The following is a 51,275-nucleotide window of genomic DNA, read 5'->3' on the forward strand; positions in this document are numbered from 1 at the left end:
AACAACAAAATCACATGGCTTATTACATTAGTGATTGGCAATCTTAAAAGAAATTAAATATCTAGGAGGCTAAGATTGTTGGAAAATGAGCTATCTAGCTATCTTACATTGTTATGGATGAAGGCTTGGTTCCCTTAGAGTTCATATATTGAAACATTATCCCCAATGTCATGGTATTAGGACGTGGGACCTTTGGGAAGTAATTAGGACAAGATGGGGTCATGCTAATGTGATCACATGAACCACAGCCTTGTCTAACTCAGTGAAACTATGAGCCATGCCATGCAGGGCCACCCAAAATAGACAGCTGATGGTGGAGAGTTCTGACAAAACATGTTCCACTGGAGAAGGGAAAGGCAAACCAGTATTCTGGCCTTGAGATACCTGTGAAAGCATGAAAAGGCAAAAATATAGGACACTGAAAGATGCTGTCTAGGTGCCCATATGCTACTGGAGATCAGTGGAGAAATAACTCCAGAAAGAATGAAGAGACAGAGCCAAAGCAAAAGCAACACACAGTTGTGGATGTGACTGGTGATAGAAGCAAAGTCCGATGCTGTAAAGAGCAGTATTGCATAGGAACATGGAATGTTAGGTATATGAATCAAGGCAAATTGGAAGTGGTCCAACAGGAGACGGCAAGAGTGAACGTCGACATTTTAGAAATCAGCCAACTAAAATGGACTGGAATGGGTGAATTTAACTCTGATGACCATTATATCTACTACTGTGGGCAAGAATCCCTTCGAAGAAATGGAGTAGCCATCATAGTCAACAAAAGAGTCCAAAATGCAGTACTTGGCTGCAATCTTAAAAACAACAGAATGATCTCTTATCATTTCCAAGGCAAACTGATCAATATCATGGTAATCCAACTCTATGCCCCGACTATGCTTAAGAAGCTGAAGTTCAATGGTTATATGAAGACTTACAAGATCTTCTAAAACTAACACCCAAAAATGATGTCCTTTTCATTATGGGGGACTGGAATGCAAAAGTAGGAAGTCAAGAAATACCTGGAATAATAGGCAAATTTGGCCTTGGAGTGCAGAATGAAGCAGGGTTTTGCCAAGAGAATGCACTGGTCATAGCAAACACCCTCTTCCAACAACACAAGAGGACTCTACACATGGACATCACCAGATGGCCAAGACCGAAATCAGATTGATTATATTCTCTGCAGCCAAAGATGGGGAAGCTCTATACAATCAGCAAAAACAAGACCAGGAGCTGTCTGTGGTCAGATCATGAACTCCTTATAGCCAAATTCATACTTACATTGAAGAAAGTAGGGAAAACAACTAGACCATTAAGATATGACCTAAATCAAATCCCTTAAAATTATACAGTGGAAGTGAGAAATAGACTCAAGGGATTAGATCTGACAGACAGAGTGCCTGAAAAAATATGGACGGAGGTTCATGACATTGTACAGAAGACAGGGATCAAGACCATCCCCAAGAAGAGGAAATGCAAAAAGGCAAAATGGTTGACTGAGGAGTCCTGACAAATAGCTGTGAAAAGAAGAAAGAAAAAGTCAAAGGACAAAAGGAAAGATATACCCATTTGAAAGCAGAGTTCCAAAGAATAGCATGGAGAGATAAGAAAGCCTTCCTCAGTGATCAATGCAAAGAAATAGAGGAAAACAATAGAATGGGAAAGACTAGAGATCACTTCAAGAAAATTAGAGATAACAAGGGAACACTTAATGCAAAGATGGGCTCGATAAAGGACAGAAATGGTATGGACCTAACAGAAGCAGAAGATATTAAGAAAAGGTGGCAAAGATACACAGAAAAACTGTACAAAAAAGATCTTCATGACCCAGATAATCACGATGGTGTGATTACTCACCTAGAGCCAGACATCCTGGAAAGTGAAGTCAAGTGGACCTTAGGAAGCATCACTACAAACAAAGCTAGTGGAGGTGATGGAATTCTAGTTGAGCTATTTCAAATCCTAAAAGATGATTTTGTGTAAGTGCTGCACTCAATATGCCAGCAAGTTTGGAAAACTCAGCAGTGGCCACAGGACTGGAAAATGTCCATTTTCATTCCAATTCCAAAGAAAGGCAATGACAAAGAATGCTCAAACTACCGCACAATTACACTCATTTAACACACTAATAAAGTAATGCTCAAAATTCTTCAAGCCAGGATTCAGGTATGTGAACCATGAACTTCCAAATGTTCAAGCTGGTTTTAGAAAAAGCAGAGGAACCAAAGATCAAATTGCCAACATCCTTTGGATCATCAAAAAAGCAAGAGAGTTCCAGGAAAACATATACTTCTGCTTTATTGACTATGCCAAAGCCTTTGACTGTGTGGATCACAATAAACTGTGGAAAATTCTTCAAGAGATGGCAATACCAGACCACCTGACCTGTCTCCTGAGAAATCTGTATGTAGGTCAGGAAGCAACAGTTAGAACTGGACATGGAACAACAGACTGGTTCCAAATAGGAAAAGGAGTACATCAAGGCTGTATATTGTCACCCTGCTTATTTAGCTTTTTTGCAGAGTACATCATGCGAAATGCTGGGCTGGATGAAACACAAGCTGGAATCAAGATTTCTGGGAGAAATATCAATAACCTTAGATATGCAGATGATACCACCCTTATGATAGAAAGTCAAGAAGAACTAAAGAGCCTCTTGTTGAAAGTGAAAGAGGAGAGAAAACTGGCTTAAAACTCAACATTCAGAAACCTAAGATCATGGCATCTAGTCCCATCACTTCATGGCAAATAGATGGGGAAACAATGGAAAAAGTGAGAAACTTTATTTTCTTGTGCTCAAAAATCACTGCAGATGGTAACTGCAGCCATAACATTAAAAGACACTTGCTCTTTGGAAGAAAAGTTACGACCATCCTAGATAGCATATTAAAAAGCAGAGACATTACTTTGCCAACAAAGATCCGTCTAGTCAAGGCTATGGTTTTTCCAGTAGTCATGTATGGATGTGAGAATTGGACTATAAAGAAAGCTGAGAGCCAAAGAATTGATGTTTTAGATCTGTGGTGTTGGAGAAGACTGTTCAGAGTCCCATGGACTGCAAGGAGATCCAACCAATCAATCCTAAAGAAAATCAGTCCTGAATATTCATTGGAAGGACTGATGCTGAAGCTCAAACTCCAATTTTTTGGCCACCTGTTGTGAAGAAGTGATTCATTTGGAAAGACTGTGATGCTAGGAAAGATTGAAGGTGGGAGGAGAAGGGGATGACAGAGGATGAGATGGTTGGATGGCATCAGTGACTCAGAGGATATGGGTTTCAGTAAACTCCAGGATTTGTTGATGGACGGGGACGCCTGGTGTGCTGCAGTCCCTGGGGTTCCAAGGAGCTGGACACAACCTAGCGAATGAACTGAACTGAACTGAATTTACCCAAAGTAACCTTAATAAATTAGAAATTTGTACTAAGTTTAGGCACAGTCTTTATCCAGGACCTCATTTTTAGTCATTCTGACCATAAGGTGCAGGTTTATGTCTAGGACAAGTGACGATGAAATCAACCCTGAGTGAGTGAAAGACTCTCAGTTGTGTCCGATTTTTGTGACCTCATGGACTATATGGTCCACGGAGTTATTCAGGCCAGAATACTGGAATGGGTAGCCATTCCCTTCTCCAGGGGATCTTCCCAACCCAGGGATATAACCGAGGTCTCCTTCATTGTAAGGGGATCCTTACCAGCTGAGGCACCAGGGAAGCGAGGTAGTTATGATAGCTGTTAACAAATTTCCATTTAAAAGCACCATCCAGTTATTACAGATCCTGTAAGCAAATCTTTAGTACCAACAGTGTGGTAGTATATTTAGAGCACTGGAACAGGTCTCATGACACTTTTAACCTAGGTTTTCTCTGCTGAAAGATGAGTAGTTTTGGGCAATTAAACTTCAGTTTTCTCATTTATAGGGTGTGTTTCTCATGACAAATGTGTGGCATGCAGCTGCCTGAATAAGTAATAGTTATTTGGGTTCAGTTCAGTTCAGTCGCTCAGTCGTGTCCGACTCTCCGCGACCCCATGAATCACAGCACGCCAGGCCTCCCTGTCCATCACCAACTCCCGGAGTTCACTCAAACTCATGTCCACAGAGTCGGTGATGCCATCCAGCCATCTCATTCTCCGTCGTCCCCTTCTCCTCCCGCCCCCAACCTTTCCCAGCATCAGAGTCTTTTCCAGTGAGTCAACTCATCGCATGAGGTGGCCAAAGTATTGCAGTTTCTAGCCTCTTAAAGCTTCAATCCTTCAGTCCCTTATTTCTTCACCAATTTGTCCACCCGTTCATTCTTTCCTATTCCCCAAATCAAGTAAGGACATCTTCTGCAGTATACAAAGGACATCTGATGAATATTTTCTCCTGCTATTGCCTGAAGATTTAATTCTTTGAAGCAGTTCAATGAATTGATCTTTAGTGTTCTTCAGAAAAGTACATTATGGTAAACTGCAAAATTCTTTCATGAAGTTCCCAATTACTTCTGGGGTAGAGTGTGTCAGAATGATTATCTCAGTCCTTCTTTGATGGGGGCAGGGAGGAAAGAAGCTGCCTCATGGGCATTTGGATAATCTGTGGGCAGAATGTGGGGGTGGTACCAATTTGTGATAAAGATAGACCTGAGATTTTCATCAAAGTAATGACTTGTAACTGCCTCTCTCCCATTTTCACATACAACCCACAGGCTGACATTTGGAGTTTCTTATCTTCTTGTTTTCTGAGTATGATGTTTATTTTAATCAGATTCTACTTTTGTGCTCATATTCTGAGTTAGGGCAAGTTAGGGTTGATGGCTGATCTGATCTGCCATCCAAAATCTGGCTTTGGGGCCTGAGCTTTGCTACTACTGAGGGATGCTGTTTTAAGTTTTGGCAATTTTATGTGAATTTTAAAGCAATATAATCACTCAATTAAGAATCTCCGATTAAAGAAAAATGACCAGGTGTTGCAAAGACACTCAATTAAAAAAAAATGCTTGGCCATTCATAGAGAGGCATATGTTAGTTGAACTGAATATGCCTTCAGTTCAGTTCAGTTCTGAAGGCATATTGAGTTCAACTAACATATGCCTCTCTATGAATGGCCAGGCATTTTTTAAAAATTGAGTGTCTTTGCAACACCTGGTCATTTTTTCTTAGCTCATAATAAACAGAATTGAAGTGTAACTGAATTTTACCACTTAAGAAAGACAATTTTTTTCCCCCAAATTTTAGCACCAGGTTCCTTACCTGAATATAAACAGACAAGTGAATTTTCTATTAAAGGGACCAATCACCCACCAGAATGATACAAGGATTACTTTAAAAACATCTGAATGAACAGCAGCTTTGGAAAGAAACCTTACCTAAACTTCCTTTACTGATTTAAGAGCTGTAATAACCCCTTGGAGGGAGTTTCCTGTTCAGGAGGAAACTGATTCTTAGTCCTGGGAAGTGAGAGTTCAGCTGCCTTAAACTCTTCTTTAGGGGAGCTTTCCATCCCATTGGAAAAGACCTTGATGCTGGGAAAGACTGAGGGTGGGAGGAAAGGTGACAGAGGATGAGATGGTTGGTTGGCATCACTGACTCAAAGGACATGAGTCTGAACAGATGGCGAAGGACAGGGAAACCTGGCATGCTGCAGTTCATGGGGTTGCAAAGAGTCAGACTCCATTAGCGACTGAGCAACCAGCAACCATCCCAGAAGTGCACCATCCCTAGCACCTGGATGGACAATTGCCAAACGGACCTGATAGAACCTTCTATACTTTCCCACTGAAGCTCCAACTGCTCCTCCTTTTGTTTAGCAGGTCTTGAAAAAATGGTCTTTGGCAATTTGGGGAGCCCTTCCTTCTCACATCTGTGTGGATTATTCTCCTATGTGATGTTTAATTTTGTGTCAACTTGATTGGATGGCAGAGTGCCCAGATATTTTGTCAAATTCTTCTGGGTGTTTCTGGATTAGTCTGATATTTAAATTGATGACTCCTCAGTAAAGCAGACTGCGTTCCCTAATGTCGGTTATCCTCAAGCAATCTGAGGACCACAGTCCTGAGTGGAACAAAAGGTTGACTTCTCCCTGGAGAAGTGGAAACTCTTCCTGCTTGGTTGCTTTCAAGTTGGGACACTGGGTTTTGAATGTCCTTCAGACTGGAAACATAACCCTGACTCTCTTGATTCTCAGGCATTCAGAGGTGGACTGGAACTACATCGCTGGATCCCCTGCGTTTCCAGCTTGCTTACTGCAGATCTTGTCAGCCGCCATATCATGTGAGAAAATTCCTGACAATCAATCTATTAATTAGTCAACCAATCCTATTGGTTCTGCTTCTCCAGAGAACTCTAATACATCTTGTTGATCTGTATGTTGTTAATTAGTTCACAGGTCCCCAGCCACTTGGATACAAGTTGATTGAGGAAAAGTTTTCCTCCCAAGAATTTTGATAATGAGGGTGGGGTATTCAGGACTCCCCACTCACTCTGGAGGGTGCAGTGATTTTGAAACCTGCAACAAAGACAGAGAAAGTCAACTTTCTTACCAGTTTGACACTTGGGTCTCTGCCACATGTTCAATTAAATGAGGGTGATAAGAACTTTCCCTTTTAAAAAATGGAAATACTCATAGTTTAGCTATACAAGAAAAATTTTGGGCTAGAACTAGTTCTCTAGGTATTGTGATTCTTGGTTTAAATTAGTCCTTCCCAGAGATAACAGATTTTCCTGGTGGCTCAGATGGTAAAGAATCTACCTGCAATGTAGGAGACCCAGATTTGAACCCTTATTCAGGAAGATTCTCTGGAGAAGGGAATGGTGGTCCACTCCAGTATTCTTGCCTGGAAAATCTGTTGGAAAAAGGAGCCTGGGGGACAAAGATTTGAACACGACTGTGTATCTAACACTTTCGCTTTTCCAGAGATAGTCATTGTGTCCATTTGTCCTTGTCTTTTGTGTTATTGTATTGTGCTGTCTATAAGTGTTTTTCAGAAGAATGAGATTCATAGGGTAGACAGAATATACAGGCATAGGTTCTATATATCTGTTGTTTGAACTGGCCTCAGAGACCAGTGAATTTGAGATTCTTACTGAACTGCTGTTCATTTGAACAAACTTTATTGTGAGTCACCTATAAAACTGAATGAGGCATTTCATTCATCTTGATTTTTTAAATTTTTAATTGTATTTTGAATTTTTTTGCATTTATTGCATTGGTTTCAGTCATATATATATATATACATATATATATATTTCTGTCATATATCAACATGAATCAGCCGTAAGTATACATATATCCCCTCCCTCTTGAACTTCTCCCACATCCCACCCTCTCCCACCCCTCTAGGTTGTCACAGAACACCTGTTTCAGTTCCTGTGTCACAGAGCAAATTCCCGCTATTTTACATAAGCTAATGTATGTTTCTTTTTTTTTTTTGTAATTAATTTATTTTTTATTGGAGGCAAATTATTTTACAATATTATATTGGTTGGTTTTGCCATACATTGACATGAATTCGCCCCGGGTTTACATAAGTTCCTCCTCCTGAACCCCCCTCCCACCTCCCTTCTCCCTTTATCCTCCCTCTGAGTCATCCCCGCATGCAAGCCCTGAGCATCCTGTAACATGCATTGACCCTGAACTAGTGATTCATTTCACATATGACAACATACGTGTTTCAATGACATTCTCCCAAATCATCCCACCCTCACCCTCTCCCACAGAGTCCCAAAGACTGATCTATACATCTGTGTCTCTTTTGCTGTCTCGTATATAGGGTTATCATTTGCATCTTTCTAAATTCCATATATATGCGTTAGTATGCTTTATTGGTGTTTTTCTTTCTGGCTTACTTCACTCTGTATAATAGGCTCCAGTTTCATCCACCTCATTAGAACTGATTCAAATGTATTCTTTTTAATGGCTGAATAATACTCCATTGTGTATATGTACCAAAGCTTTCTTATCCATTCATCTGCAGATGGACATCTAGGTTGCTTCCATGTCCTGGCTATTATAAACAGTGCTGCAATGAACATTGGAGTACATGTGTCTCTTTCAATTCTGGTTTCCTCGGTGTGTATGCCCAGGAGTGCGATCGCTGGATCATATGGCAGTTCTATTTCCAGTTTTCTGAGGAATCTCCAAACTGTTCTCCACAGTGGCTGTACTAGTTTGCATTCCCACCAACAGTGTAAGAGGGTTCCCTTCTCTCCACACCCTCTCCAGCATTTATTGCATGTAGACTTTTGGATAGCAGCCATTCTGACTGGTGTGAAATGGTATCTCATTGTGGTTTTGATTTGCATTTCTCTGATGATGAGGGATGTTGAGCATTTTTTCATGTGTTTGTTAGCCATCTTTATGTCTTCTTTGGAGAAATGTCTGTTTAGTTCTTTGGCCCATTTTTTGATTGGGTCACTTAGTTTTCTGGAATTAAGCTGCAGGAGCTGCTTGTATAATTTGGAGATTAATCCTTTATCAGTTGCTTCATTTGCTATTATTTTCTCCCATTCTGAAGGCTGTCTTTTCACCTTGCTTATAGTTTCCTTTGCTGTGCAGAAGCTTTTGATTTTAATTAGGTCCCATTTGTTTATTTTTGCTTTTATTTCCAATATTCTGGGAGGTGGGTCTTGGAGGATCCTGCTGTGATTTATGTCGGAGAGTGTTTTGCCTACGTTCTCCTCTAGGAGTTTTATAGTTTCTGATCTTACATTTAGATCTTTAATCCATTTTGAGTTTATTTTGGTGTATGGTGTTAGGAAGTGTTCTAGTTTCATTCTTTTACAAGTGGCTGACCAGTTTTCCCAGCACCACTTGTTAAAGAGACTGTCTTTTCTCCATTTTATATTCTTGCCCCCTTTGTCGAAGATAAGGTGTCCATAGGAGCGTGGGTTTATTTCTGGGCTTTCTATTTTGTTCCATTGATCTATATTTCTGTCTTTATGCCAGTACCATACTGTCTTGATGACTGTGGCTTTGTAATAGAGCCTGAAGTCTGGCAGGTTAATTCCCCCAGTTCCATTCTTCTTCCTCAAAATTGCTTTAGCTATTCGAGGTTTTTTTGTATTTCCATACAAATTGTGAGATTATTTGTTCTAGTTCTGTGAAAAATATTGTTGGTAGCTTGATAGGGATTGCATTGAATGTATAAATTACTTTGGGTAGTATACTCATTTTTACAATATTTATTCTTCCAATCCACAAACACGGTATATTTCTCCATCTATTAGTGTCCTCTTTGATTACTTTCACTAGTGTTTTATAGTTTTCTATGTACAAGTCTTTTGTTTCCTTAGGTAGATATATTCCTAAGTATTTAATTGTTTTCGTTGCAACAGTGAATGGAATAGTTTCCTTAATTTCTCTTTCTATTTTCTCATTATTAGTGTATAGGAATGCAAGGGATTTCTGTGTGTTGATTTTATATCCTGCAACTTTACTGTAATCATTGATTAGCTCTAGTAGTTTTCTGGTAGAGTCTTTAGGGTTTTCTGTGTAGAGGATCATGTCATCAGCGAACAGTGAAAGCTTTACTTCTTCTTTTCCAATTTGTATTCCTTTTATGTCTTTTTCTGCTCTGATTGCTGTGGCCAAAACTTTCAGAACTATGTTGAATAGTAGGGGTGAGAGTGGGCACCCTTGTCTTGTTCCTGACTTTAGGGGAAATGCTTTCAGTTTTTCACCATTGAGGATAATGTTTGCTGTGGGTTTGTCATATATAGCTTTTATTATGTTGAGGTATGTCCCTTCAATTCCCACTTTCTGGAGGGTTTTTATCAAAAATGGATGTTGAATTTTGTCGAAGGCTTTCTCTGCATCTATTGAGATAATCATATGATTTTTATTTTTTAGTTTGTTAATGTGGTGTATTACGTTGATTGATTTGCGGATATTGAAGAATCCTTGCATTCCTGGGATAAAGCCCACTTGGTCATGATGTATGATCTTCTTAATGTGTTGTTGGATTCTGATTGCTAGAATTTTGTTAAGGATTTTTGCATCTATGTTCATCAGTGATATTGGCCTATAGTTTTCTTTTTTTGTGGGGTCTTTACCAGGTTTTGGGATTAGGGTGATGGTGGCCTCATAGAATGAGTTTGGAAGTTTCCCTTCTTCAGCTATTTTCTGGAAGAGTTTGAGTAGAATAGGTGTTAGCTCTTCTCTAAATTTTTGGTAGAATTCAGCTGTGAAGCCGTCTGGACCTGGGCTTTTGTTTGCTGGGAGATTTTTTATTACAGTTTCAATTTCCGTGCTTGTGATGGGTCTGTTCAGATTTTCTATTTCTTCCTGGTTCAGTTTTGGAAAGTTGTACTTTTCTAGGAATTTGTCCATTTCTTCCAGGTTATTCATTTTATTGCCATATAATTGCTGATAGTATTCTCTAATAATCCTTTGTATTTCTGTGTTGTCAGTTGTGATCTCTCCATTTTCATTTCTAATTTTATTGATTTGGTTCTTCTCCCTTTGTTTCTTGATGAGTCTGGCTAGTGGTTTGTCAATTTTATTCACCTTCTCAAAGAACCAGCTTTTGGCTTTGTTGATTTTTGCTATGGTCTCTTTTGTTTCTTTTGCATTTATCTCTGCCCTAATTTTTATGATTTCTTTCCTTCTACTGACCCTGGGGTTCTTCATTTCTTCCTTTTCTAGTTGCTTTAGATGTAGAGTTAGGTTATTTAGTTGACTTTTTTCTTGTTTCTTGAGGTGTGCCTGTATTGCTATGAACTTCCCCCTTAGCACTGCTTTTACAGTGTCCCAGAGGTTTTGGGTTGTGTTTTCATTTTCATTCATTTCTATGCATATTTTGATGTCTCTTTTGATTTCTTCTATGATTTGTTCATTATTCAGCAGCGTGTTGTTCAGTCTCCATATGTTGGCACTTTTAATAGTTATTCTCCTGTAATTGAGATCTAATCTTACTGGATTGTGGTCAGAAAAGATGCTTGGAATGATTTCAATTTTTTTGAATTTACCTAGGCTAGATTTATGTCCCAGGATGTGATCTATCCTGGAAAAGGTTCCGTGTGCGCTTGAGAAAAAGGTGAAATTCATTGTTTTGGGGTGAAATGTCCTATAGATATCTATTGGGTCTAACTGTTCTATTATATCATTTAAAGATTGTGTTTCCTTGTTAATTTTCTGTTTAGTTGATCTATCCATAGATGTAAGTGGGGTGTTAAAATCTCCCACTATTATTGTGTTATTGTTAATTTCCCCTTTCATACTTGTTAGTAATTGTCTTACATATTGCGGTGCTCCTATGTTAGGTGCATAAATATTTATAATTGTTATATCTTCTTCTTGGATTGATCCTTTTATCATTATGTAGTTTCCTTCTTTGTCTCATTTCACAGCCTTTGTTTTAAAGTCTATTTTATCTGATATGAGTATTGCTACTCCTGCTTTCTTTTGGTCTCTATTTGCATGGACTATCTTTTTCCAGCCCTTCACTTTCAGTCTGTATGCATCCCTCGTTTTGAGGTGGGTCTCTTGCAGACAACATATATGGGGGTCTTGTTTTTGTATCCATTCAGCCAGCCTTTGTCTTTTGGTTGGGGCATTCAACCCATTTACGTTTAAGGTAATTATTGAAAAGTACGATCCCGTAGGCATTTTCTTTATTGCTTTGGGTTCAAGTTTATACACTCTTTCTGTGATTCCTGTCTATAGAAGATCCTTTAGCATTTGTTGGAGAGCTGGTTTGGTGATGCTGAATTCCCTCAGCTTTTGCTTGTCTGTAAAGCTTTTGATTTCTCCTTCATATTTGAATGAGATCCTTGCTGGGTATAGTAATCTGGGCTGTAGGTTATTTTCTTTCATCACTTTAAGTATATCTTGCCACTCCCTTCTGGCCTGAAGAGTTTCTGTTGAAAGATCAGCTGTTATCCTTATGGGAATCCCCTTGAGTGTTATTTGCTGCTTTTCCCTTGCTGCTTTTAATATTTGTTCTTTGTGTTTGATCTTTGTTAATTTGATTAATATGTGTCTTGGAGTATTTCGCCTTGGGTTTATCCTGTTGGGGACTCTCTGGATTTCTTGGACTTGGGTGAGTATTTCTTTCCCTATTTTAGGGAAGTTTTCAACTATTATCTCCTCAAGTATTCTCTCATGGTCTTTCTTTTTGTCTTCTTCTTCTGGGACTCCTATGATTCGAATGTTGGAGCGTTTAACATTGTCCCAGAGGTCTCTAATATTGTCCTCATTTCTTTTAATTCTTTTTTCTTTTTTCCTCTCTGTTTCATTTAGTTCTACAATTCTATCTTCTAGTTCGCTTATCCTGTCTTCTGCCTCTGTTATTCTACTGTTTGTTCCCTCCAGAGTGTTTCTGATCTCATCTATTGCATTATTCATTGTATATTGACTCTTTTTTATTTCTTCTAAGTCCTTATTAAATCTTTCTTCCATCTTCTCAATCCTTTTCTCCAGGTTATTTATCTGTAACTCCATTTTACTTTCAAGATTTTGAATCATTTTCACCATCAAAATTCGAAATTCTTTATCAGGTAGATTCCCTATATCTTCTTCTTTTGTTTGTGTTGGTGGGCAATTATCTTGTTCCTTTACTTGCTGGGTATTTCTCTGCCTCTTCATCTTGCTTATAATGCTTTGCTTGGGGTGTCCTTTCCCTCTTCTTGCAGTTTGTGGAGTTCTCTTTATTATGTAGTTTCTTCGCTGTGTGTGGGGATGGACAGGTGACTTGTCCGGGTTTCCTGGTTAGGGAAGCATGTGTCAGTGTTCTGGTAGGTGGAGCTGGATTTCTTCTCTTTCCTTTAGAAGACAATGGGCTGCTTTTCTGGGAGCCTGATATCCTCTGCCAGTATTCAGAAGTGGTTTTGTGGACTTTACTCCACGTTCAAATGTTCTTTTGATGAATTTGTGGGGAAGAAAGTGGTCTCACCGTCTTGTTCCTTCCTCCCCAGAACACTGGATTCCTATATTCCACCTGGTCGTGGAGTATCCCTTCCCATCCGCTCCAGCAAGGCGCAGCCGCTGTACCCTACCTTGGACGAGGGGTATCTCCTCAAGGCCGCCCCTCCTGCTTTGAATGTGGATCAGCTCCTCTCGGCCCTCCGGTGCCCAAGCAGCCACCACCTCCTGGACGTGGTACAGCTCCTCTCGGCCACCGCCCCAACCCTGGGCGCGGGGCAGCTCCTTTCAGCCACGATTCTGCACGTGGTCGGTTGCGCCGGGAGCCGGGCGTCTCTCGCGTCTGCGCCGCCGGGAGCCGGGCGTCTCTCGCGTCTGCGCCGCCAGGAGCCGGGCGTCTCTCGCGTCTGCGCCGCCGGGAGCCCCATATATAGCTTTTATTATGTTGAGGTATGTCCCTTCTATTCCCACTTTCTGGAGGGTTTTTATCATAAATGGATGTTGAATTTTGTCAAAGGCTTTCTCTGCATATATTGAGATAATCATATGATTTTTATTTTTCAGTTTGTTAATGTGGTGTATTACGATGATTGATTTGTGGATATTGAAGAATCCTTGCATTCCTGGGATAAAGCCCACTTGGTCATGATGTATGATCTTCTTAATATGTTGTTGGATTCTGATTGCTAGAATTTTGTTAAGGATTTTTGCATCTAAGTTCATCAGTGATATTGGCCTGTAGTTTTCTTTTTTTGTGGGGTCTTTACCAGGTTTTGGGATTAGGGTGATGGTGGCCTCATAGAATGAGTTTGGAAGTTTCCCTTCTTCAGCTATTTTCTGGAAGAGTTTGAGTAGAATAGGTGTTAGCTCTTCTCTAAATTTTTGGTAGAATTCAGCTGTGAAGCCGTCTGGACCTGGGCTTTTGTTTGCTGGAAGATTCCTGATTACAGCCTCTAGTTCCGTGCTTGTGATGGGTCTGTTTAGATTTTCTATTTCTTCCTGGTTCAGTTTTGGAAAGTTGTACTTTTCTAGGAATTTGTCCATTTCTTCCAGGTTATTCATTTTATTGCCGTATAATTGCTGATAGTATTCTCTAATAATCCTTTGTATTTCTGTGTTGTCAGTTGTGATCTCTCCATTTTCATTTCTAATTTCATTGATTTGGTTCTTCTCCCTTTGTTTCTTGATAAGTCTGGCTAGCAGTTTGTCAATTTTATTTACCTTCTCAAAGAACCAGCTTTTAGCTTTGTTGATTTTTGCTATGGTCTCTTTTGTTTCTTTTGCATTTATCTCTGCCCTAATTTTTATGATTTCTTTCCTTCTACTGACCCTGGGGTTCTTCATTTCTTCCTTTTCTAGTTGCTTTAGATGTAGAGTTAGGTTATTTAGTTGACTTTTTTCTTGTTTCTTGATGTGTGCCTGTATTGCTATGAACTTCCCCCTTAGCACTGCTTTTACAGTGTCCCAGAGGTTTTGGGTTGTTGTGTTTTCATTTTCATTCATTTCTATGCATATTTTGATTTCTCTTTTGATTTCTTCTATGATTTGTTCATTATTCAGCAGCGTGTTGTTCAGCCGCCATATGTTGGCATTTTAAATAGTTTTTCTCTTGTAATTCAGATCTAATCTTACTACATTGTGGTCAGAAAAGATGCATGGAATGATTTCAACTTTTTTGAATTTACCAAGGCTAGATTTATGGCCCAGGATGTGATCTCTCCTGGAAAAGGTTCCGTGTGCGCTTGAGAAAAAGGTGAAATTCATTGTTTTGGGGTGAAATGTCCTGTAGATATCTATTAGGTCTAACTGGTCTATTGTATCATTTAAAGTTTGTGTTTCCTTGTTAATTTTCTGTTTAGTTGATCTACCCATAGATGTAAGTGGGGTGTTAAAATCTCCCACTATTATTGCATTATTGTTAATTTCCCCTTTCATACTTGTTAGTAATTGTCTTACATATTGCGGTGCTCCTATGTTAGGTGCATAAATATTTATAATTGTTATATCTTCATCTTGGATTGATCCTTTGATCATTATGTAGTTTCCTTCTTTGTCTCTTTTCACAGCCTTTGTTTTAAAGTCTATTTTATCTGATATGAGTATTGTTACTCCTGCTTTCTTTTGGTCTCTATTTGCATGGAATATCTTTTTCTAGCCCTTCACTTTCAGTCTGTGTGTGTCCCTCGTTTTGAGGTGGGTCTCTTGCAGACAACATATATGGGGGTCTTGTTTTTGTATCCATTCAGCCAGCCTTTGTCTTTTGGTTGGGGCATTCAACCCATTTACGTTTAAGGTAATTATTGATAAGTACGATCCCGTAGCCATTTTCTTTATTGCTTTGGGTTCGAGTTTATACACCCTCTCTGTGTTTCCTGTCTAGAAAAGATCCTTTAGCATTTGTTGGAGAGCTGGTTTGGTAATGCTGAATTCTCTCAGCTTTTGCTTGTCTGTAAAGCTTTTGATTTCTCCTTCATATTTGAAAGAGATCCTTGCTGGGTACAGTAGTCTGGGCTGTAGGTTATTTTCTTTCATCACTTTAAGTATGTCTTGCCATTCCCTCCTGGCCTGAAGAGTTTCTGTTGAAAGATCAGCTGTTATCCTTATGGGAATCCCCTTGTGTGTTATTTGCTGTTTTTCCCTTGCTGCTTTTAATATTGGAGAAGGAAATGGCAACCCACTCCAGTGTTCTTGCCTGGAGAATCCCAGGGACGGGGGAGCCTGGTGGGCTTCCGTCTATGGGGTCACACAGAGTCGGACACGACTGAAGTGACTTAGCAGCAGCAGCAGCAGCAGCTTTTAATATTAGTTCTTTGTGTTTGATCTTTGTTAATTTGATTAATATGTGTCTTGGAGTATTTCGCCTTGGGTTTATCCTGTTGGGGACTCTCTGGGTTTCTTGGACTTGGGTGATTATTTCTTTCCCTATTTTAGGGAAGTTTTCAACTATTATCTCCTCAAGTATTCTTTCATGGTCTTTCTTTTTGTCTTCTTCTTCTGGGATTCCTATGATTCGAATGTTGGAGCGTTTAACATTGTCCCAGAGGTCTCTAATATTGTTCTCATTTCTTTTAATTTGTTTTTCTTTTTTCCTCTCTGTTTCATTTATTTCTACAATTCTATCTTCTAACTCGCTTATTCTGTCTTCTGCCTCTGTTATTCTACTGTTTGTTCCTTCCAGAGTGTTTCTGATCTCATCTATTGCATTATTCATTGTATATTGACTCTTTTTTATTTCCTCTAAGTCCTTATTAAACCTTTCTTCCATCTTCTCAATCTTTTTCTCCAGGTTATTTATCTGTAACTCCATTTTGCTTTCAAGATTTTGAATCATTTTCACCATCAAAATTCGAAATTCTTTATCAGGTAGATTCCCTATATCTTCCTCTTTTGTTTGTGTTGATGGGCATTTATCTTGTTCCTTTACTTGCTGGGTATTTCTCTGCCTCGTCATCTTGCTTATAATGCTTTGCTTGGGGTGGCCTTTCCCTCTTCTGGCCGTTTGTGGAATTCTCTTTATTATGTAGTTTCCTCGTTGTGTGTGGGGTTGGACAGGTCAAGGTTCCCTGGTTACGGAAGCTTGTGTCGGTGTTCTGGTGGGTGGAGCTGGATTTGTTCTCTCTGGAGTGCAATGAAGTGTCCAGTAATGAGTTATGAGATGTCGGTGGGTTTGGAGTGACTTTGGGCAGCCTGTATATTGAAGCTCAGGGCTAGTTTCCTGTGTTACTGGAGAATTTGCGTGGTATGTCTTGCTCTGGAACTTGTTGACCCTTGGGTGGTGCTTGGTTTTAGTGTAGGTATGGAGACGTATGATGAGCTCCTATCAATTAATGTTCCCTGGAGTCAGGAGTTCTCTGGTGTTCTCAGGATTCGGGCTTAAGCCTCTTGCCTCTGGTTTTTGGTCTTATTCTTGGAGTAGCCTCCAGAAGTCTCTATCTGTCATTTCCAAGGTTATTCCCTCTGTTTTAGCTTCTGTTTGCTGGTCTCTTCAGTGTCTAATTTCCTCCCTGATACTAGGGGGTGGGTGGACACTTTTTAAGGCTCAGTTGTTCAGTCCTGTTCCGAGAAGGGAGGAACGCTGCAGTCAATTATCTCTGGCGTCTGTGGGGAGTGCTCGCAGCGTCTTGGCCACACTGGGTTTGCCCCCGCTCACAGCACGTATGCTCTCCCAGTCTACACTGCACAGGCTCTAGGTTGCTCTGCCGGGAACTGTCCAAGGCTGGCGCCAGGTTGTATGCACTTCCCAGGTCTGAGAGGCTCAAGTTCAGGTTCTCAGGTACTCCACAAAGGCGCAGACTTGGTTGGGCCTGCGTTTTGTGCCTTCCCTGGTCCGAGCAGTTCAGGGGACCAGGTGTTTGGCGAGCGCTGTCTCTGCGACTTATCGCCTCCCCAGTCCCCGCCACTCAGTTTTCTGGGTGTACAACCGGTGCACCTTCTCTGGTGGATATCGACCGGCCCGAGCCCAAGAAGTCCTGATTAGCAACAAGCCTGTCTGCAGTTTGTATCAGATGCCTTTCTGGGGCTGCGGTTGCCCGCTCTGGCTCTGGCTGCGCTCCCTGCCTGTCTCCGCGGGGGATGGGGGATGGGCCGACCGCAGCCGGCTCGCTCTGCTCAGTCTTTTATTCTGTGAGCGCGGCTGTCCGAGTCTTAGGTTAGAGCTTTCCGCCTTTTCGTGGGGAAGCTATCCCACAGTCTGCTTTGCTCTCCCCAGTTCTCTCAAATTGTTCTCGCGGCATTCAAGCCCAGTCCGCTCTCTAAGCAGTTCAGCCGGCTCCTCCCTGCCCAGCCCCCGCTTGCTAATGGCGTATGCAGGCGTCTGCGCTGCTTCTCCGCTGGGAGTTACCGTTTGGCGGGTAGTCTGTGGGTTTTAAAAAAATCTTAAAAAAAAAAGAGGGTTATGTGGCCCTCTGATCTTCCAAGGCTCGCCACAGATTCGCCAGTGAGAGTGTTTCCTGGTGTTTGGAAACTTCTCTCTTTTTAAAGCCTCCCTTCCCGGGATGGAGCTCCGTCCTTACTTCTTTTGTCTCGCTTTTTATCTTTTATGTTTTTTCCTACCTCCTTTTGAAGACAATGGGCTGCTTTTCTGGGTGCCTGACGTCCTCTGCCAGCATTCAGTAGTTGTTTTGTGGACTTTACTCCGCATTCAAATGTTCTTTTGATGAATTTGTGGAGGAGAGAGTGGTCTCGCCGTCCTATTCCTCCGCCATCTTGTTCCTCCTCCCTAATGTATGTTTCCATGCTACTCTCTTCATTCATCCCACCCTCTCCTTCCTCCACTGTCTATAAGTCTGTTCTCTGTGTCTGTCCAGACTCATCATTTCATAGCAAATAGATGGGGGAAACAATGGAAACAGTGACAGATTTTATTTTGGGGGACTCCAAAATCACTGCAGATGGTGACTGCAGCCATGAAATTAAAAGATATTTGGTCCTTGGAAGAAAAGCTACGACCAACCTAGACAGCATATTTAAAAGCAGAGACATTACTTTGCCAACAAGGATCCACATAGTCAAAGCTATGATTTTTTTCCAATAGTCATGTATGGATGTGAGAGTTGGACTATAAAGGAAGCTGAGGACCAACGAATTGATGTCTTTGAACTGTGGTGTTAGAGAAGACTCTTGAGAGTTCCTTGGACTGCAAGGAGATCAAACCAGTCCATCCTAAAGATCAGTCCTGAATATTCATTGGAAGGACTGATGTTGAAGCTGAAACTCCAATACTTTGGCCACCTGATGCGAAGAACTGACTCAGGAAAAGACCCTGATGCTGGGAAAGATAGAAGGTGGGAGGAGAAGGGGACGACAGAGGATGAGATGGCTGGATGGCATCACTGACTCAATGGACATGAGTTTGAGTGAACTCCAGGAGTTGGCGATGGACAGGGAGGCCTGGAGTGCTTCAGTCCATGGGCTTGCAGAGTCAGACACGACTGAGTGACTGAACTGAACTGAACTATGTCTGTGTCTCCCTTCAGTTCAGTTCAGTTCAGTTCAGTCGCTCAGTCGTGTCCGACTCTCCGCGACCCCATGAATCACAGCACGCCAGGCCTCCCTGTCCATCACCAACTCCCGGAGTACACTCAAACTCATGTCCACAGAGTCGGTGATGCCATCCAGCCATCTTATTCTCTGTCGTCCCCTTCTCCTCCCGCCCCCAACCTTTCCCAGCATCAGAGTCTTTTCCAGTGAGTCAACTCGTCGCATGAGGTGGCCAAAGTATTGCAGTTTCAGCTTTAGCATCAGTCCCTCCAATGAACATCCAGGATTGATCTCCTTTAGAATGGACTGGCTGGATCTCCTTGCAGTATAAGGAACTCTCAAGAGTCTTCTCCAACACCACAGTTCTAAAGCATCGATTCTTCGGCGATCAGCTTTCTTCACAGTCCAACTCTCACATCCATACATGACCACGGGAAAAACCATTGCCTTGACCCTTGCTGTCCTGCAAATAGGTTCATCAGTACTATCTTTCTAGCTTCTATATATATACATTAAAATGTGATTTCTGTTTTCCTCTTTCTGAGAATGCTATTGAACTCCTCCTAACACCATACACAAAAATAAACTCAAAATGGGTTAAAGACCTAAAAGTAAGGCCAGAAACTCTAAAACTCTTAGAATATAGGTAGAACACTCTATGGCATAAATCACAGCAAGATCCTTTATGACCCATCTCCTAGAGTAATGGAAATAAAAACAAAAATAAGCAAATGGGACCTAATTCAACTTAAAGCTTTTGCACAGCAAAATAAACTATAAACATGGTGAAAAGACAACCATCTTGATTTTGGGGTCTGAGAGCTTGGCTTAGCTGCAGAAAGAGCATGCCTGTTGGGGGTGCAGATCGTAGGGTCTGTGCCTGGATGAGACCGGCTGTGAGGTCAAGGTTCTGAGACATGAAGAACCATTACTGGCTCTCAGCGGACTGTCTAATCCACAGCCCTTCCTATCTCACTATCTGTGTAGTGCTGAGAACTCCTTTCTTAGTCTTGTCCACCAGGAATCATGGATCTGATGGGAGATAGATTAGATGGATTTGTGGGAGACTGGAGTACCATCCTTACTGCCTGTGGCAAATTGTTCTCCTTCTCTTCAGCTATCTTTGGGAGTTCCTTTGGATTATGGAGGCTGCATTTTCTGTGTCCTCTTCAGGGACACCTCTCATGCACTTAGTTAAATTATATTCTAAGCCTGGAAGTTTGCCTCCAAGTCTTCCCCAAAAGAGACAATAGTTTATGTTACATTTGAATAGATATACTCATGCAGATCCTAATTGTGAAGGCCAGACAATGGATCATACAATTTATAAAAGCTTTTATATTTAAGGGACTTACAGAATGCTCTCATCCTACACAAATACCCTCTTGGTACTCTGGGAGGATCAGATAGAAAGAAGGGCACAAAACATATTAAAAATGTTCCCTTGGGTTTCCCAGCTGGTAAAGAATTTGCCTGCAGGGGACACTTTGATCCCTGTGTTTGCAAGATCTTCTGGATAAAGAAATGACAACCCACTCTAGTATTCTTGCCTGGGGAAATTTCATGGACAGAGGAGCCTGGTGGGGTACAGTTCATGGGGTTGCAAAAAGGTCAGACACAACTGAGTGACTGAGTGACTAAACAACAAGAAAATATCTCCTTAACAGAATTCAAGAGCAGAAGTCAGACTTAGAACAAAAATTTGATTTACTGTAAATTCTCCTCTGCCTCCTTCTTATACTCACCTTTACCTCCAGTGCCTTATTCCTGACTCCCCAGAAGATCTTTTGGATCCACCTTCTCCAAATCCAGCTCCATTTCCTCAACTAATTCTCTGAATCTCCCAAACTTCTGTGGCTTCCCCAGAAAATCTCTTGACCACCTAACCACCTGCTTTAACTTCCCTTTCTTTACAATAATTACAAGAGGCTTTTAAAAAACTGACTTCAAAATATAAGGCAGTTGTCATTCATATAACTGTTGTCAACCAAGAAATAAGGGTCTCCTGAACTGCAGGCAGATTCTTTACCAACTGAGCTATCACGGAAGACACCAGTGTAAATAGGTGAATTTGCCTTTTGGTTGGTTGACTTGGTAAAGTTGATATCCAGATAATTCCAGCCTGTGATGAAAGAAATTGCAAAAATCCTTGCAGTTCGAAGATTTTAACTCATGTAACAATATTTCAAGATAATTTTCTTAACCTGGTACTTGTTAAGATATTTCTTATGTGTATATAGTTCCTATAATGCCAATTACAATGAAATAATCTGGGGTTTAGCAAATTTGCAAGGTGTAAGAATTGAAGAAAATGCAGTGGTGAAGTTAATGTGTTTTAGATATATATCACTTCCTATTTACATAGAAAGATGATTTGGTATGATTCTAAATTGCGAAAGTGTTAATTTAAAAAAGGTCAGCATTTTTAGTTTGAATATTCAGCAAGATGAAGTTATATAGATCAAGCTACATTAAACAGAATTTACATTTTCACATTTGTCAGATAGAAACAGGCTAATATTTACATTTAAAACATGACTGCATTATATAATTGTAAGGTCTCGCGCATGGGCGCCGAAAGCTGTAAGAAAAATGACCCAGACACCGAAGAAAAAAAGTAACAGGCTTTAATGGCAGTGTGCTCCCGGGCAGAACCCACTGACCGCAAGAATGGCCACGAGGAGTTCTGCACCGAACAAAGGCAGGGAGCGGCTTATATGCCTTTTGGGCAGGAAGTAACATCATACAGTCTGAACAAGCCTAGATAAGGGAAAGCACAGGAACGCGAGATTCTGAATGGTCAACCGTCCGATAGCCGCTTGTGTGTGTGGCCAGGATCGGTCTTGCCGGTGTTAGGCTGGACAATGAGTTCATGAGTGACGTACTAGTTGACCATTGGCTCTCGTCGATTAGGTGCCAAGGAATGGAGCAAGAGGCAGATAGCGCCAACAGAAGTTTTAAGGGGAAGGAACATAACCATTTAAGGAACACAAAGAGCATCTGGGCTAGTGAGGGACCTCGGGGCGGAGTCAATGGAAACCATCAGAGCCTGACCTTACAATAATCATAACCAGAAGTTAAATTCACCTACTAATTTTGCTAAAAATATTTTATTATTTTAAATAATAATAAATACCTATAAGGTGCTATGCAATACACAAAAGAAGTATCAAAGAATGGTTAAAATTGGGTGGTTAGCTCCTAATGAAGCTGTGTGATCCTTTCAAATGGATTCAATAAATAAATATTTTCAGCATTCTAGTTTATGACGAGCTACAAAGTTAATAAGATTGTCCAAATAAATCATTAATTTTACATGTAGTCTGTTTAGCCCTGCAAATAAATGGTCCAGAAATAGGAAAGCTGATTTTACGATAAACATTAAATATCATACAATAGTGAAAATTTCTACTGAAATTATTGTTCATTATCAAGATCTAAATGTGTCCAATATATGCTCTCCAACCCGGATGGCAAAAGAGGTAGACAAAAAATACTGACATAGCCAACTAACTTTCATAAAATACAATTAATAAGTAGGAAGTAAAGAGGCAGGTGTTCCTATTTATATATAATCATATGAAAAGGGAAGGAACTAAAAGCTAGCCACCTGATGGTCGTCTTTCCTTTGGTATCACTGTTGTATACCCTTGTTTTAAGAAGTAAATATGTACGAGAGTAAGGCTGAGACAAGATATTTAGATATAAAATAAAGTATTAGTAATAAAGGAAACTGAACCCTGCTTATTCTCTCTTCTTAGGAAAAACATACAACTCAAAGATTTGTATTAGTTTCATTCAGAAAACTGACCATTCCACTTCTAACTTCAGCTGAGGGTTACAGGCAACAATGTAGGAGATCATGGTGCCTTCTCCATAAGGGCTCAGTAAGTGACTTTTGATTAATGGTTTACTGTAAGTTTATCAGTGATACTAAAACATAACAACTCCGAGTGTATTTCTGGTTAACAACACCATTACAAATACAAAAATCACATTAATATTGTTTTTAAGATTTTTGTCATTCAAGACAAAGATTCAATACAAGTCAGATATCATATTGTTATATATTTCAAAGAAGACAAGAAAGCCATGGAATTGGTGCTTTAGTAGAACACAGATTTTTCCTTCAGGAGAATGAAGACTAGTAGAGATACATTTCATGTGAATGTAAACACTAGTATCTTTTTTTCTTACACTTTTGGAACTTCGGGCTATACTCATTTCCTCTACTGTTTTCTGTGCTACTGTCGCTATCGCTGCTTTGTTTCTGCCTCTTTCGTTTATTTGTCTGATAAAGGTCTGAGTCACCTGGCTGCTGGTGAGTCCATTCGTAAGAGCTGGGTCCAGCCTCCAGATCTGAAACATGATTCAGTGAGGAAGATGCAGAAGTGGTCTTAGGAAGTGGTGCGGTCATCTCGTAGTAAGGAAGCTGCAGTGCTGGGTTATACGCAGGCCACTGCTGGGGGAAAAACCCACACATATTCACCTACCAAAACAAGCCCACAGAGGAAAAAAAAAGAAAAGAGTTTACATTTATTATACAAACAACTATGAGCAAACCAAACCATGTGTTAGTATAAGAAGGACAGGGATGCAGTAGTTTCCTTAAACGATTAACAAAGATTCCGGCTGGTGTATAGCATACAGATTAGTGCTATCCTATAGAAATATAATGTAAGCCACATAGGTAGTTTTTTTTTTTTTTTAGAATAACAAAAAATATTTTACTAAAACATAAGATTTACAGAAGTTTCCAGACAAGTCATACAAAATGGTCACAAGCTTTTTCTTGAAGGAAAGATTCTATACTTGACAGCAAGGTCACAATGTTGTTAGTGAGGGCTGTGATGTCTGTTTAATGTTCCCATTTTGGTTCGAACAATCAAGCTTGTCCATCTACAGCGTCTAAATAAAGTTAGACTTGGCTAGAGAGCATATTCTAAAGAACTGGTTAGCTGCTTTTAACCAATGCAATTAGATCACCATAAAAAGGGGGAAAGGAGTCCATAAAATTAAAATAAAACTACCTTCCCCCCCACCAAAAAAAATAATAATAATAATAAAATAAAGAATAACACCCACACCCCTGCAGCTAACCCTGACAACTACCTTCATTCACAGTGCTTTATACTTAAAACCATGATGGGGAAAATGAATAAAAGCAGAGCGGGGCCACTGCTTTTAAACGTTTCGCAACAATCCAGATGATACTTCTAGCCTCTGCTCATGCTTTACAACAGTGAATCAGGACAAGACATAGATTTGCTAATGTGCATTTAATCACCAAAGGATTGAAGATGTCTGGGTTTTTATTCTGTAATGTTTCTAAGACTGTGTCCATTAAATGCAAACAAAAAAGGAAGAAGTCTTGGCAGAACAGGAGAAGTGATGCACACTTGACGATCGAATCGATTTAAATATTATTCATGGCATATAGCCTAGTCCATGCTCTAGCTGTTTCTATGGCTTGGGCTTCGTTGGTCTTCCATTGCTCTGCTACATCATTTGCTAATGGATCATCTGGATTGGGAGCACTTAACAAAGCCTGGATCGATAGCAGAACTGTGCGGATCTGCAGTGCTGGGGACCACTTTTCTTTCAAAATATCTAAACATATTCTTCCCAACTTGTCTACATTAGGATGATAAATTTTGGTCATGAAACGTACTTTAGGGGCTGCCATTGAGTATTCTTTTGGAAGGAATAGTTCAAGTTTAAAAGTCCCTCCCTCAAAGGGGGAATCCTGAGGGCCGGCAATGACCACATGAAAATAACGGGCATTGCTCTCATCTGGTTCTGCTTTAATGCCGGGAACTGGTTCTGCAAGCAAACGCTGGGTTTCCTCTTCTTGCTGTTCTTTGGAACTCAGCATTCAGATGGGTGTATCTTTCCTTTTCTCTTTCGCCATTCACTTCTCTTCTCAGCTATTTGTAAGGCCTCCTCAGACAACCATTCTGCCTTTTTACATTTTGTTTTCTTGGGGATGGTTTTGTTCAGCGCCTCCTGTACAACATTATGAACCTCCGTCCACAGTTCTTGATAATCCTGCGGGGAAGCCCGGCCATCTTGTCAGATCCCGAATTCGGCCTCTGCTCTCATCTCCGGCTCCGCTCGCCTCACCCACATAGGTAGTTTTAAATCTTCTAATAGTCACAGGATGAAAATAACAATGAAACAGGTGCAATTTAAATAATATATCTTGTGTGTGTCCTCATTTGCTCAGTTGTGTCCGATTCTTTGCCATCCCATGGACTGCAGCCCGCCAGGCTTCTTTGTCCATGGAATTTCCCAGGCAAGAATACTGGAGTGAGTTGCCATTTCCTACTCCAGGGGCTGCTCCTGATCCAGGGATTGAACCCACATCTCCTGTGTCTCCTGCATTGGCAGGTGGATTATTTATCACTGTGTCACTTGTGAAGCCCTAATATATTTTATTTATCCTGAAATGTCCAAAATATTGTCATTTCAACATGTAACCAATATAAAAATTATTCATGAGATATTTTACTTTTTTATACTAAGTCTTTAAAATCTGGTGTGCCTTTTATACTTACGGATGTGGTTTAGTAGCTAAGTTGTGTCTGACTCTTGTGACCCCATGGACAGTAGCCCTCCAGGCTCCTCTGTCCATAGGATTTCCCAGGCAAGAATACTGGAGTGGGCTGCAATTTCCTTTTCCAGGGGATCTTCCCGACCCAGGAGTTGAAGCTGGGTCTCCTGCACTACAGGTAGATTCTTTACTGACTGAGCTACCAGGGAAAGAAAGTGAAGTCGCTCAGTCGTGTCCAATTCTTCGCGGCCGCGTGGACTATAGCCTACTAGACTCCTCCACCCATGGGGTTTTCCAGGCAAGAACACTGGAGTGGGTTGCCATTTCCTTCTCCAAGGGAGCTACCAGGGAAGCCCTATATAGTTATACATTTATACTTATATTCAAAAGCATATTTGATTTGGATACTAAATTTTCATTGAAAACATTTAATCAGAATTTAGAGTATATAAAATTTAGTTGAAATAGTAGACATACATACCCAAGTTTTTTTTTTTCAAACACACTTCAAAGTTTTGCAATAACTGCATTGTTTCTGTTTCTAAACTTAAACTTTAATTAAAATTAAGTAAAATGAAAAAAATCACTCCTTATGGATGGCTGATAGTCACCATATTTGACAGCACAGCAGTCAATTCTTAAGATTAAGTCAAATTTCCAGCTATTCAAAGTAGATTAAGGACCTATTCAGGGATAGAGACAGAGACACAGAGAGCAGACTTGTGAATGCGGCAGGAGGAGAGCGTGGGACAAACCAAGAGAGCAGCGTTGACAAAAATACATCACCACGTGTAAAACAGACAGCTAGAGGGAAGCTGCTGCAACACACAGGGAGCTGAGTTCACCTCAGTGCTCTGCGATGACCTAGAGGGCTCGGATTTGGTGGGGAGGAGGGAGGCTCAAGAGGGAGGGCATATATGTAAAATCACTGTGGATGCTGATTGCAGCCATGAAATTAAAAGACGCTTACTCCTTGGAAGGAAAGTTATGACCAACCTAGATAGTATATTAAAAAGCAGAGACATTACTTTGCCAACAAAGGTCCGTCTAGTCAAGGCTATGGTTTTTCCTGTGGTCATGTATGGATGTGAGAGTTGGACTGTGAAGAAAGCTGATCGCCGAAGAATTGATGCTTTTGAACTGCGGTGCTGGAGAAGACTTTTGAGAGTCCCTTGGACTGCAAGGAGATCAATCCTGGGTGTTCATTGGAAGGACTGATGCTAAAGCTGAAACTCCAATACTTTGGCCACCTCATGCGACGAGTTGACTCACTAGAAAAGACTCTGATGCTGGGAAAGGTTGGGGGCGGGAGGAGACGGGGACGACAGAGAATGAGATGGCTGGATGGCATCACCGACTCTGTGTACATGAGCTTTAGTGAACTCCGGGAGTTGTTGATGGACAGGGAGGCCTGGCGTGCTGTGATTCATGGGGTCACAGAGAGTCGGACACGACTGAGCGACTGAACTGAACTGAACTGAACTGAGGGCTGATTCATGCTGTTGTACAGCAGAAACCAACACAGCATGGTTAAGCAATTTTCCTCCAACTAAAAATAAAAAATAAAATTAGTAACCAGTAATACTGAATGGGGCAACATTGATACTTATAAATATTTTTGAATGAAAGTATAAATAGCATACTGTGGACAGTGTGATCATATTTACTTCCATTAAAAAAGATTAATAGGGAAAACAAGCTCTTGTGTGTGTGTATGTGTATGGATGTATTGCTCATATCATCAAAGATAAAACTAATGCCACAAAGAAGATATTGATGGTTTTAGATGAGAACTGGCTGTTTATTAATATCTCACCATAAACAAGGAAAGGGCTTTCCTGACGGCTCAGTCGGTAAAGATTCTGCCTATAAGGCAGGAGACTTGGGTTTGATCCCTGGGTTGGGAAGATTCTCTAGAGAAGGAAATGGCTACCTACTCCAGTATTCTTGCCTGGGAAATCCCATGGACAGAGAAGCCTGGTGGGCTATAGTCCACAGGGTCATAAACGAGTCAGACACAACTAAGCACAGACCGTATAACCAAGAAAAGTTTTTTCCAAAAATTAAATTATCAACTTTCATTATGTTTACAAAGTGAAAATGGCTATTTGAAAAATCTGAAGCTCATATGTACGTTGCATGTTTGCAAGAAATCTCTTGTTAATCAGAATACCTGTGTTATAGTCCCACAGCTGTAATTAACAAGTTGTATAATCTTGGGCTTGCTGATTAATCTCTGAACCTCAATTTTATTATGTATAAAATGAGAAGTTAGAAGAAAACATTTCCTAAGTTCCCCTTTAACAATATAGTCCCCCACTGTGATTTCTAGGCCAGAAGCACATTTTTTGAGAGTCTTTGGAAATAAGGTAGTTGACTCTACCAATTGAGAAACTTTGCCTTCAGTTAAAAATCTATGTACAAAAGCAGTATATGGTGATTGATGACTACACTCGATCAAAATGCTTCATTCAATTCTAGTATTCAATTCTAGAAACATACCTTTTAAATTTTAAAAATATAGTCATTTAAGTGATTCAAATTTTGCTTTATCACAGTGCATTATCATTGGCATCTGCCATTTTTCACTGATACACTGGCTGTTTGTGGAGATAATATGTGTGGGATTTCAGATGATCGATTTCAGATGAAAGAGCAGATCGCCACTGGGGCACAGTGCTCAAGGCATATTCTGCCTTCACTCTAGGCTTAGAGTTGAGCTTAAGTTCCAGGCAGTTTTCATATCCTTTATAGTCTGTATTATCATGTTACATTTTCAACCAAAGGCATATCAAACTTACCATCTTCTGAAAGAGAAAATATTCTTGAGATAAAGATGCATTATTAATTGGAGCGAACTGCATGGAAAAGGAAGATCTGCCCATGGCTTCTTCATTTCTTGAGGGAGGTAAAAGAAGTAATATGAAGTTACAATTCCTATGGACAGAGGTACTCTAGTCTTAAAAAAAAGAGACAGCTTCATAATTAAAGAACTTCTCTAAAAGCTCAATTAAGATAAATTAACTTTAAACATATTACACTGAGGATGTAGTGACATAGCAGTATATCGAGTCTTATTACCACATACTGAAATCTCAATATATAGAGTCACATTTGGCTTTCTGATAGGAAAATGTTAATCAATGTTATAGTTGTATAAATGCATAGAACACTCAGATATGAAGAAAGCAAAGTAAGTCAATAATAATCACCAAGTGTACACTCAATCTTCTACAAATAAAAAAAGGTGAAAGAAAAACAGGAAGTTTTTCAATTAATTTTTGAACGTACTTTCACTGCTTAAGTAAAAAAATTATGCTCTCTGTTAAACGGGCTGCTGATATTAGCATGAACACATATTTGGTGATTTCTTCCACACAGTGATAGCAGTAAAGAATCCGCCTGCCAATGCAGAAGATGTGAGAGACTCAGGTTCAATTCCTGGGTTGGGAAAATCCCCTGGAGGAGGGTATGGCAACCCACTTCAGTATTCTTGCCTGGAGAATTCCATGGACAGAGGATCCTGGGGGGTTATGGTCCATAGGGTTGCAAAGAGACAGACACGACTGAAGTGAATTTGCACACATGCACAATCCCCGATTAACATCAGAAGTGTCTGAAATTTTCATTTATATACGTAATGTTTGCATCTATGGAGATCTCTGATAAATTCCAATGTTATATGTACTGGCTGGATTCTCAGCTAGTCCACATTATAGCTAGTCTTCACTTCTACTTGCTCCACAGTATGCCACAATTTTAACGCTAATGCTGCTAATCTTAGGACAGGAAGTTTACTGTGGGAAGGGTGAATTAAAACAGGCAGATGGAGCCAAAGACAAGGGCAGGAGAACAACAAGAAGCTGTCAGACTGATAGGCGTTGGTTCATGGTGAGAGCAGGATCACAGAAGCCAGTGGAAAAGTGGGTTTCAGTAAGGAAATACTTAGACAGTTCTGGTTGTTTGAGTAAACTGGATAAGCATCAGAGCTACTCTATCATTGATCAGAAGACTCCTGACAACAACCTGTCAAAAGAACAGCTTTCAAACAACAGTGGGATTAAGAAGTGAATAGGAAGTAAAGATGTGAAGGATAATTTTTCAGTGAGAAGAAGGGTTAAATATAATAGACTGATTTGGAGACAAAATTCAAGGAGACGTGAACATGTGTTTGCACGAAGTGATGGTAAAGAAACAAGCACAATGAGGGTACAGACTGGGGAAGATGTGACCCAGTAGCAGAGGTGGTGAGATTAGCATCATTATAAAAACAGCTGCAAAATTTCTAAAACCACTATCTTTCCCATGAGAATCTCAGGGCGTGCATATGTTTCTCCATAGAGGAGTCACATGTAAATTGGGAAGTTACAAGTTGAACTGTGTTAACTCAAAATTTATATGCTGTAGTCCCAACCCTAAATAATTCAGAATGTAACCATATATGTGAGAGTTAGACTATAAAGAAAGCTGAGCACCGAAGAATTGATGCTTTTGAACTGTGGTGTTGGAGAAGACTCTTGAGAGTCCCTTGGACTGCAAGGAGATCGAACCAGTCCATCCTAGAGGATATCAGTCCTGAATACACATTGGAAGGACTGACGCTGAAGCTGAAACTCCAATACTTTGGCCACCTGATGTGAAGTGACTCACTGGAAAAGACCCTGATGCTGGGAAATATAGAAGGCAGGAGAAGAAGGGGATGACAGAGGATGAGATGGTTGGATGGCATCACTGACTCGATGGACATGAGTTTGAGCAAGCTCGGGAGTTGGTGATGGACCAACAGGGAAGCCTGGTGTGCTGAAGTCCATAGGGTAGCAAAGAGTCAGACACGACTGAGCGACTGAACTGAACTGTGACCTTATTTGGAAATAGGGTTGCTGCAGATGTAATTAGCTAAGAGGAGGTCATACTGGAGTAGGATGTGCTAGACAGGTATCCTTCCTTATTATAGTCAAAGGGGAAACTTGTGGAGACAGACGCATACAGGGAGAACATCATGTGGAGATGAAGGCAGAGAACCGGGTGACGCTTGTACATGTCAAGGAATATCAACGATTGCCAGCAAATCTTGGGAAGCTATGAGAGAGGCACTGGCTTCCCTGGTGGTTCAAACGGTAAAGAATCCACCTGCAATGTGGGAGAACTGGGTTCCATCCCTGGGTTGGGAAGATCCCCTGGAGGACGACATGGCAACCCACTCTAGTATCCTTGCCTGGAGAATCCCATGGATAGAGGAGCCTGGCAGGCTACAGTCTGTGGGGTTGTAGAGTCAAACATGACTGAGCAACTAAGCACAGTACAGCACACATGAGAGAGGCACAGAACAGATTCTTTGTCAAGAGGCACAGAACAGATTCTTTCTCATTGCCCTTAAAAGGAACTCTAGCAGTCAGCTTGATTTTGGACTTTGAGCTGTGAGACAATACATTTCTGTGTTTAACTTCGTTTGTGATACTTTTTACGGCGGTCTTAGCACTGAGAAGCTAAAGGCAAAGGAGAAAAGGAAAGATATACCCATTTGATTCAGATTTCCAAAGAATAGCAAGGAGAGATGAGAAAGCCTTCCTCAGTGATCAGTGCAAAGAAAGAGAGGAGAACAACAGAATGGGAAAGACTAGCGATCTCTTCAAGAAAACTAGAGATACCAAGGGAACATTTCATGCAAAGATGGGCACAACAAATGACAGAAGTCGTATGGACCTAGCAGAAGCAGAAGATATTAAGAGGTGGCAAGAATACACAGAAGAACTACACAAAAAAGATCTGCATGACCCAGATAATCACGATGGTGTGATCACTCATCTAGAGCCAGACATCCTGGAATGCAAAGTCAAGTGGGCCTTAGGAAGCATCACCTCAGACAAAGCTAGTGGAGGTGATGGAATTCTAGTTGAGCTATTTCAAACCCTGAAAGATGATTCTGTTGAAGTGCTGCACTCAATATGCCAGCAAATTTGGAAAACTTAGCAGTGGCCACAGGACTGGAAAAGATCAGTTCTCATTCCAATCCCTAAGAAAGGCAATGCCAAAGAATATTCAAACTACCACACAATTGCACTCATCTCACATGCTAGCAAAGTAATGCTCAAGATTCTCCAAGCCAGGATTGAATAGTACATGTATCGTGAACTTCCAGATGGTCAAGTTGGTTTTAGAAAAGGCAGAGGAGCCAGAGATCAAACTGCCAACATCTGTTGGATTATCAAAAAAGCAAGAGAGTTCTAGAAAAACATCTATTTCTGCTTTATTGACTATGCCAAAGCCTTTGACTGTTTGGATCACAACAAATGTGGAAAATTCTGAAAGAGATGGGAATACCAGACCACCTTACCTGCCTCCTGACAAATCTGTATGCAGGTCAGGAAGCAATAGTTAGAACTGTACATGGAACAGGCTGGCTCCTAATCAGGAAAGGTGTATGTCAAGGCTGTATATTGTCACCCTGCTTATTTAACTTATATGCAGAATACATCATGAGAAATAATGGGCTGGATGAAGCACAAGCTGGAATCAAACTGCCAGGAGAAAATATCAATAACCTCAGACACGCAGATGACACCACTCTTACGGCAGAAAGTGAAGAAGAATTAAGAGCCACTGGATGAAAGTGAAAGAGGAGAGAGAGAAAGTTGGTTTAAAATTCAACACTCAGAAAACTAAGATCATGGCTTCTCGTCCCATCAGTTCACGGCAAATAAATGGGGAAACAATGGTAACAGTGACTGATTTCATTTTTTGGGGCTCCAAAATCACTGCAGATGGTGACTGCACTCATGAATTTAAAAGATGCTTGCTCCTTGGAAGAAAAGCTATGACCAACCTAGATAGCATATTAAAAAGCAGAGACATTACTTTGCCAACAAAGGTCCATATAGTCAAAGCTATGGTTTTTCCAGTAGTCATGTATGGATGTGAGAGTTGGACTACAAAGAAAGCTGAGCACCGAAGAATTGATGCTTTTGAACTGTGGTGTTTGAGAAGACTCTTGAGAGTCCCTTGCACTGCAAGGAGATCCAACCAGTCCATCCTAAAGGAAATCAGTCCTGAATATTCATTGGAAGGACTGATGCTGAAGCTGAAACTTTGGGCATCTGATGTGAAGAACTAACTCACTGGAGAAGATTCTGATGCTGGCAAAGACTGAAGGCAGGAGGTGAAGGGGATAACAGAGGATAAGATGGTTGGAAGGCTTCAATGACTTGATGGACATGAGTTTGAGCAAGCTCCAGGAGTTGGTGATGGACAGGGATGCCTGGCGTGCTCTAGTCCACGGGCTTGCAAAGAATTGGACACAACTGAGCAACTGAACTAACTGAACTAGCACTGGTGGCTGAGACGGTAAAGAATCTGCTTGCAAGGCCGGAGATAGGTTTTGATCCTTGGGTTGGAAAGATCCCCTGCAGACGGGAATAGCAACACATTCCAGTATTTTTTCCTGAAGAATCCCATGGACAGAGAAGCCTGGAGGCTATAGTCCGTGGGGTTGCGAACAGTCGAACACGACTGAGTGACTAACACAAGCGCACTAATACAGGAACTATTTCCTAAAAGCAGAAAGTGTAAGAGGTAATAACAAGCACAAAAACACATCTCCAAGGAAGACTAGTGAAAGACTAGTGTATGACAAGAGCAGCATTCCCTGTACAACCCTTCTAGGACACTATGACCTTTTCTCATTCTTCCTTTATAATGCAGCACATACTAGAAGAATAAGGTGTCACCAGTGAAGTGGAGGTGCTTCCCTGGTGGCTCAGAGGTTAAAGCGTCTGCCTCCAAAGCGGGAGACCCGGGTTTGATCCCTGGGTCGGGAAGATCCCCTGGAGAAGGAAACGGTAACCCACTCCAGTATTCTTGCCTGGAGAATCCCATGGACAGAGAAGCCTGGTAGGCTACAGTCCATGGGGTCGCATAGAGTCGGACACGACTGAGCGACGGAACGGAACGGAGTGAAGTGGAGTGTTATGGAATATATACCTATCTCTGATCTTTCAGCCTAGAATTTGTGATAATTAAACATATATTAAACAGAAGTAGAACATGTATGAGTTACTGCTGTCTTCTAGTTTTTCATCTAGTGTTCTTCTGCCCCACACCTAGCAATACCTTGCTTTTTTCCAAACTCATAAGGAAAAAGAGGTATCTTTTCTCACTAGAAGAAGAGGGGAAGTTTTTATGTAACCTAAATGGCTCAATTCATGAGTCTACAGTTCCTTTCATACCAAGGAAGTGAATCACCACCACTTCCTGCCAACATTTGCTGAAAGTACTCACTGGATACTTGCTATATGTCCACTATTTTAAATACCTTTAAACTATAAAACTTGATTCCGACAATAATTATCCTCATTGTAGATATGAGGTACAGTGTGATCATTTGTCCAGGGTTGTACTGTTAATAAAGTGACACAGGCAGGATTCAAATTCAGATAGTCTGATTTCAACACCTACTTTGTCCCGATTTCACTGATTTAGAAATGTGAGGGCCAATGAGGACATGGAGCACGCTGTGTTATGCGTGGGGTGCAGTACGTCTCCAAAAGATGAGTCTGGGTAACTGCCAGTCCTAAGAGGTCACTCTTCTATGCTTAGGAGGGTGGATATAATTAGCAGGCATGGGAGGTTCAGTGTTGTTAGTTTACTTGAGAACATTTAGTTCTGCCACAGAACAAGAAAACAACCAGCATGGATAAAACTCAGAAGAAAAGCATATGGTAGCCTTTGTGAAAGATACACTGATGGATCAGAGAGAAACAGGGGCTATGAACATTAGTGTAGCTGCTTCTGCTGCTGCTGCTAAGTCACTTCAGTCGTGTCCAACTCTGTGTGACCCCATAGACGGCAGCCCACCAGGCTCCACCGTCCCTGGGATTCTCCAGGCAAGAACACTGGAGTGGGTTGCCATTTCCTTCTTCAATGTGTGAAAGTGAAAAGTGAAAGTGAAGTCGCTCAGTCGTGTCTGACCCATAGCGACCCCACAGACTGCAGCCTACCAGGCTCCTCCATCCATGGGATTTTCTAGGCAAGAGTACTGGAGTGGCTTGCCATTGCCTTCTCCGTTAGTGTAGCTAGAACTCAGCTAATAGAGATTTATGAGATAGTGATGATACCGTAATTAGAACAAGCAAGTGACTAGTAGACATAGGCAGAATTCATAACATATATTAAATATTCAAAATAAATAATTTAGTATGTGTTAAGAGATGCCACAGATAGATTCAGTAGAAAATACGATGGAACAAATAAGGCTGTTAGTCATGGGTAGAAAGGGAAGGAAAGACCAAGTCATTCCCATGGCGCCTCTGGGCTAAATTATGCTGTTCTTGTGTCTGCTCTGCCTAAGAAACTCAGGTAGACTTTGTGGGTATGGACCTCCTTCTGTGGCCAGGTATATTGCCCCTCTATCTCTTTGAGAAAGCAAGTAAGTGTGATTAGCTCTAGGAACTTCCTATCTGAATGGAATCTCTTACTCTAACCTCAACTCTAGTGCTCGTGTGTACTTGCTAAGTTGCTTCAGCTGTGTCTGAGTCTGTGCGACCCTGTGGACTGTGGCCTGCCAGGCTTGTAGCCTGTCCAGAGATTCTCCAGGCAAGAATACTGGAGTGGGTTGCCATGCCTTCTCCAGGGGATCTTCCTGACCTAGGGATGGAACCTGCGTCTCTTAAGTCTCCTGCATCGGGAGATGGTTCTTTATCACTAGAGCCACCTGGGAAGCCCACTCTAGGGCTAATAACCACACAATCAGTGGGGAAGGCTGATGCAATAGAGAGACAAACAGGTCGTATGAATATCAGTGTAACCAGAACTCGGCTAGTAGGGTCTTCTGCGTACTTGTATCCTATCCTCCAAATGTTAAATTATCCAATACCCAAAGCTTTCCTTTTGCTTTTCACTGTATCTTTTAAATTGGTTTAACAAATGCTGTGATTTGAGCATCTTAATCTGGTTTGGGAGACTTTCTGTCCCACGACCTTTGGTATAGCTAAACTGAGAGTGTCCCTGCTGGCTACGGTTGCATCAAGAAATAAGCCTACATCAAATATGAGAATATTTTGAAAATTACCATAGAGAAATTCTAAAAAGTAGTAAAATAAATAGTAGAGTGACTTAATGTTCAATGGCTTAATTTCAAGCCTAGAAACTAACACCTTTTCATCTTTGTGCCGTTGGCAATTAGTTAACTTTTGCATCTCCATATTTATTCAAGTATAAAATATGGATAACAGTATTTCTATGATCCATCACAGTGAGACTTTGCACACTTAAGTGATTTCATAGTAATGAAAAGTATACGGTAATCTATAAGCAATGCTACAAATATAAATCTCTCCCACCTACTGCAGAAAATATTGACTGAATTTTAAATGAAAATACTTTCTGTCACTTTTCATGGCTTCAGAAAAAATGAATTCTTTAATATTAATCTATTGCAGCCATGAAATTAAAAGACGCTTACTCCTTGGAAGGAAAGTTATGACCAAACTAGACAGCATATTAAAAAGCAGAGAAATTACTTTGCCAACCAAGATCCATCTAGTCAAGGCTATGGTTTTTCCCGTGGTCATGTATGGATGTGAGAGTTGGACTGTGAAGAAAGCTGATCGCCGAAGAATTGATGCTTTTGAACTGTGGTGCTGGAGAAGACTCTTGAGAGTCCCTTGGACTGCAAGGAGATCCAAGCAGTCCATTCTAGAGGAGATCAATCCTGGGTGTTCATTGGAAGGACTGATGCTTAAACTGAAACTCCAATACTTTGGCCACCTCATGCAAAGAGTTGACACACTGGAAAAGACTCTGATGCTGGGCGGGATTGGGGGCGGGAGGAGATGAGGACGACAGAGAATGAGATGGCTGGATGGCATCACCGACTCGATGGACATGAGTTTGAGTGAACTCCAGGAGTTGGTGATGGACAGGGAGGCCTGGAGTGCTGATTCATGGGGTCGCAGAGAGCCGGACACGACTGAGCGACTGAACTGAACTGAACTGATGTCTAAATAGAAAGGTTTTATGGGATACATGAAAACCCTTCCTGGTATTAAGACCATATTTATTTGCCCTCCTTTTATGAAAAAAATATTTTTAATTACCTGTAGCTGTGTGAATTTATCTTAACACAGCTTTCAAAACTTTGGTTAGCAGGTTCACAAGAGCGAGAGCTCCCTTCAAAAGAAAGAGAATAACAGATTACTTCATGGTACATCTTTTTGGAGTTCTCACATTAAGTCATTTTCAAAAACTCCATATAAAATACACAAGATGTTTCCAACCTCCCAAGTACTACTTATAAGGTTGCTTATATCACTATAAGAGCCTGAATTATAACCAAGTTTTGTCCAAAGCAATGACTGTAGAAAAGAATTAGGCTGACATAGGGCCATACAAAGTATATAATGCTGCTTGCTAATACATACCTGTAAACTAAAGATGGCAAATAATCAGTGTTATTTGCCTTCTGTGTAGAAGGCATGAGTTCTCTAAACTGCACTGACAAATGTGAATGTAATCTGACAGAGGCCACTGAGCAGCTGGCTGGGGATGTGTCAGAACACAATATGGCCTGGCTTGTTTTACTGTTGGTATGAGTTAATCAGATGGTACTTGAGAACACGATGCAGCCAATTAATTATCTTCGTTAAGACAAAATAAAATGAAATGTGAAGTGGCCCTTTTCCTTTGCAACAAGACAGCAGTGTTTTCTTATTCTTGTGTTTTTTTCAGTACAGCAAGAAGAATAAAAACCAAACCAGGGGTACATCCATAAACCTGAATCATTGAGGAAGGAATGAACATAAGTACTATAAGCATTGCAACATAAGTATAAGCACTGCCTCTATGAGTCCATCAAACTATGAAAGGGCTAGAGTAATAGTGCCACATTCTCTGGGCATCTAACCAATGATGAACAGTGTTGATGTGAGGCAGGAGAAGGTGTTTGAGGCCATTCATGTCAGGAAGCTTTTCTCTGTGGCTATGAAGGGTCAGCCTTTGTCCAGCTGCTTTTACAGAGATCAGACCCAGGGTGATATGTACAACACGGTAAACCCAGGACAAAGACTAAGGCACCCACCGTATCTTCCAAATGGTAGATATTTGATACCATTGACAAGAAGATCAGCAAACAGCCTTGCTGCATAAAAGCTAGAGTTGGGTATCCCCAGTTCACTTAGATTTGTTTAATTTTTAACAGCCAATAGCAAACATCATGGCTATTTGCTGGCTGACAATAAAAGAGACCACTTTAAATTTTAATGTAGAAAAGACGCTATGGATTTGGCAATGTCATTGGTAGTATTAACTAATCACATAACATTATGAATGTGTTCTGAGAAATTTTAAGAGGTTACAGGAGCACTTTTTTGGTCTTAGGCTATAACATAAAAAACATAGGAGAAAAAAAAAGTTTACACCTCTGGGAACAACACCACCAACAAAACACACTTGGAAGATTTCATCAGCGAGAGAACCTACCAAATCGATACTGCACATTAATTGGTCTTCCATATAAACGAATTCCATTCAGCAGAGCTATGGCATAAGACACCGATTCTGGGTGTTTAAAGCAGACAAATCCAAAAGATTTCGGCTTTCCTTCTCTGTCTTTGCATATAGTCACTTTGGTTAATGGCCCAGCCTGCAAGAAACTTAAAAATTATTTTGTCATAAATCGAAAGATTTTTTACACTCAGAAAATCAACTATATTCAATTTAGGCTAAAATTCCAAATCTGTTAGCAGTAAAAGCTTTACATAGTTCTTTTGATCACGTATTTTCCTAACAATAAATATCATACTTCATCACAGTTTTTTGGCATTTTCTGGCTCATCAAAAAACACTTATGTTGTTAAGGTCAGGAAATTTTAGGTAATAGTTCCAAATCTTAAAAGGAAAGATAGGCCTAACAAAACAATTTAGAGTGCATTTAAATCTAAGATTAAAATACTACTTTGCCTCCACACATATAAACCATCTTTAACTCAAAAATAACTGAAATGATAAACCCAGTATTCCTTGAGATGTTCAGTTTATGTTACCATAAAGAAACTGGTAACATCACATCAAAGCCTACTTTTTTTTTCCTGACAAGATTAAAACATTTTCACAAGAGAAATTAAATTTCTGATCTATACAGAAACTGTATTTTAATATGCTAAGCCAATTTGGTAAATATTCTCAAAGGGAAAAGTGTTTTAATATGTTTAAGACTTTTAAGTAGGTGCACTATTTGTAAGAATGAAAAATTAGTAAGGGACGACGGAGAATGAGATGGCTGGATGGCATCACCGACTCTGTGGACATGAGTTTGAGTGAACTCCGGGAGTTGGTGATGGACAGGGAGGCCTGGCGTGCTGTGATTCATGGGGTCGCGGAGAGTCGGACACGACTGAGCGACTGAACTGAACTGAACTGAACTGAACTGAAGTCTAACATCTGGGGAATATTATTCCATGGTATATTATTAAAATAGGATAAAATAAAATTGAAAATATTCAGATTTTATTGTGATTAAAACCTATAATTAGCAATACAGAGTACAAAAGCAGAGTCAAATATTGTAAAAGAGTGCTAATTACATCCTCAAATGTCACATTTCCATCATGACAATGATTAAAGGAAGTACTTACCAAGTCTTATATAGATTTAAAGGTAGATGGCTCATACTTTTTCATTGCACTTTAATGACTGATTGCTTTTCTCTGTTGAGTTGGATAAGTATATTAAGGAATTGTTTTTAATCTAAAGAAAAATGTTAATTATCACCTTTAAAATGATACTGTATTTTAGGATTCAATCTTCCTTTCTTTATTCTCTACTTTCCCAGGGAATAGCTCATCCTCCCTTCTGGCTTCAAGAACCACCTTATCAATGAATTTATTTTTTTCCTACTCATGCCTCATTCATGCAGACAGTCTCCTAGGAAGCTCCATGTGATTATACCTCAAACTCAACACATTTGAAGCTAAATTCATTATCTTTCCCCTTGAGATCTCTGTGCTGTGCTGTGCTTAGTCTCTCAGTTGCACCGGACTGTGATCCTTTGGACTATAGTCCACCAGGCTCCTCTGTCCATGGGATTTTTCAGGCAAGAATACTGGAGTGGGTTGCTATTTCCTTCTCCAGGGGATCTTCCTGGCTCAGATTTCTTGGTTAAAAGTACAAAGATATTAAACCTGATTTTCACTCTTCCAAGGATAATCAGAAATTTGAAAGAAACTAGTAAAAAGGAGAACCATATAGTAATAAAACAAATCAATTTTAATCAGTGTTTTTCCACAAGTGATATTAAATATATGAAATAAAAAATGGACAGAATATGCTTACATGCTTTGAATTTTACAAATTCAAAAATATACCCATGTATTTTAAAAGATGAAATTCAACAAGAAGAACTGCTGGTAGTAAAAAATCACATCATAAGTTTTTAGTATTTTAAAACCAGAGTCAAACACACAAATAGTGCTGCCAGTTGTCAAGATTTACTATGTTTTGCTGGGTTGAAGCCTTTCTAAAAGACACCTCACTTTAGTAAATCCTCCCAGAATACAGAAGAGCATAGGCAAAAATAAAAACAAATGCTTTGCTGCCTGATCTAATACAGATGAACGTTTAGATAGAAATTATTAAAAAATGAGACTACCTATCAATCTATCTAATGTATCTTGTAGTTTCACATACAACTGATACAGATCCAGTACCTATTGACTAGAAATAATATATGTGCATGGGGGGCATTCAGGACTATCCATCTCACTGACTTCATCATTCCCACCCCCCTCTTTTTTGTTGGCTCAACATGAGAGAAGCTTTCTGGAGAAAAAGAACTATAAACTTTCATTCTACCTCCCTCCATCCCTCCTCTTCTTCTTTCCTTTTTTTTTTTTTAAGTTAGAATGATAAATTCCAAGTAATACTAGGATGAAAAATAACTGCAGGAAAAGACAAGTATTAGACTATATTAAAAACAGCAGATTTAAAAGGATGGCAAGTTAGAAGAATAAGCATTAAAGCCTTAAAATCAGCAGTATTTTTCAAGTAATGTTTTATGTACAAGAAAGGAAACTGTGTTCCTGGAGAAAATTCTATCAAATTGTGTGCATCTGTTGGTGGTTCAGATGGTAAAGAGCCTGCTTGCAATGCAGGAGACCCGGGTTTGATCCCTGGGTTGGGAAGAGCCCCTGGAGAAGGAAATGTCAACCCACTCCAGTTTTCTTGCCTGGAAAATCCTATGGACAGAGGAGCCTGGCGGGCTACCGTCTACGGTGTTGCAAAGAGTCAGACAGGACTGAGCGACTAACACTTCCACTTTCACTTCATAATTAACAGAGGGGCGCTTTAGTTCAGACACAAATGTAGAGCCTTGCAGAAACTACATAAAGAACCCCTTTCATCTCTGGTACTCATGCTTAGCCTTCGGTATTTAGTTTGCTATTGTCTCCCTTGGAACTTGCTCTTATTCTGATAGAGGAAAGTCACTTTTGATTTCTCTTGATATAAGCATCAGTAATATTATTAATAGTAATAGTAGTACTATTTAGCAGTAGCAGCAGCAGCAAACACTTAGGAAGTACCAGGTTCAGTTCTGTCTGATCTGGATGAGTTTACTCAATCTTCACACTCCATCATACTGCAGATACTATGACTCCTGTTGACATTTGAGGAAACTGTGGTGCTGAGCTATTTATGTTCTTGGCCAAAATCACATTGCAGATAACAGAACTCACACTTAAAACAACTTTGCCGTACTAAATGTCCCTCTTTTTGCACATTATTTTAAAACACGATAATTAATTTAAAATTTCTCCTTTTAGAAAGACCAAGGACTGTCTCAAATGCGTATGCCTAGCGCCTTACTTACTGTCATTGTAATTATAGATCATTAAACGGTTAAATGATTGGCCGAATGTGGATATCTCTTTAGCAAGTAAGATCTATGTGTATACAGTAGGTGTATACAGGAGACATAAGTTATCAGGTCTGGAAAAGTTTTCGTAAGATCCTCTTGGTATGAAATAAAGGGAACTAGTCAGGGTATCAATTGGTCTCAGTCATGATTTGGCTGCCCAAATTATGCAGAAAGCTCATTTATTCTGGAGTAAAATCATCTCCTGTATAAAAGGGCTTGGGAGAGTAAGTAACATATACGGAAGAATTTAAAAATATATACCTCTCATTTCGCGGGATGTAAGGCGTCAGGGTGCTTATTATCTGAAGAAGACAGTGACAGAGCTGTTTTCTGTTTTTCCTGAGCACACCAAGGCCCAGGCCGCCTCTGCAAAGCCCTGACTCAGGGTTTGGGGTTGGGGGTATCCCAGTCACTGCACACCCCAGGACTCTGCAATGGGGATGGAAAGGGGAAGGGTTGGGAATGTGGTGCACTTTTCGCCACTTCACTGCCCACTTGCTAACCTGGAGACAGCTGAGCCAAAGCGGAACTAAATTAAAACCAGAGCAAAGGCTGCAGAGGGAAAGGGAGCCGGACTCCGGATGGTTCAGGTGCGCCCCGCCCCTCCTGCTGCGCTTCCGGCTCGACGCGCTCCGCCCCTCTGATACCCCTTCCCTGCCGACTGTACCTGAAGGAACAGCTCGTAAAGAATCTCTTCCCGCACTCGAGCCTCTAAATTTCCCACAAACACCGTCCTGTCGGCTTCCTCCTGAGCAGGCAACATCCCTCCGGCTCGACCCTAGGATGGAGGAGGCTCCGAGGCCACGCCCTCTCTCCTTGCTGGCGGAGCCGACGAGGAGAGTAAGCGCGCCAGGGGCGGAGCGAGGCTGCGGGGCCACGCCCCCAGCGCCCCGTGGTAACCGCCCACCGCACCTTCGCCTTGACCCGTATCCGACCAGGACCGTGGGGGAGTGAGTGAGACTAAGTAAGATTAGTCTGCAAGGGGCCTTGACATCTTGCTTGTGGAGATCAGTTCATTCTTCAGGGCACGACATTATTAATTGATTTTGGATTTGTTCAACAAACATTTTAAATAAAATGACTATAGAGATGATTTAAGACAAATTAACTTCATTACCGAAGCTCACAGGCTAATAGGGGAAGACTGATTTCTTTGTTCCCAAAGAGTAAACGAATAAATCATTGGGGTTTAAAATTGGTGTTTTCCCTAAAACTCGTTTTGAAAGAGTGAGTGCATAAGTACATGGATGTGGATAGAGTACTTAATTTAGCCAGGAAGTGTTCCCTAGTGAAGTGTTTGAAAATGGACACAGGTTTTAGGTAGACTGCAGAAGTCATTTGAACTTGAGAAAATAGACTATACCAAGGAATACTGGAAAGACTATAGCAAATTTTGTTACTGAAGCCAGATTTTTTGAGGATGGCTGCTGGGTGATTGTGGTCTTCCCACCTGGCTCAGTGGGTAAGTAATCTGCCTGCAGTGCAGGAGACACAGGAGACAGGTTTGGGAAGATCCCTTGGAGGAGGGTGTGGCAACCCACTGGCGTATTCTTGCTTGGAGAATCCCATGACTAGAGGAGACTTGTGGGCTACGGTCCGTAATGTTGCAGAGATTCCTATAGCACTGAAGTGACTGAGCACGCACGCACGCTGGGTGACTGTAGTAGGAGCTAATCTTTGTATTTTATATCAGGGCTGTACCTTGTAAACTGGACCAAGGTGAAGAATTAATTCTTACTTGAGGACTGGAAAAAGAATTCCTGAGAACAATAAAGATAATTGAAAGGAGGAAGAAAACTTAGAATCTCAATATTTTGATAAATTAATCAAAATATTGTCAACTGTTAACTTGGCTTCCTTTCTGATACCATATGTCTACGTAGAAATGTGGTGATAGTTCGTTTTGAGTTTAAAAAGTGTTCTTTTACATGGAACAAAGAAAAGTATTCTTTTATGTGGTTACTGGACCAAAGAAATCATCTTTTTTGATGAAAAGGGACACATCTTTGGAATCCAGATTTCTAACTGAATTCTGACATTACTTAATTTTATAACTTTAAGTAATTTCACTTTTTAGAATTCAAGATCTATTTCTTAAGGATCGTATTGGACGAATATAATTATGTCATTTAATAGATATTTTCTGAGTGCTCACTATGTGCCAGGCACTATTTTTAATCCTTGGAAAACAAAGGTGCCTATAAAGATATGCCCTTCTAAATCACCTTAGAGCATAATGGGAGAAGCAGATTTCTTGAACCTATAAATAGAAAATTATGTGTCAATGACTTCAGTAGTTACCTTCAGTTGATATATCATAAGTCTTTAAGTCCTGTCTCCATTTCTTCTTTCTTCCTTCTTTCATCAGTATTGTAGTATAGTAGGAGGGGGTTGTGAAAACACGCACATTGTATGTGTGTGTGTGCTCAGACACTGAGTCCATGTCTGACTCTGCAACCCCATGAACTGTAGCCCGCAAGGCTCCCCTGTCCATGGGAATTCTCCAGCAAGAATACCAAAGTAGGTTGCCATTACGTCCTCCAGGGGATCTTCCCAACCCAGGGATTGAAACCAGGTCTGTCACATTGCAGGCAAATTTTTTACTGTCTGAGCCACGAGGGAAACCCTTCACATTACAAGCCAATAGCAAATATATGTTGATCAAATAAGTGGATACTTGCAGGTCTCTATTATGAGTAGATCTATTGATTTTAAAATTCATTTACCTCCAAAGTTTTATCCAAACCAAGATATTTTCTCTTTAACTCCCCCTCAGACATTGCTTCAGGTTTGACTGTAAAATATGCAATGTATATAAGTCATCATGTTTTCTTGCTGGACTGAAATTTGAATCTTTTTTTTTTTTGGCTACAGTGTGTATGATTTTGGTGTTCTTATCACATCTTTTATTTTGAAAGTACATAATTTTATGGCATGTGTACCCCTAGAGTAATTATTTAATGTTTTAAGGTCTGCAAGTCAACTCAATGCAGTTAGCTGTTTGCTCAGAATTTGGCCTCTCTCTCTTTGTATTTCCTAATTGATACTGAGTGAATGAATGGTGATAAACCTGCTGCTGCTGCTGCTGCTAAGTCTCTTCAGTCGTGTCCAACTCTGTTCGACCCCACAGACGGAAGTCCACCAGGCTCCCCTGTCCCTGGGATTCTCCAGGCAAGAACAGTGGAGTGGGTTGCCATTTCAGTGGTAGCTTAAAAAGAATCCACTTTATTCTCAGCATTTCTTGCACCATCAGTCACATATAATCACATATGAGGTCTACTGGGTTAGATGCATGGATAAATAATTAGTCTTTTTTCACTCATATCAGGATGCCTTATACCCCTAACTGCCTGAAGACATCAAAAATGTGTGTGTGTGCATGCGCGCATGTGCGCGTGTGCACACACCCACTTCCCTGATGGCTCAGCAGTAAAGAAACTGCCTGCAATGAAGGAGATGAGAGTTTGATCCCTGGGTCTGGAAGATCACCTGGAGGAGGGTACCAGCAGCCCATCCCAGTATTCCTCCCTGGAGAGTCCCACGGACTGAGGAGCTTGATGGGCTACAGTCCATAGGGTCGCACAGAGTCCCACACGATGAAGCATGCACACATGCTCACATATGTATGGTGATGGTGGTTTAGTTGCTAAGTTGTGTCCAACTCTTGAGACCTCATGGACTGTAGCCTGCCAGGCTTCTCTGTCCATGGGATTTCTCAAGCAAGAATACTGGAGTGGGTTGCCATTTCCTTTCCCAGGAGATGTTCCCAACCTAGGGATCGAACCTATGTCTCCTGCATTGATAGGCAGATTCCTTCCTGCTGAGCCACTTGGGAAGCCCATATATGTATGTGTATATATATATATATATATATATATATATATATATAACTAGAGCTCCAGAGTTCCTTTCTCCCCTTTTGTCCAGATGACTTATTCTCTTTTGTAGTTCAGCCCAAATAGCATTTCTTGCAAGGCTTGCCATTCAGCACTGTAGATTAGCTGGTTGCTCCACCTGTCTGGTTCCATAGATTTCTAGATATACCTTTTCCAATCCCTCCTGTGAGATACTATAAGGTAATGTATTTCGGTATCTAGAACAATCCCTGATACATCTGAAGATATATTATAAATAGTTGCTGAAATAATACAGTTTGACTAAATGAATGTGTCTACTTTGTATGTTCAGCAACCGAGTTAAACCTGGAAATCAGTAGATGCTTAATAAAAGTTGCGTAAATGAATGAACACGTGAATGAGTGAATGGAGAAACTTGGGAAATTAATGTTAAGGGTGTGCAGTGGATATCTTTGAAAAATTAACCTCACCTGTCTTCATTATTTTTCTTACTCTCATTTTTTCTTTGTTTTGATTTCCTTAATCATATTTGTCCCAAGTAAATATAACATGTTTGTTGTTTTACTTGTATTAGATATTTATTAAAAGAAATATTTGTAATATTAAAAAGATAACTAAGAGAGTGAATTCATCAAGGAGTCTACCATGCAGATATAAATATTCTGGAGCAAAATCTTCCTAACATACATATATACAAGTCAGGATGCATGTTCTTTCCTCAGGAGACCTGACTCCTGCAATGTTCACCAGGTCTGCCCATGAGAGCTGGTCAGGCTGGTCCCCCTTGGAGCAGGGATTGAGTGCCCACACATGCGTGGCGTTGGAGTGGTGTGCAGAGCTGGCATGCCTGGATGTGTGTCTGCTTCTGCAGCCAAGAGTGTCCTGAGAAGAAGCCTACTTTTGTAGATAGCTCTGTGATTTTAGAGAGCTTCCCAGGGTGCTAGTGGTAAAGAGCCCACCTGCCAATGCAGGAGATATAAGAGACGCGTGTTTGATCCTTGGGTTGGGAAGATACCCTGGAGGAGGAAATGGCAACCCACTCCAGTATTTTTGCCTAGAGAATCCCGTGGACAGAGGATATATTGGCAAGTTATAGTCCATAGGGTCAAAAACAGTCAGACTTAGTGAAGTGACTTAGCATATACATAACATAAAACATATTTTAGGAAAATACATGTGTATCTTACTATGTACCTTACTATACATTTTATCTTTAACTTGCCTTTTACCAAAATGTCAACATCTGTTGGATCATAGAAAAAGCAAGAGAATGCCAGAAAAAGTATCTATTTCTGCTTCATTGACTATGCTAAAACATAGTATGTATGGATCACAACAAAGTGTGGAAAATTCTTAAAGACATGGGAATACGAGACTACCTTACCTGCCTCCTGAGAACTATGTATGCAGGTCAAGAAGCAACAGTTAGAACCAGACATGGAACGGTGGACTGCTTCCAAATTGGGAAAGGAGTATGTTAAGTCTATATTGTCACCTTGCTTGTTTAACTTATATGCAGAGTACATCATGTGAAATGCTACGCTTGATGAAGCAAAAGCTGTAATCAAGATTGGTGGGAGAAATATCAATGACCTCATATATGCAGATGACACTACCCTTATGGCAGAAAATGAAGAGGAACTAAAGAACCTCTTGATGAAAGTAAAAGGGGAGAGGGAAAAAGCTGGCTTTAAACTCAACATTCAAGAAACTAAGATCATGGTTTGCGATCCCATCACTTCATGGCATGTAGATGGGTAAACAATGGAAACAGTGACAGACTTTATTTTCTTGGGCTCCAAAATCACTGCAGATGGTGACTGCAGCCGTGAAATTAAAAGATGCTTACTCCTTGGAAGAAAAGCTATGACAAGCCTAGAGAGCATATTTAAAAGCAGAGACATTACTTTGCCGACAGTGGTCCATATAGTCAAGGCTATGGTTTTTGCAGTAGTCATGTATGGATGTGAGTGAAAGTGAAAGTCACTCAGTCATGTCCGACTCTTTGTGACCCCATGGACTATACCATCCATGGAATTCTCCAGGCCAGAATACTGGAGTGGGTAGCCTTTCCCTTCTCCAGGGAATCTTCCCAACACAGGGATCGAACCCAGGTCTTTCACATTGCAGGTGGATTCTTTACCAGCTGATCCACAAGGAAGCTCCAAAATACTGGAGTGGGTAGCCTATTCCTTCTCCAGCAGATCTTCCCGACCCAGGAATTGAACCAGGATCTCCTGCATTGTAGGCGGATTGTTTACCAACTGAGCAATGAGGGAAGTGTTTAACCATAAAGAAAGCTGAGCACTGAGGAACTGATGCTTTTGAACTGTGGTATTGGAGAAGACTCTTGAGAGTCCCTTGGACTGCAAGAAGATCAAACCAGTCAATTCTAAAGAAAATCACTCCTGAATATTCATTGGAAGGACTGATGCTGAAGCTGAATCTCCATACTTTGACCATCTGATCTGAAGAACTGACTCTTTGGAAAAGATCCTGTTGCTAGGAAAGATTGAAGGGAGGAGGAGAAAGGGATGACAGAGGATGAGATGGTTGGATGACATCACTGACTCGATGTACATGAGTTTGAGCAAGCTCCAAGGGTTGGTGATGGACAGGGAAGCCGTTTGTGCTGCATTCTATGGGGTTGCAAAGAGTTGGACACGACTGAGCGACTGAATTGAACTTATCACCCCAAAACCATGTAATGAAGGCTTTCTACACCAATAGATATTGATTTCTCTGCATCATTAATTTTAATTCACAGTATGTATTAATATATAATTCGCTAGTGGCTCAGCAATAAAGAACCCACCTGTCAATGCAGGAGACAGAGGTTCTCTTCCTAGGTTGGGAAGATCCTCTGGGGAAGGAAATGGCAACCCACCTCAGTATTCTTGCCTGGGAAATCCCATGGACAGAGGATCTTGGTGGGTTACAGTTTATGGGACTACAAAGAGTCGACACAATTTAGCAACTGAACAAACAGCAACACAATATATATAATTAGATGAACCCCCCACTGTTCAGCATTTATGTTATTTCCACTTTTTTAAGCTATTATAAATCTGCTGAGATGAACTTCCTGGCTTATATATCTTTGTGCATGGGTATGATTGTACTTCTTTGTCAAAGTATCTGGGATATTTAATTATAGAACCCAAGGGTGAGAACATTAAGCATTTTGACACATATTGCTAAATTACCGAACTTTTTGTCCCAAAATATATTCTGACAAAAAAATGACTCCTTCATCTCAATAAGTCTACTCAACTACCTAATATAACTAACTATAACATGCCTAGAAACTTACTTGGTGTATAGGGCTTCATCAATTTTATATCTTCATCATCATCGTCATTTTCACTCTTATAATATGATTTATACTGTATACATGTCTGGAAGATCTTAAAATCATTCTTTTAAATACAAGGAGACTAATTAGTACATATATATTGTCTTAGTAAACTATACTCCTTTTTTATAATATTTTGTCTTTCCTCTACTTTTGCTGTTTAATGCAGTGGACATTAATGGTCTCAACTTTCTCACAATTCATTTTATGTATGAAAATAAGCATAATTTTATATTTTGAAATTTGGCCATGAATTGTTTTATCCTAAATGCTAACTCGATATTTTCAATATGAACTCTTTAGGATGGTTAAGATGAAAATAATGTGCAGAATTCACGTTAAAGTGTGACATGAAAAGCACAGAGCCAAAGGAAAACGATATGTGAAGAAAGACTGATCTGTTAATTGGACTATAAACTTTAGAGTTTCTCTTCAAATGTATGACATTTATCTTTCTTCCCACATTCTGAAAATATGTAGTTTACTTATATCTTTGTTAGAAAAGTACACTTGTTACAGCTAAATGATTGTTAGTCTCCAGTCAAATTATCGTGTTGGCACCCTTTTAAAACTGAAGTCTCACATAAAATTCCCGGAGACCGAATAGGTCAAAATAATGATTACATCTCAGCAGCAGTTACATTTTTCATGATTTTTAAATGAATACCTCATTTTGTTTGTGGTTCCTCTGAAGCACCTCCCCAGACCTCAGCATAATCTGTACTGATTGATGTGAATTAAACAGGTCTGTTCTTAAGGTATCTTTTGAAATTTAGAGACTTGAATTTCCAAACAAATTTAATTTTTAAACTTACAATGCATGTACATAGAGAATAGCGATTCTCTCTTTTCCTTGCCTACCAACATCCATTGTTAGAAGGAAAATAAGGGAAAAATGAAGTAAATAATTGAAAAGAAGTCTTGTAATAATTTTAAAATGTTTGCTATGTTAAAAACAAAAATATTTTTTAAATCTTCAAATGGTAGATCTCAAGAGACAGGCTAGCATTTTCAATTTTAAAATAGCCACTGAGTTTGGGTTGCAAAATGACATATATATAAAAAGGCCATATTTTATACTTGGAAGCTTGGTGGGTATGAATTTTATTATTGATTTCATGGTTATAAAGACAACTTAGTTTGTAATCAGAATGAACATAAACCACAACTTTTTCTGACTCTCTTTATTTCTAGCATTTTCTAACATCACATTTGCTTTAAGATTTCAACAAACATCTTCCCAACCACTTCTGAAATCCTGAGGTTAAGAGGAGTAAAGAAAGATATAATTATCTTTTTCTTTCCCTTAAATTCACCTCATGTAGCTGAATGTTTGCGACTTATTACAGTTTAACTTATAAAACCTTCTCACAAGTACAAGCTAAATGGGAGAAAACGAACTGCCTCACCTTTTCAACAAACAGGGAGGAGCGAAAGCCAAGGATATTTTACATTAAAACCTACCAGACTGTGACAGTCCTACCAAAGAGAAACCTTAATGAATTTTAGAATTTCTTTCTTGGTGAATCTGAGTGCTTCTTTTACTTTTATCAGATTCCAAATGAGAGTATACATTTTTCTCTGTTTGATGTGCTGGGCAAGCTCTGGTAAGAACGAATAATATGATTTATATTAAAATATGTATTAAATATTCAGTATGGTTTGAATTCTTGGATAAAGAATGATATGACATTATGGTATAAAAATATACTGTAATTATGGGCATTCATGTACAAACAGATTATTATGAAGAATGTTTGTGTGTGTGTGTTTGGTACATTGTATGTTCTGTATTTTATTTTACTAGAAATTTTTTTTCAAGGAGATATAAATAGAACAAATACAAATATTCAAGAGAAATTTAGAATAATTTAGTACTAGAGAATTTTCTTCAGTATTGGAATTCATGGCTTAATAAACATCTTGGTTTTCTTTTTCATTTGTTTAAATAACCCTACTTTTGAGGACAATTTTTCCTTAGGTAACTTGTCAGTTGCAAAAGAAACAATAGAATCATATTCTACAATGTTTTGTTTTGTCCTATCACGTTACAGCAAAACAGAAACCAGAATAAGTTTATGATAATAATGTAGAACTTGATTGTCCTGGTTTACTGGCTTATGGTAATAAAATTTACTAATTTTAATAATATCATTTACTACTTTATGGTAATAAATAGTTCAGTAGAACTACTTGTTCTACTTTATGATAATAAGTAGCAATTTTGCAATTATAATGAATAGTTTTCTGTAGAAATTTTGCAAAAGAAGGCCATTTCCTTTTTTTTTACAATTCTTTTTAAAAAAATTTTGAATGCATACTTGAGTAACCTTAAAATATCAACTAAAAATTCAAATTATTTCTTGTTTCTTTTCAATTGTATATGTGAGCTTAAAAATAAATTCTGGAAATGTTTGTTTTATATTCAAATACAGACTTTGAATAGTAATAATATACAGTTCATTATTTATATTTTACTTACTTGGAATTCTTTTGATAGGTATTTTATGTTTTTGTAATGTACTGCTGCTGGTCTGTGTGACCCCATAGACGGCAGCCCACCAGGCTCCCCCGTCCCTGGGACTCTCCAGGCAAGAACACTGGAGTGGGTTGCCATTTCCTTCTCCTAATGTACAGTGAATGTAAAAGTGAAAGTCACTTATGTCCGAGTGTTTGTGACCCTGTGGACTATACAGTCCGTGGAATTCTCTAGGCCAGAATACTGGAGTGGGTAATCTTTCCTTTCTTCAGGGGATCTTCCCTACCCAGGGATCGAACCCAGGTCTCCCGAATT

General features: G+C 40.1%; 1 protein-coding gene across 2 annotated transcripts; it reads right to left on the bottom strand.

Annotated features, from left to right (window-relative positions):
* Nucleotides 1-21,439: 21,439 nt before the first annotated feature.
* On the bottom strand, nt 21,440-42,073 carry RBM11 (RNA binding motif protein 11). 2 transcript variants are annotated; one of them, XM_088836145.1, is made up of 6 exons: nt 41,937-42,069; nt 41,531-41,571; nt 37,837-38,009; nt 36,456-36,528; nt 28,167-28,263; nt 21,440-23,301 (listed from the first exon to the last, which is right to left on the bottom strand). In XM_088836145.1, exons 1-6 carry the CDS (start codon nt 42,030-42,032, stop codon nt 22,990-22,992), a joined length of 792 nt encoding a protein of 263 aa, XP_088692271.1. In that variant the 5' UTR covers nt 42,033-42,069; the 3' UTR covers nt 21,440-22,989. The 2 variants fall into 2 exon arrangements, with proteins under 2 accessions (XP_088692271.1, XP_055278326.2); XM_055422351.2 differs by lacking the exon at nt 41,531-41,571 and having other exon boundaries at nt 37,837-37,999; nt 41,937-42,073.
* Nucleotides 42,074-51,275: the final 9,202 nt, after the last annotated feature.

This window comes from Moschus berezovskii, chromosome 1, assembly GCF_049115385.1.
Source record: "Moschus berezovskii isolate FMDL1 chromosome 1, NW_MosBer_1.0, whole genome shotgun sequence".
NCBI classification, from domain to species: Eukaryota; Metazoa; Chordata; class Mammalia; order Artiodactyla; family Moschidae; genus Moschus; species Moschus berezovskii.

Coding starts and splice junctions, on each gene's coding strand:
- RBM11 (XM_088836145.1), bottom strand. CDS start 42,032: ATGTTGCCTGCTCAGGAGGAAGCCGACAGGACGGTGTTTGTGGGAAAT. Junction 38,010..41,530: donor TACATCCCGCGAAATGAGAG/GTATATATTTTT, acceptor ATAATTTTTAAG/TTTCTTGCAGGCTGGGCCAT. Junction 28,264..36,455: donor ATAAATTCACACAGCTACAG/GTAATTAAAAAT, acceptor ACCTCCCTCAAG/AAATGAAGAAGCCATGGGCA.